Here is a 72089-nt window from a genome sequence, read left to right as displayed (position 1 = left end):
TGCGAGCTTCAATCAGTCTGTGGTTGCCTTGAGCTTCAGCGATTCACACGCACATCACAAGGGACTCTCTTGATGCTGCGCAGTGCAATGGGGGATCGCCGAACACGTCCCTTTTCTCTTCATTCTTCTGTACCGACAGGAGATAGTGGACTCTGCGGATGAAAAGAGACGCGGTGACGGCGACGGAGCATGCTTCAGTGTTTGACCAGAGTAGCTTGCGTCAAATGAAGAAGAATGAGGAAGAAGAACCGTTCAGCATATGACGTGTCACTCTTGTGGTCAAATGGAATTTTTAACTATCAACCTTTTTCAGACTGGTTTTAAAGTTGTAAGACCATATTGTCATAATAATAATAAGGATTAGAATAATATGGATATCAACTATTCTTGATCAAAAAGTTTTGAAACATTTTTACTCTTTAATTCATTATCAAATTACTCTGCAATCTAATGTTCTTATTTAAGTTAATTTCTTATATTGAAATTATCAATTACTACTTGATAATTGATATTGGAGTTGTGTAGTTGATAATTAAACATTAATAATTAAAAAATAATCTGTAGTTCGCAACAAAAAAATAAAATAAAAAATAATCAATAGTAACTATCAACTTCAGTAAAGAACATGAGACTTTAAAATAATTTTATGATTTTATATGATATTTTTGTGCGAGAGTAATTTTTCCAATTTTAATAACTTATTTCTTCTAGAAGATTTTGCTTTCATGATTCTCATTTCTCTCATGTTTTCCAAACCTATGTGGCCCTGCTCTTCTCTCTTAAATTTTTTGGGAGAAATGATAGTAAGGTCACAAAATATTAAATTAAGGACAGCAAGTCTCTAGCAAAAGTTTTTAAAAAATAAATTACAATGCTTCAATTTAAATAATTATAAATAGTTATATTTGAAATTTAAATATCTTATTTATAATTTAAAATTTTGAATTTACACTTATTTAAATTGATGATCACAATTTTTTTAACAAAAATTGCAATAAACCCGTGTATCTTTAATTTAAAGTTTTGAAATTTCACGTCATTCCCGCTTCTTCCTCTGACTTTCTCTCATCCACACAAAAGACGCGTTTTTTATTTTCTATGGAAGTTTCCAATTTTCATCCTTTAGCTTTTCTATTTAACGAAATTTTCATTTTATTTTTTATTCATAAAATTTTATATTTTTATTTAATGAAATTTTATATTTACTACTCCATTCCTCTAAATTATAAGACAATTTGAAAAAAATAAAGTTTCATTAATTATCAATATTACCTTTAAGCGGGAAGAGAATTGAAATAATATTGTAGCATAATGATTAAGTATATATCATTATTTCTTTATTGGTATGCTAATATTATTTCAAATTATCTTACAATCTAGGATGGAGGCAGCATAATTTAGCCTGAAATTAATTTTATGATTTGTTTTTGTTTTTTCTTTTGTTATTGATGGATATATGATTTTTTCTTTAAAGAATGAAAATTGAAAATTGAAAAGATTTCATTATTCAGCAAAAGGACACGGTAAAGGAAGAGAAACAGTGAGATGTTATGATAAATTGATCACGAAGGAGGAGACAGACTTTGAGACTGGTGGGTTTATAGAAAGAAAAGACCATGAGATGTAAATAAGCCCAAGTTTTCGAAAATTACTGCTCTTAAAATAACATAAAAATAAAAAGGTGATGGGTAAGTTAAGATACAAAATTTCAAATCAAGTAAAACTACATAATAGGAATGAAACAAATTTGGAATTTCATTCAGCGGGGATAATACTAGGAGTCTGGGACACGGTGAAGGGAAAAAAACAAATGTGAAGAGAGGGACAATTTTCAAGAATTTCTCATTAAATTAATACACTTACTTAAGGATGATGTGGAAATAGACAAGTAAGATAAAAGTACTCCATTCGGTTTCATTTATCGGATACATCCTAGAAAGTATATTTGATCTTATTTATAAATCTTGATATAATTTTTAGATGATATTTAAAAAATATTTTTAAAATTATTTTTCATGAAAAAAAAGTAACATGACATCACTTTTTAAATATTTTATATGAGAGTATATTTAAAATTTTATATACTTTTATTTTTTTAATTTTTTGTAATGGTATTGGTGAGGTTGATAAAAATAATTTGTAAAAAAAATTAGAAAAAAGTTTTTGACTTGTAATTTTATTATTGGCTAGACGGAGGAGACAGGGACTTTTATGGTAGTCCAAGCTCTAAAGTGGGTACAATTTGGATGCTCATGTAGCCGGGATGTGTACGTTTGATGAGATTCAAAATTATGTTCACTTTACTCCCAACAATATCGTGTAGCCGTGGTGTGCACGTTTGAGGACATTGGGGTCTTGTAAATTTAATATGGAGTTTTTTAATTTAAAAAATTGGAAAACTTTATGTTAGGATCATGAATATGACTTAGTTAAAAATAAGGATCAAATAAATCTAAAAAAAAACCATTTTAGGTTGTTGAGACTAAACTGAAAATAATTTTACAAGACAAATGACTAAAATAGAAATGAAAAAAATATATAAATTACTGCTTAATATAACTTATTAAATCATTTACATTACTGGCTAAATCTATAACGTTGTTTTTGAATTTATTTTTCTCGAATTAAATCCATAACTTGTTAAACTATTAATTCCCTTATTCTTTTCATTTAAAAATATAAGATATTTTTTGAAAGGTTAGATGTTATCTTTTAAGATATAATAATTACCTTTTTTTTCAAAAGTTCTCTTATTATTAAATTATTTAATATTTATTTTAGGGTTAAACACTATTATTAAATAGAGGTAAATATGAAAAGATAGGGTTAATTTAAAAATAAGTAACTAATTTATTGGAGATGAAATTTTATTAAAATTGCCTCACATTTTTGAACGAAGGGAGTATATTATTTGATAAATCCATTATGTTGCTTGTTAGTTATCCAATGTGTTAAATCCATTACGATCTGTTAAATTATTAACTTGTAAAATTCATTACATTAATTTTACATTACCTATTGCATTTAGCATGACATGTTAAATTATTAACTTAATTAACTTAAAATTCATTACCCATTTAGCAAGTAATATAGAGGATTTAACAAGTTATATTACGCATTTAGCAAGTCATGTTAAGTAGTGTTACACATTCTCCTACTTCATTTATATTAATGGCATTTTAGTCATTTGACTTATAAATTATTTTCATTTCAATCCCAACTACCTACAATGTATTTCCATATTTACTTGGTCTTAAGTTTTAATTATGTCACATTCATGGTCCTGTATAAAATTGTTCCTTTAAAAATTTTAACGTATAATGTAAATTTATTTCTTAACATAGTGATAATTAAAACTTATCTTTACTTTTAGTCTGTATCTATTAACATCGAAATGGTTAAACGGCCCATTTGCCTTCCGAATTTTTCACTTTGTATAATTGGTATCATGAAATTTGGCATTAAATGATGCAATATCACGAATGATGTAATGCCAAACTATAATAGTATTAACGTTGACTGTTATTTTCAAAGTTAGAGGAGCATTGGAAGTTTTACCGAGTGAGCAATTAGTACTAGTCAAAAGTTTCGATTAACAGGATTATCAACTTTCAAATAAGAACAAAGATTTAATAACCCCTTATAATCCAAAATTAGAAGTTGAATTAATCTAAAAGATTTAATAACCCCTTTATATTGCTCATGGATAGATCTAAACAAGTCTGTATCTGCTCATAGTTAAGCTTATACAAGCAGAAACATGCACATAAACTCCTGTTTGAGTTGCTCTTGGAAAAAATAAAGGTAAGTTTGGACTTTGCTCAAGGGAAAGCTTACAGTGAATTTGGTTTTAGTTTACACCAAAGTAACATTGGGTAAAACTTCTTGTCAAAATTTAAAAATACAAACTATTTTTAAACATTGATAAAGGGTTACTTGTTAGATTTTTCTTATGATTCGAATATTGATAACTCAAAAATATTGTGCTATAATAAAAAATTTAGATATCAACTGCTCATTTTTTTAAAAAAAGTTATAGAATAAAATTGTCCTTTTAACTTTAAGAATAACGGTCAATCAAATGTTACGCTAGGATGACATTATACTATTTTTAAAACTTTCAGGGGTAATATTATGCTAGGAAAACATTAAGGATAGTAGTTGACCCAAAAAAACTTTAAAAACAAATTTTCTCAATATCCCAAATAAAAATTTGTCAAAAACATAAAAAGAATTAATATTAAACCCGACTGTCAACGTTTGATTAGGACCGTACAGCTCAGAGCTGACGTAGCATTTCTCCGACTTGTTTGGCTCTATACGGAGCGCAACGGGAGTTAACTGACCGTAGTAGTCAAAAGAAATTAAACGTACTCGCTCTCGCTCCGAACGGACTCACAGGACATGGATATAATGTGTGTGTGTGTAGCATTTCATTGAATGCCGAGATGGTACAACCAGGGGCGGAAGGTCTATCGCTGTTTGTGGTGATGATATTGAAGACGGCGGTGGTTTTGGTGAACAATCTCCTCACATGGTGGTCGTCGTCGTCGTCGACGGAGGGCGAGAACGAGAATGATCACACTCTGATGATATGGAGTTTAACTGCTGAAGCCAACTATGTTTTTTTTTTTTTTTTTTGAAGATAATCGCATGACTTCATCTTTTGTTCCTTGTAGGAAACAAACGCAACTTCTTCTAATAGGAACAGCCATATCCACTGCTTCTGTTCAGGAAGACGAGTCCCTTGTGCTGTGTACTTCTTCTTCTTCAACGTCAACAACTTCAGCTTCTCTCATGAAGCCTTTCCCTCCAAATTCATCTTGGCTCCCATGATTCCAATTCTTCTCGCCTTCCTTCAGATACAAAGTTCCGTCACAAATAGTACTTCACCATGCGAGCTTCGTGCTGCCATTTTCAAGGCTGCTGTGATATGTTCGATAGCATTTTACTTCAGTTTTGCAGCTAAGTTCATGTTTCCTGGTTTTGCTTCTCTGTTTGAAGTTTTAATGTCAGCCTCTGGCTCTTTCGTTGTTGCCGCTTTAGTATCTTTGGCTCTGCAGCTTCCATGGTGGTCCATTTTCTTTATCCTCTTATTTTTCGGAGGGTTCTTTAAGCTTCTCAAGAAACTTCATCGCATGCAAGGCAATATACGACGTCGTCCACAACTACTGCCACTCCTGCCTTTATATAATGCTAGATTCAATCATTAGATAATGAAGATTATGTTATAAGTCCAAAAGCCTCACAAATAGAGTGATGTCTATAAATGTTAAATGACACTTCTAGGTTAGTATTTTGAGATTAGTTATTGCTTTGAAATTATGCTCCTAAATTTGAGGCTTTCATTGAAGAGGCCAATTTCACGAAAACAACTAATAGATATGATAGCTCCATATATTTGTAATCGCACTTTTTTTTTTTTTTTTTGTGAGACTCCTGCCGTGGATCGCAATACGATTTTATACAGTTGAGGGGGATCTAGACATATTTCTCCTATTTCTTATACCTTAATTTAGGGTATTTTCATGTATTTTCTTATATTTCTGTCCCTTTTCAAATGTTCAAAATCTTCATGATATGCTCAAACAAATTTTCTCAGGTAGTATCTGATGACAGGATTATATTTAAATTAAATTTTGATTTTGATATATAGCTCAGATTTAAAGTTTTATGAGTTTATTATTTTAAAATATTTAAATAATAAATTTACATTTTTATACAGTGACCATTTAAAAATATTTTCTTATTTTAATTTTTTTGTTCTAATTAAAAGAAATAAAAGGAACTATTAAAAAAAATAAAGCAACACTAAATGTAGACCTTTTAATTTTAAGTTTGATGATCCAAAATTAATAAATGATTTATTTTTGGATCATGGATATATAAGCTCAATTGCTCAATTTCACAGCAATATCAATATTATATTTTATGCTCACATCTAAAGATTAAAAGATGGGTCATGGATATATAAGCTTAGGAAGTATCTAACCAAATGATTTAAACTATTTTGGTAGAGTATACAATTCTTAAGCATACTTAATATAAAATATTTAATATGGTATCATGAACCATTCGATTGGAAGACAAAAAAAAGAAAGAGAAAAAAAAGGAAAAAGATGAAAAGATGAAAAAATAAATACAACAAGACATTTAAAAAGAAAAATAAAAGAAAAGAGAGAAGAAGAAATTGAATAAACCTGTGACTTTGAGACTAAAAAAAAAGTACAAGCCCAGCCAAGAAGAAAAAAAAAACAGAGAGAAAAAAATAGTAGAGAGAATATTAGAATATAAAAAGAAGTCTCATATCTAAAGATTAAAAGATAAATCATGAATATACAAGTTTAAAAAGTATCTAACCAAATGACTTAAACTATTTTGATATAATATACAATCCTTAAGTATACTTAATATAAAAAAATTTAATAGGGTGAGAGTGAGCAACAACGACGGTGCCGGCGGCGAGCGTGGATGCAGAACACTGATGCAGCCATGTCGGTGATGGATCTGGCAGCAAGAGACTCGCAGTTGAAGTAAACAAGGAAGGCATTGGGGATGGATGACCTAAGGACCTCCCGCTTTCACCATCGTCACCCATTGATCGCTGAATGAGACGAGTGGTTGATAGGATTGAATGGAGATTATGCAGACTAAGGAAGAGGAACGAAGCAAGGAGACAAGATTGAGAAAGAAGAGGCTACGAGAAAGAAATATCCGAAAATTATTAAAAGTTCAATTATAAAGTCTCATCTAGATACAGGAGGATGAGAGTGAACATTTATATAACTCTCGCTCGAGGCAAAATCAAAGACGTCATATGCGGTTTTGATTTTGATTATTGAGCCTCTTTTGCTTGTGCCAACACTTTTGATCTTGGTCTTCATTTTTGTATGTTTTATTGTTTCAACTGAATCTGTGATGCTGTTGCGAAGAAGAAGATGGGGAGGTGGTGTTTTTTTTTTTTTTTGTTTTTTTTGCTTGGGCCATTTAGGGATGAAGAAAGAAAGAGGCGATGGAAGTAAATTACAAAAACCAATTGGTCATTGAACCGGTTAAGACAATAGTTCAAGGTTTAATATTTCAATCGAGAGTTAAATTGGAATCAAATCGGTAATTATTCACATAATAAAATTTAATTAAAATATATGCAAATATTTTTATTTGACTATAAAAAAATATTTGAATAAAAAACACTAATCCTCCAAATATTATATAAAAAATGCTATTTTGTAAAATATAACATATGCTGAAATGTATAAAATATATAAGATGAAACAAAAATAAGTTTTATTTTAAAATAAAAGAACTAATAATAATAAAAAATAAAAAAAGGAGAACTACAAGATTAAAAAACAGAACATGATTGAAAATTGAAAATTGAAAATATTTTAATTTTAGTTACTATGCTCACCAAATTAAGAGATTGGGTATTAATAATAATATATTTTAGATGTTATATTTAAAAAGCTTCTAACTAGACGCGTTTTTATTATTATTATAATATAATATAATATAATTGAAATTGAAAGGTCGAGAAGCGGGCAACAGGTCCCAATAAAAGTGCAGAAGGCATGAATCAATGAATAAGAGGGAGTAGCTTATTGCTATTGTTGCCTGTGGATTGACGACATATTTTCAAAAAAAATCAAAATCAAAATCTGAATCATCCTCATCTCTTTTTTTTCCCCCTACTGCCGTGTGGTTTTTCATCTCTGTGAAACTTCATTTTCTCTTTCTTTAAGAGAGGCATTTTTTCTCTTTCCAACCTCTTGCTCTGTCTTTCTCAAGTGTTGTGTTGAATAGGTGAAGCTGAAAAAATTTCTTCGCTCCAACAAGCCACTGGGGACCCAACACCCAAGCAACTTTTAGCCGGTGAAAAAGATATGAAACTCGCTTCATCGTTTCCTTTTCTTTCCTTCTTCATTGTCTCTTATCTTACATGTTCTTATTATCTCTTCATCCATTTCTTTGATTCATCTCTGGACTTTTATTCTTTCTTTTGGTTGGCTGTATTTGTTTTTGGGAAAATTAATCACTTAGTCTCTATGGTTTTGACCCAATTGTAACTCAATCCTTAAACTTTGTCCCTATAGTTTCAACCATTTAAATATTGATCCTTGTATTTTAAAAAAATAAAATTATAAAGATTAAAAATATTTTAAACCTTTAATATCTATAATATTAAAATATTAAAAGATTAAAATAATATTTTGAACTAAAATTACATGGACTAAATAATTAATTTTTTCTATTTTTTATTTTTCATGGCATCCTGGTGAACTAGTTAACCCAACAAGTTAGCCAAGTTTTTCAAATTAATCTCAAGTTAATTAGGCTAAACCAAGTTGCTTGAATCCCGATTTGCTTCCTTGACTAAATTGGGTAGAATACTAGTTCACCAATTTACTAGTCTAACTGGATCAATCTGGTTCGGGTTTACATACCATGTTGAATCGTCATATATTAGGGGTGATTTCTTTTAAATGAAGGACATTTTTGTCAATTCACAAAAAATTTTATTTGTAATTAAATCCCTTAGGACCTCATAGCCATTTGTATATTTGATGTGGTTTATGGGTATTTAAAATTGCTATGTGGGATTTTATAGTGGTTTTTCCCAACATAAACGTTTGACTTGCAATTATAGTTCATCCTATTTTCTTAATAGTCAAACGTTTGAAATTATAGTCTATCCTTTACGTTTTAAATGCTCTAGGACCTCACAGCCACTTGTGTATTTGACTTCCAATTATAGTCCAAATAAGTTGAACTAATTGTGAGCCAGCTGACCCAACTGAGCCCACCTAAACGTCCCTTTGAAATTATAGGAAGAAAATATGGACGATGAAAAAGTCTAGGAGAAAAGTTAAAAAAGAAAAAGGTATTTTTCTTTAATAGTGTTCATGAAAAAACAAACAGTTATGACGTGGTAGTTGAGAGGCATACCAGAGACGCAGAGTCTCAAAAGGATAAAAAAACCTAACTTCTAATCAAACGCAGGGGACTCGGGCTCCTTTATCACAGTTCACCTAGATGTGAGAATGTGAAGTGAAGAACACTAATGTAGATGCAGAAAAGCAGAGATGCATTAATTATAGAAAAAGTGTGGCGGGCTATGCCAACCGTACAACGAAAAATAAAGACTAAAGCTACATGATAAGAAATAAAAATAAAGTAACAAATGCAGAGTCTAAGACTAGAAGTTTTTGATGCTGATGATGATTTGATGATTCCATTGTTGAGAGAGAACTTCTCTATTTATAGATGATCCTGGCTTGGTGCCCAAGCTCCATGATTGCCACTTTCATTAAATTTAGGAAGTACTTCCTCCATCATGTTCACTCATCATGGGTCGTCTTTACTTAATGGCTAAGACTTCATAAATATTCTTTTTTTATATAATTATTTTAAAGCTAATTAAGTTGAGTTGGGCCAAAGCCTTCGAATTTACAATTTGGGTGCAAACACTAAAAATAAACTACCGAGAAGCAAAGGTGAAGAATATATTTTTCCCCATAATTTCTTTCCATCCTATTTTATTCTTATTTTGAGCAGAGTCTAAATGTATTGTGTGCTTACAAATTTAGATTCTCATAAGCATATAAGATGTAGTGACTTAGTAGCATGTAGTGAATAGTGATAGCTCAATTAGGCAGAGATCGGTCTAGAGATCTAAATTAACGAAAGAGTTTTAACGTTATTCGTTAATCAATTTAACAATCAATTTTTACCTAACGAATATCCAAAACGCACCTTCGTCTTGAATTCAAAATCAATGCCGAGCTTTAATAAAACAAATATAATTGTTACGCGAAGTAGATTATTAATTAATGTTTAAAACTGGTAAGTATATATACAATGGAGTAAATGATATCGATTCCATTTTCTTAACTATACATTCGAGTCATAAATTTCTTATTAATTCTGAATTCTGATGCCCCATCTTACGCCCCTTTTTATTTGATGTAAATGGAACAATCAAACAATCATTCAATACTTCAAAGTTGTGTTTGGATACTTATAAATTTGGATTTGGATTTGACACAAATCTGTTGTTTGAGCATTTAAAAATATGTGGATTTGGATGTGGATTTAGATTTGACTCAAATCTAAATTCAAATTTTATTCTAATTCCATCATTGTTTGAAATCTCTTCTAAACATATGTTATTTCAAATTTCTCTTGCATATTCTCTATCCCAATCGTTGCTCAGCCTGGCAAAATCTGGGATGACACTCCCCATTAATTATCTACGATGAAAGTGATAACGCAGCTCGTTAAAGCAACGACTCATCCAAATTTTAGGTTTGCAATATATACATATAATTGTGCACGTCTCCTTGTGTGTGTATTAATTTGATGCAAATCAGAATCTACTATTTGTCCACTGAAATGAAAATCTATTAGTTTAAATCTACAAAGATTATATTCCTTGGATAAAGTGTAGCGTAGCATATCAATGGCCCTTTCATTTTCTGTTTTCCTTTTTCTTTTTTTTTTCTGCTCTCTCAAAAATGAATAATATTACTCCTTCTAGTCTCATATATAAAGGGGAGGGAGAATAGTATGGGTCTCATTTACAAGTTTCTAAGAATTTCTGAGTAATTGTCTTTTTTTATGGTACTCTTCTATTATTTGTTCAATGAGATTCATTTTATCATTTTCTTGGAAAAATATATACCAAATATTATTATTTGTTCATTTTAAAATTTTTATTGGCCAATAGGTAAATACAAAAATGGGCATGTACAAAGAAGACCAATGGAGGTACCAGTGAAAAAAGTGAAACATATAACTTTGAGTCCGATTAAGAGAGTTAGAGGAAGGCCTAAGAGAACACTCTTGGAAGTTATTAAACGTGATCTCTTAATTAATAATATTCCTAAAAGCTTGATAAATGATAGAGTACAATGGCGTCTTGCAATCCATGTAGCCGACCCCACCTAGTGGGATAAAGGCTTGTTGTTGTTGTTGTATAGGTAAATACAAAAAAATATAAAATTAAAAAGAGAATTTGACAATAGTAATTTGAAATTTCTTACACAATCTAAACAAAGAATTTTAATATTAGAATTTAAAATTTTTTAAACTATCCAAATAAAGCATTTGAAATACAAGGATTTGAAATATAAGATTTTAAATCCTAATTTCAAATCCAAACACTAGCTAAATCCAAACACTATGGATTGCTGGCTCCTCTGTACTTCATGGATGGAGGAGAGCCTTTGACGATAATTTTATGGGTGCCCAAATCATGACCAGATAAGCTTATTAACACTAGCTAGTTAGTTTAATTGTGGTTTATGGGTGACCAAATGCCAAGAGTTTGTTTGCCAGGGTGGGTGAGGGTACTTCTCTTGGCATGACTCCGAGTTTGAGCAAAGGTGCAAGGTGATGATAAACGAACTGATTGATCATGTGGATAGATTTTCAAAATGAAGTTTTGAATTCATCACTCACCTCATCCCTAGGTACATTATAATTCCGAATCTCTTCAGCAATTGCCGAATACCCGCCATGCAATCGATCACGTGCTCTTCTCCCACTCCTTCTTTCTTTGTTCGAACTCGGCGAATAGGTTCTCCAAGACGCTCCAGTCAAATACCCTTATTACCATTATCATGAAATGTCCCTCCATTATTACCGCGACTCACCTCCCTGATTTCAACGTCCGATCCTCCACTAAACATTTTACTAAGACTCTCGTAGATAAAACACAAATCAAAGGACTTCACTGCCAAATCAGTGAGACAGTAAGGTAAAAATAGGTCGGTGTCAAATATATTTAACCCAGTTTTTTTTTTTTTTAATTATTGCTACGTCTGACCCTCTTCTCAGTCAACCAAAAATGAAGCATTGTATTTCTCATAGCTAGCCATCTTCACTGTCTTAAGAAGAATCAATTACAGACACCTCAACGGAACCCCCGCCCCCAAAATAAACCAGAAATCTCATATCTAAAATAACTCATAATCAACACTCAATCACTAAGACAAACCAAAATCCATAATCTTAGATCTACAGTCAATATAAACCATAAATAATCGAAAAATATATATGGTCAGATCAGAAATAACCTATAACGCACATGAAATTAAAATAAACCAGACCAGATCTGGATCAAAATCAGCAATCCATGCCAAGAAAGCCGAACGGATCGATTTCGGAGGGAATGGAAGATAGAAAAGAAGGTGCAAACACTCCTTGCCGTTTGGAAGTGAAAAAATTCCTGGAAACCAAAACAAGACCTTCTCGCAAAGTTTAGTGCCATCTGATTTGTATTTTATGCTTCTCTCCTTCTCTGTGTGTAGATTCTTCGATTATTAGAAATAGCTATTTCAAAGATAATGTCTTCTGTTGAAGAATCCAAAGCACCTATTTTCGGTTTTGACGGAATTAAAATGATACCATGATGGATCCTTTCTTTGTCAAGTCAATCAGATGTGCTTTTTTTCCCTCGAAATAAGATATTAAAGTGGCTAAATGACATGGATATAAGGATAACCATCATTAAAATGTCAACTGTCAAGTTAAATTTTCAAAATCCAAGGTACCGTTTCAATATAAAATAGAAGGCTGTATTGTATTTTATTCTCGTTAGGAATTACTTTTACAAAACCCGCGTGAATGAGGCACCTGCTTACTTATGATAAAAGCATGCATCAATTTCTTAGTTTAAATACCAAACATATCGATCTGTATAAGGAAACTTCTCTTCGTTTCTCTATATATCTTAAAACTCTTTCATGCATGCATAATCTTAGCTAGGTAATATTTGGATAGATGAATTTTAACTTGTATTTTAAATTTTACTTTTCAGGAAAATATAACTTTTAGTTTCTAAACATTTTCTTAATATTCAATCCTTAAACTTTCATTTGTAACAACTCATTCCTTATAATTTCTGAACTCAAAGTGTGTTTGGTTTACCCCCAACTAAGGTTTGGGTGGCCCAAACCTCAATTGGAGGGGTAAAGAGTGTATTTCAAGATCTGAAATCTTGTTTGGATAAAATTCAGGTGAAAAGAACTTTGGAGGAAGAGGCTCATTTCAACAACATAAAAAGACAGGCTTCTGAACTGAAGCTCAACCTTTGTAGAACAACTTTAAGCATATCGCAAAGGGTCTTAGAAATAATCTTGTAAGCTATATTGCACAAGCTAATGGGACAGAAGTCTTTGAATGTTTGAACTGATGAACTGAGTTAATAGGTTGAACTGGATTACTTTTATTATGTTTTTTTTTTATTTTCTCCTTTTCATCTTCTAAACAATAATTAAACCCTACTAAATCTAAATCCTTTTATTAATATTTTTAATGTTGTTGTATTTTATTATTATCAGAAACTTATAATTAATCATGATCAAAAAAGCAAAAGAAACTTATAATTAATATTTGAACACGACATGTATAAGATTTTACAGATGCATTGTTCATCTACGTGAGAATTAAGGACTTCTTTATTTGAATACTACTGTTTTTTACAGTTAATATGAAATTTTTTGTGTATTTAAATTAAAATGTATTATTTTAATTATGACTGATCTAGCTCTAAGTTGATCCTAGTTGGATTACATATTGATCCTTGAACCACTACCTTGATCGGTTAGATGATCAGTATAATTTTCAGCCCCTTGGTCACGATCCTTCTCTCTCCACTTGTAAGCATCCATTTAAATATTCTTTTATTATTTTAAAGAGTTGAGTAGCGATTCCATGCGGGAAGGGAGTTTATTTTTAAAAGAAATTTTACTGGATTCTTTTATTATATTTTATAACTTATATATCAATTTATATTTATATTTTTAAATTTTATATTTATTTTTAAAAACTTGGAATTTAAAAAATATATATAATAAAATTCATGTTTTTTGTCATTTAAATAAGTTTCAGTTTGTTAAACTGACATGTTTTTAAAAAAGTACTCCGATATAAATTTTGTTATAATAACAAAGGTTTATCCTAACCTCAATTTATCAACCTTAGCTTACTCTCATTTCAGTTGTATAACTTTTAATCCAAACACACCATTAGTTGTTATTTATTTTTGATTCAGAACAATTGAATTATTTTAATTTCTTAACTCAATAAATTACAAGGATTTAGATTTAATATCTCGTAAAACTATAAAGAAGTGCTAGCAGGTTAATTTTTTCTAATAAATTTTAGAGAAAATTAATCTGTATAGCACCTTCAAGTCTTCATCAATTTTAAGTTAGCTGCTTGTAGTGTTTTTTTTTAAATAAACCCTTATAGTGCAATCAATTATATCTATTAAATCTTAAAGACCAAAATCCTTAAATTACTAAGTTTTGAATTCCCGCTCGTAGAGGTGCTAACATTTAGTGCTAATTGTGCTTCAAACAAAATCATACAAATTTAGTGCCCAGCATTTTTTAAAAAAATGAAATTTAAACACTTTTATATTTTTATTAAATAATTAAAAAAGAAAAATAGAAAAAGACATGAGTTTTCTCATTGATTAAGCATCTCTTGTCATTTCTTATCGAATTAAACCAAATAAAGATTTCGATCCTTATGGGCAATATAATCATACAAATTTAAGATCATCATCAGTCAAAAAAATATTCTTTTTGATTTGGTTCTTTTGAGAATTTCCCCAAATAATAAAGGATAGTAACTGGATAAAGGCAAAAAAAATTATTCTCATCGGTGGCAAATGCGCCATGCTATTCAAATTATCATCGAGGATTGGCAAATTATAATGCAACTTGTGTTTTAAGAAAGAAATAGGAGTACTGACCCGCCAACAAAATTTGAGTTGATTTAACGTATTGAGTGTAGTATCTTAATGAACCTCTTAAAAGTCTTGTGGAGTAGTTGTACAGAGATGATAGAAGTCATATTGACCTTGAGTTTATTGTTAGTTAGCCCTGTTTTTGATTAAAAAACAAAACATAACGTGAATAAAAGCCATTGGTAATTAGTGTAGTTCGCAGGTTGTTTCAAATCAAACAACTTATAGCGGCGGGTAATTTTACGAAACTCAGGTGCTCCGATCTTAACCACCTTATCAATATTAATATAAAAAAAATGAGAAATAAAGTGTGTAGAATTTTAAATATCTCTTTATATAACAAATTCAAAAAATGATGTCATTATTTTTTCTCTTTTATGAAAAGTAATTTTAAAAATATTTTTAAAAAATTACCTAAAAAATTATACTGTGATTTATAAATGAGACTGAATAAATTTTTTAAAATGTGTTTTCTAAATAAAATCGGAAGGAGTGCATAGTTGACAACTTGGCCGACCATTCCATAGAGTACCATTTGGAAGAAGCTTTATGCTTCGGCCAAAAGCACAATAAAGAAGCTTTAAACATGTAATTAAAAAAAAACAGTAGCTTTATATATAAAGGTAACTCACTTTTTGAATAATCTAATATCTATTCCCTCCAATCTCATTTATAAATCATATTCTAAAAAGTTAATTAAGTTCTATTTATAAATTATTGTACAACCTTTTAAGTAATATTTAAAAAATATTTTTAAAATTACCCTTTATAAGAGAGAAAAAATAACATGACATTACTTTTTAAATTTATTATATAGGAGTATATTTGAAATTTCATGAACTTTATTTCCTTATACTTTTTTACATTGATATTGACGAGATTGATAAAAATGACCTACTCCCTTCGTCCCTATATATAAGAGATTTTCTAAAAACTTTTTGTACTTAAATATAAGATGTTGTTAGCATTTGTTAATAAATAAGCCATTATACCCTTATTAATTTTGAAAAAAAAAAAAGATAAGTACTTTCGTTAATTAACTTTAAAAAAAGATATTTATTTTTTGTTTATAATAATTAAGGATAAAATTAAAATATTACTGTAATTTTAATTAAATAATTAATTTTTATTAATTTATATAATTTAATTAAAAATATTTTATATATAAAAATGGAGGCAGCATAAAAAAGACCGGGGGAGTGTTGTTGACAAATCGGGCAGACCATTCAATATATCGGAACCAGCTTCGATGGTTGTGGCAATGTCTGGTTTTGACCTTTGCAGGCTCAAGTGCATCGGTTTCCTGAATTTGACCATTTTCTAAAAGTCAGTCCTTATTCAAAGAACTCGTAAACCTTTTGTAAAAGCTAAGGAAACAAATTCAAAGAACGTCACAAATTCATTAAGGAAACAAAATAGAGATAAAGTTCATGGTCACAGACCTCATTTTAATTCATAAACTAATCTGAAAAGTGAATTGCTGAACATTAATATTTCCTCATTTTAATTTTTTTAAAAAAATGATAAAGACTCGAAGGATCGTCTGAGTTCAAGCTCATTTTTATAAGGCCTAATAAGATTGGACTTAAAAATTCAATTACATTAAAAATCTTCAATTTTTTAAATTCAAACTCTTATAAAAATGGAGTTAAAGGAGTGACTTGTCAAGCTCAACTTATATTTCTAAATCTATGCACCATGGTGTTTATCATGGTCATGAAATTTGGACCATCATCCAAAATAAAAGTATTCATTTTATATTTATTACAATAAAAATTATAAAAAATTTAATAAATTTGTTCAATTCTAATCTAATCTAGATTTAATTTGAAGGGTCCAAATTTAATTTTAATTTTTTTATAAATTAACTATGTAGATAATTCCTGTGAAAGATTTAGATTTAAAATTTTCAACTTAAATTTTTTTAAAAAATAATTTTTTGAAAAGTGGCAATTAGGATATTATTTAAATTTTTAATTTTTAATATTGTATTTACCTAAATAAAAATTTATAAAAATTTTAAAAATTTATAATATTAAACCTTTTAAATTTTTAATTTAAATGATTCAAATTTCATGTTGATGAGTATCATAATGCTCATGAAGGTGATGAGAACGTGAGAGGGACTCATATCTCAATATATCCATGCATCGATATTATGGAAAGTAGCTTTACGCAAGACATGTAATGAATTAAGAAAGTAACTTTCCGCATAACCTGTGTAGAAATTCACATCTACTCAATGTTAATACCCCATCCGTTCCTCTGCGTAAAGTATTTTTTAAAAGCTTATCTTGTCACTGAACACAAGAGGTCTCATAATATTTTTGAATCATTAGATAATTTTACGTTGTCTTGAATAGAAAAAAAGATATCAATTGTGTATTTTACTTGTTATCATGATATTAATTATAACATTTATTAGGGACAAAACTGAAAAGATACTGTACTTTTATAAGTTTTCAATTAAATAACAAATTTTTACTAGTATATAAAATTTAGTTTAAAATACTTATATATATAGAGAAAGATGAAATATTTTATACGGGCGCAAAGACACTTAGGCTTCCCGGTATTTTCCCTTAGGCATAAATAATAATAAATACATGCATTAATTAATCATCTTTCAGTGCGCTACTCCCAACAGATGGATGAGACGATGTTGAACAGAAACAGCCATAGCCGAAGCTCTTACTATTTCGCAAGGCAAGTGTTCATCAATGTCGTCTTACACCGCGAACTCTATATTATTCCTCCAACAACTACTTTTTCGCTTCCATGATTCTGATTCTGCTCAGTTTTCTTCAAGTTCGAAGCTCAGGGATGAATCTCTCACCATTTGAGCTTCAACCTTGGACTTCCATGGCTTCTGTTGCTTCTTCACTTGCATATTACTTTTCACTGCACCAGCTATGATGATGTTCTTCCGTCGTTTTGCTTCTTTGTTTGGAGTGCTTATGTCTGCGCGCGTTTGGCTCTCTGGCTTTTGCCACTCTTATATCTTTGATTCTGCAGCTTCCATGGTGGTCCATTTTCTTCACTCTGCTATTTCTGGGTGGCTTCTTTAAGCTGCTCAACAAACTTCATGGAATATCTGGCAATATACTTCTCCAGCAAAGGTCTTCACAACCACTCTTGCCATTACGTACATAACGTTAAAGTTCACTCTGCAGAAAAAGGCTCTTGATTACCTTAATAATTTTCATTATTTCAGGGTATTTTCATGTACCTTTCTTTTGTGATCTTTTTTTTGTGATCTTGGATATAATAATGGAAGAATAATAAAATAACTTACTCTAGGCCTTACGTGAAGTAAGGATAGAGATAGAGATGAACATATATATGAATGTACGTAGTCATAGGGTTCAATTATCGGATTTATATGAAAGTTTAGAACCCACACACATAATTGATTCTTATTTATTAGAGTTACTTTTGCTATCAATACTTTTCACGCGCTACATGTGCGGGTATCTTAAACTCGATTTAAGATCATTTATTCCCATGAACGCTTGAAAATACATATGTTTCTCCCCTGCCTTTATCACACTCATTAACTACTTTTTTTTTTCTCTAAAAAATGTACATGTGGTACTTCATGTGACATCTATATGGATGCTTAGTTAGAATTTAATAAAGGCCACTCTTACTTTCAAAATATTACTCAGAAATATCTAATATTCTAAACTTGAAATTAATTATTTTTTCCTTTAAACGTTCAAAAGCCTAATCACATATCTTGTTGTTCGTGTGTCACATAAGGACATTAATTTAAGTTAATAGGTCTCGCGCATGTGTACAAATGGTGTCCAATTGGATGTTTAGTCAAAAATTAAAAACAATATCCTCACTCATATCACAATCAAACATTAAATAATGCTATTAAAATCACACAAATGTATTAAAATTTATACTGCTCATAAAATAAAATTAAAATTTTTGATAATAGTGCAATTCAATAAAATACTTTTAGAGAATTAATAGAGAAATGAAAAATTTTAACTTAAATTCAGGAGGGTTTTATAATTCAATACAAGCATGGATACACATTTGACGAGAGTAAATAACCAGTCAACTGTGACTGAAAGCCACAAAACATGGGGGACAGGAGCCATGAATCAAGTGCAGGTATGAAACCTACGAAAATAAACATGAGTATGATGCTCACAAATAATTGTCCCTCCGTTCCACGTGTGTTAGCTCTCCCACGGGGCTAGTAACTTTTATACACACCTTGTTAGCTAGATATATCATAGCATCAAGGGCTAATGGAATTGCCGTTAGCAACTAGCATTCTGATCTCAATCCCCCTAATCAAAATTAAGTGTGCATAGAGCAAGAAAGCAATTTCAAAATATTTACTTTCAACCATATCATTTAACTATTAATCCCAGTGTCCAAATTCATTTTCACATCAAACATGAAATTAAATAATTAAGTTGTAATAACATAAATTATGGATAAAAATAAGACATTATCATCAATAAAAGAATTATTATCAAAAATTGAATTGAAAAATATATCAATACAATTTTACAAGGAAATAATATTAAAATTGAAGAAGGATGTGTTTATAATTACATTACTAGAAAATTTATTCAGAACGCTATCTATTCACCTGAGAGTTTTCAAGAATTCTAAAACTTGACTCCTTCAAATTCTTCATTATTTCAGTGATTCTCCAATTAATCTAAACAATAATCCAACAATTTTCTTGTCATTACAAGTTTCCCTTCTTATAATAAACAAGCAAAATTAACATTCAAAATTTTTAATATTCCCTAAAATTTCTCATTATTCCCTTAAATTTTCACTAAATCCTTCAACAATTTCTATCAAATAATCAACAATACAAGGCAACATTCAACTACCACTATTGATACAACTTTTATTCTAAACTTAACAAAATCTCAATTATCATTTAGTCTAATAATTTTTTTTTAAGTGCTGTACAATTTCAATGAATATTTCTTCTTTACAACTTGCGTACAAAAACATATACTTCCTCAAGTAATATTAATAATTTTTCTAGACTCTACTATAAAATTTAAACAACTATATTCCCATCAGTTTTCAAGCATTCCTACAAATGCTTTGAAGGCATTTTATCTTTAACAAAATTATAAGATGAGAATCCAAACAATTTCAACAATTTTCAAACTTCCAATTTTATAACCCAATTTCAATTCAGCATCGTGGCAGAATAACATTCAACATTAACCAAAATTAAACCTCAATTCTTTCTAAATTCTCTTGGCGGAGGCAATGAGAAATAGGTGTAGTATCAATCAGCTTGAAGAAAGAAAAGGATGCTTCTGCTGCTATGGAAATCCAAGAGGAAAGAGAAACATCAGATCATCTCAACGAAACAATATGGCAACAAACCTGAATTAGCAAGTGGCCAACGTGGAAGAAGGAGGAGAGGATAGCCTCAATCTGTAACAGCCACGAGAAGGAAGGAGACCAGAAATTTCAGCCAACAAACAAAAGACTCAGCTACCATACACACACACGCACGGGACTTCAATAGCTGAGAAGGAAGAAAAGAGATAACCAAACACGCTTACACACGCCTCTATCAGCCACGACATAAAGCAAAAACAGAGTGAGAGATTTTAGCTTTACCTCTTGACAGAAATGGCGGTGGTGAGTTGTTGGCGGTGAGGAGATAAGCACAACAGAGGAGAGATTAAAGCCTACGCGACGGGGAAGGAGAAGAGAAACAGAGATCGACTCGAACACACGCACTCACTCTGTTCTGCTGCTTATAATGGACATGAAGAATGGAGATACTCATTGGAAAAATTACAAAACAAGAACCAAATTAAGCTTGTTGGGAAAAATTTCAAAGGAGACCTCACCAGATTTTTTTATTGATATTATAATATTTTTATAATGAAAACAATGGCACTTTAGTAATTTCTCAGGTAAGAAAATAAAATTAACCTCCAACTTAAATAAGATTCAAATTTTAAACATCTATATAAATAACTAATAAAATTTTACCAGACCACTACTCTTTATATATTATAACTAAATTAATTAAATAAAATCTCAATAAAAAAATTATTTAATTTAAATTTTTGAATCATTATATATATAGTGTCCTAAACTTGATTTTAGGATATTTTTTTTTTAAACTTTAAAAAATCTAATTACATATGTCCGGTAGTTCACGCATCACAAAAGGACATTAGTTTAACTTAGTGGGGCTTGCGTACGTGCACACGTGGAGATCACTTGGATGCTCAATCTAAAATAAAAAAAAAAAAATCCCTCGCTCATGTCACAATCAAACATTAAATTAAAAAACAAAAATTCTCCATGTATATTTGGCAGCAGCCGCGTGTTATTATTACAGCACCGTAGAAGACTTGCGTTTCTCTAACAGCCTGTTTGGATTGAGAAAGAAATCCATTATTTGTGCTAAATAGTTGATTTCAATCAAAGTTATCCAAATAGCTAGAAATTGAGATAATTAATTATTGAAGCATAATTGTATTTTTAAATAAGCTGACTTCGGCTGATTATAGGAATCAATTTTACTGTTAAAGTATTAATTATTCTGTTAAAATTAATTTAAAAAAAAACAACATCCAAGTAGATTATTATTTTTGCCAACAGATTATATTATAACATAATTAATTAAAATTAAAATTAATCATATTAATTAATTATTTTACCTAACTGAAATTCAAGCAAACTCTAACCAGTTATTAGAGTCATGGACCACCTCTATTAGTTTCTAGTTTCCACTTTCCTGTCCCAATAGTTGACTCTTCCACTTCTAAACAGTGTCCAATACCACTTTTATTCGGTCACTTTTGAGATCTTATTCACAATTTGACCTAAACAACGTTATAAATAAAATTAGAGGGAGTATCAAACTAGACCGTACAAAAAACCAAAAATAGCACAAGGACTGGTAAAGTCAAACAAAGATCTTCTATTTACAGGTAGGCAGAAGAGTTGACTGTGGGCCGGGTTTATTAGGCTCTTTGTTTAAAACTTTTTTTTATGGATTTAATTTAGCTTTGAAATTTGAAGTTCTTTTTTTTTTTTTTTACATAAATGTTCTTTTAAACTCAGCTCATTTAAGCCTTGAAAAAACTGGTTTAGGCTTAGATTACTCTTTTAAGCCTATTTTGTTTTTTCACTCTTAAAATGTGAAATAATTTAAAATTTTAGTTGAAATTTAGATTTTAAAAAATGTGTTTGTAATTTAAAATTAGGATTTTTACTACTTAATTTTAGCCTTAAATATTGTACTTGATATTTTTGACGACAAATATGTAATATTATGCTTCTCTTCCTAAATTAATTATAAGACAATTTGATATAAGATTATACATACCAATAAAGCTAAATCAGAGACTTTATTTATAAACTTATTTTTTTAACATAAAATTTAAACTTTTTAAAATGCCCTTTATTAAATATATGGTTAAGGTGCAAAAATACCCACCATGTAGCCAGCCAGAAGCATCCAGTTGCTTAAAATGAAAAAAAAAAATACTCATAACATTATCAAAATTGGTGAAAAAGAGATCAAATTATTAAATTTGTCATAACACTGTTAGTTTTCAATGTTAAATATTAACTATGCTTGTCATATGTTAGTTTTTCCTAATGTGGACTAAAAAAGAGTAAAAATACTAATAAAGTCATCATCCAAGAGCATCTAGTTGCCCAAATTAAAAAAATGGGTAAAAATATTCATAATATTATCAAAATTAGTGTAAAAGTGACCAATATATTCGATCCATTAAATGTTGATTGTTTAGCTAACATCTAAGTAGAAATTAACCATTTTTTTGCTGATGTGGATTAAAAAAAATATTCCCATGTGAAATTCTATGGAGGCTAATCGGTTATTATATGAATATCATGTAAAAAATATCATTTTGACTGAACATTAAGTTAAATCATTCGTTTCTTTTATAGTAGTAGTGAAAACTATTTAAAAATTTTGAATCTATCATAAATGAAATTGCTTAAGGTTGTGACAATATTTTTAAAGTAGGTAGCGTAGATAGAGCTGGGAAAACGGGCGGGCCCGGCCCTTAAGGGCCTAGGCCCTTAAGCCCGATTCTTCATTTTCAACCCCTTTTCTGAAGCCCGGCCCTTATGTTCAGGGCTCAGGGCCGGGCCCGAAAGCCCTGATCTAAAAAATTAAAATAAAATCAAAAATCAAAAATTAATTAAAATATTCAGAAATTGAAAACAATTAAAGTCCTCTCAATCTTTTAAAAATTAAACAACATATTTAAAAATCCAAATAATACATATTCATCAATCAAAACATAAATCCTCCTCATCCTCATCATCTACAAATAAAACATTAGAACTCTAAGAAGTAGGTCCACTTGTTAAAGGTGGAGGGGCTTCAATATCAATATACTCTGCAACCACTTCTTCCTCACCTACAATAAAAATGAACAAAATTGTGTTATTATTAAACATACACAATCACATATATCACAAGACAACATTTCACAAAACAAAAATTACCACATAATGGTGGAAGAAAACCATGTAACCAATTTCGAGTACAAATTAATGCTTGCACATTATCTGGAAGGAGGCTAGAACGATACTTTGTTAGAACACGGGAACCAATACTAAAAGTCGATTCACTAGCTACCGTAGTTATCGGAATACTTAAAATATCGCATGCCATCTTTGAAAGATTGGGAAATCGTTGTTGATTAGTCATCCACCAATGCAACACGTCCAACTCTGGAAATTGGTGACCATCAAGAGAAGCTTCTTCCAAATAATAATCCAGTTCAGATTTCCCAACAGAAGAAACATCCTTACTCTTGAAATTAAGAAAATCCTATGTAAAAAAAACAAAAAGTATCAAATAAGGGATTATAAACCAATAGTAATGAGATAATGTGTATTAGATAAATAAGAACTTACACCATAAAGTTGAATCCAAGACATGGTTGGTTCCTTCTTCTCTACCATCCTTCCACTTGTGCTTGAGCTTGGTTGACTTTGTATTGGAGTTGAACTTGATGTGACATTAATGGAAGATCCACCCATCTCTTTGTATTGATCAAAGATATAAGACAACTTTTGTTTGATATTATCAACTTTCATGTAGTAATCCACAAGATCAATCAAAGAGAAAGAATACTTGATTGCTTCAAGCTTTGCTCGTGGATCAAAAACACTTCCAATTGAAAGGATCACATTATAATCACTCCAATACTTGTCAAATTTATCTTTCATTCTAATTGCCATACTAGAAATCACAGGATCACGATTGCTAATGGCATCATTCAACAAAATCTCAACTTTTGCTATTTGTCCAAAATACATATTGGAAGTTGGATAGGATGTGCCAGAAATCAAAGTAGTAATCATTGCAAATGGTTGTAAAAAAATGCACATTTCCTCTGCTCTCCTCCACTCTTCATTTGATAAGGAATGCTTAAAATTAGTGTCACGACAAGACATGCAAACAAAAGCTCTTTTATATCTAATTCCACTTTCAAGTATGTCATAAGTGGAATTCCATCTAGTAGGCACATCTAATCGCAATCCCATTGAGGTGTCAATACCACCAACTTGCTCAACACATTGCTTGAAAATTTTCATCCTGGACTCAGACATCTTAACATATTTAATGCTGTCTCGAATTTTATTTATTGCAACATTTGTCACCTTCAAACCTTCTTGAACTATCAAGTTCAAGATATGTGCACAACACCTCACATGAAAAAATTCCCCATCACAAATCAAATTATTTTGCAAAATCAACCTCTCTTTCAAAATCTCAGCCATACAATCATTTACAGATGCATTATCCAAAGTAATTGTAAAAATTTTCTTTTCAATCCCCCAATCACTTAAGCTCTCAAAAACTTTACTGGCTAATTCATGTCCAGAATGTGGAGGCTCCATTTTACAAAAAGAAAGTATCCTACTATTAAGCTTCTAATTTTCATCCACAAAATGTGCTGTTAAGCAAATATAACCCTCAGATGTTACAAAAGTCCAACAATCAGAGGTCAAACATATTCTACTAGGACACTTTGATAACATCACTTTTAACTTGTCTTTTTGTACCTCATACAATCTTCTAACATCTGACACAGCAGTCTTTCTACTCATAAGCTTAACATCAGGATTACATTCCTTAAGCAACTCCTTAAGAAGAGGAAATTCAACAAAAGAATATGGCAAATCATGTGCAACAATCAACATCCCCAACAACTCCCTTATATGTGAATTATTGATTTGTCTAGATCTTATGTTGCCTTGATTATCTAACATCATCAAGCCTACATTGTGAAACTTTGGAAGAGCTACACATTGTTTAATATGACGATTCAAATGTGAAGTGCCATAATTTCCACCACATGCTAATAAAGTGCCACAACCATTACACTTGGCCTTTGCTACCCCCTCTTCATTAACCACCCTAGAAAAAGATTTCCAAACGTCTGAAGTCAAACCTTTTACTTTCTTAGGTGGTTTTAGACTACATGTAGTAAATTGGGTGGAAGTTGATTCTCTTTTACCATCCCCTTCAACTGACTTCTTACTAGTTTCATTATTCTTGGCACTAGAGGATGACATACTGTGCAAAGAAACATAAACCATATTATCAAAATTAAAAATCATGCATCAAAACTCAGAGTCTCAGACCAACAGCATCATATCATCGTTTTACAAAAAATCAGGACACAATATCAAATCAAAAATAGACAACATTGTTATTTAATCAAGTGAATAAATTATTTTTTATGATATAATCCAAGTCAAAAAATTAAACAAAGTTAATCAGGTGGGTGATTAATTGATTATATGTTAGAAATTAACTAACCTGTGAAAGCCGAGCTGAGCGAGAGGGAGAGACAAGATTCAAGAAGCAGAGAGCCAAAGACTGAGAAACGTGAGGCGTGAAGATCTGAAGGAGAGCAGAGTATGGATGAGAGGAAGGAGACGAGCAAGACGAAAAAGGAGAGAAGGAAATCCGAGCAGATTCAGGCGAACGAGAATAAAAGGTGTGACTGTGTGATTGTGACTCTGTGAGGCAAAGGAGCGAGGGCGAGGACGATGGATCTGGCGTCGGCGTGAGGCTGAGGGAGAAGCTCCGAGTTGAGAGCTGTGTGAGGTGACGGCGTCGGCGTGAGGAGTCTTAGGGTTTACTGTGACGCTGAGACCGAGTGGCGACTGAGATTGTGAGAGTAGGGAGAGAGCTGTGTGCTTGAGTTGTGTCTGTGTCAGTGCAGTGCGTGTGGGGCTGAGGGCTGAGGAGTGAGGACCGAGACGGCGAGACTGACACGGCTGAGGGAGAGCTTGAGATTATTCAATTTGGATTTTGGACTTTGGAGTGGTTTGGACTTTGGACCGATTGACCGAGTGAGAGTATGAGAGATTTGCTGGCCTGGCACCTGGTGGACTAGACTAAAATTTTTTTTTACATTATTATTTTATATTACTTAAAAAAAATAACCGGGCTTAGAGGGCTTGTCCGGGCCCGAGCCCTTTTTTACAGGGCTTATCAGGGCCAAGCCCTCAAGCCCGGTTACTTTAAAAAAAAATTTTCAAAGCCCGAACCCTTATTTAAACAGGGCTTTCAGGCCCGGCCCTCCAGGCCCGGCCCTTATTCCCGGCTCTAAGCGTAGAAGGTTTGCTTAGTCTTAATCTTTGATTATATACAATCTATCTCACTATGTTGAATCTTAGTTTTGCAACAAAAAAATGAGTGCAGAGGAAGGGAGGAAGGGGGTAGGATAGGTCAGCAAAAATTTGAGATTTGGTAGGATACATCATCAATCAACCTCCATAGAAATTAACTTAGAAATTTTGTTGTCTATATTAGTAAAAAATGATTAACTTTTGCTTAGGTGTTAGCTAAATGGTTAACATTTAGGGGATTTGATAGATTGATCACTTTTGCGTCAACTTTATTAATGTTATGGATATTTTTGCCCTTTATCTCACTTTAAGCTATTGGACTTAGCCTACCATTTTGCATTTTGTAGATATTTTTGCCCTTTTTTTAGTCCACATCAACAAAGTCTGACATTTGATAAGTACAGTCAGCATTTAACACTCAAAACTAACAACGTTAGGATAAAGTTAATGGTTTGATTATTTTTTTACCAACTCTGATAACGTTATAGGTATTTTTATCCTTTTCTCACATTAAGCTATTGGATGCTTCTAGTCAATCACTTAGTGAATATTTTTGCACTTTAATCCTTAAATATAACTTTAAATTTATAAATTTAATAGTTATACTATAATCATTTCAATTCTCTCTCATTTAGAAGGATAATATTGAAAAATATCATTAATAAAACTTTATTTTTATCAAATTATCTTATATTTTAGAACAACAAAATACCTCTAAAATCGTCTTATAATTTGAGATTAAGGGAGCAGTTTTAAAATTAAATTTTTGAAGATAAATAAAATACAAGCTTTTAGAGTAATCTAACCCAATCAATAAAGACCATAATTAAAGAAATGATCAATTTTAGAGTAATTTAACTTTTATACCTAATCTGATAGGAGGGAGTATTACCTTTACCAAAGTGTGCAAATATATATATATATATATATATATATATAGGATTAATAATTGTGTTTTTTCTATTAAATTTCAAAAGATCTTTGGATCAAGTGGACGGATCATTAAGAATCTTAACTTCAAATTTTTTGCAAAGCACATGGTGTACGATCCAATCAGTGCATCTTATTATCTTTTTTTTTTTTATAACGGACAAATTTTTTATAACCAGATCTATAATTTTCCCAATGTTTAATCCTTTTTTCCTGGTGAAAATTAAACGTTGGGGGAAAAGATTATTATTATTTTTACTTGATTAATAAATCTGAATAGCAAACAAGGCTCTGTGTCGATCTGCTTTCTGTTGTCAACTGACTCATGTTTTGCGCCCTCAGCGCCTCCGATCCACGTTTGTCGCCAAGTTTATTATGGCCTTCTGTGACGTTAAATTTATTTTTCATATAATGTTCTCATTTAATATTTTAAAATGATTCGATGTTGCATGCCCTGACCACTCACAAATGTTAACTCTGGTAGTTAAGCGATAAAAAAACTATAGACTAGGACATAAAACATTACATAAAACAACCAAAAAAATTATAAATAAATACCATGTGCTAAAATTAATACTAATTAAGTTCACTGAAGTATAAATAAATAGCAAGAGACAAATGATATTTCTTTCACTCGCAAAAAAACTAAAATTCAATTTCAACCGAGAACTTTAACTACCTTTCGGGTGATTACCAGATCATCCTTGTTGACACTAACACTAATAAATAATTAAAAATAATATATTTATTGTAACAACATCTTATTAAAATAGTAATATTTTAATATGTAATAGTTTAAATATTATCATTTATAAATATTTTTCAAAATTTAAAAACTCAACTAGCCTATCCGAAATTTATATATGAATGTTTTTTAACAACTCAATTAATATATTTGTTAAAAATCGCATTTATTTTTAAATTAAAAATACATAGTTAAGTTGTAATTTTTAGAAAAATTGTAAATATCAAATTTTAAATTTTATGTGAATATTTTTTAATAATAATATTTAATTATATATATATATATATATTAAATTATATTATATTTAAATTTAATATCTATTGGAGGCATCCTCCTCTTCTTTTACAAAAGCAGGCAATATTGGGCTGAAGTGACAAACAAACACCATGAGCAACCCCACACGTAACACAACACTTCGCCGCGTCACAATCACCAAATATTCCCATCTCTCACTCTCTCTCCCTCTCTCTCTCTCGTTTTTTTGGGTCCACACACTATGCCTGTCTCAATCAGAGCACCAAATTTCAAACTTCCCATTTTGCCATTGCACACGCAACATTCCCTACGGCAGTCATCAAATTTCGCATGAAATTTCTGAATTTCAGTGTAAAATTGAAAGAACAACAGAACAGGGGTTGATTATAGTGGATTGTGATGAATTGGAGGGGCCCACTTATAGAGGGAGCTCGTTTTGACTCTCAGGACTAGAGGTTTCCCAATTGCGCACACTACAAACATCAAATTTCTCGTTTCCATGCTTGTTTCTTTGTTCTTTTTGTCTTTTCAGTTTTCACATGGGCTCAACGCTATCCCCATCTCAATTATTACAAAAAAAAAAAAACCCCATCTCAATTATTTTATGCTTTGTTCCTTTTTACCCCTAACCCAAAAAAAAAAAAATCACCCATCAAATCCCAAATGCCACACAAATAATCTAAATATAGAAAAACACTATGACAAAAACAAGTTTTACATCAATTAAAAAACAACCGGTATATTTTCAACACTGATAGTTTTTACGAATCAGTGTAAAAAATTATGTTTAACCAATATAAAAAGAGTATTCTATAATAGTGAATTGTCATGAAATCACATAATTATTTAGAAGTCTCGTGTCATTTAATGAAGTTGTCAATTACACAACTATCCACTAGCAGAGTTAACAAATATAATATAATGTATGAGACTTCAGAGTTACTCTCTTATTTCATAGAGTTTGTATTTGGATTCCTTACTTGGATGGGAACTGAGAGTGATCTTTCAAAACAAGAACTTGTTCCCGTTTTGAATTTTTTGGTCATCAAGCACCGTTATAAATATGAGCTTTGTCTATCTTTCTAATTAAACAGCGGCGAACACAGAAAATGTCCCTTATGAGGAATGATCATCGTAGCCATGAGTCTTGTTCATCACGAAGGCAAATTCCTTGTGTGGTGTCGTTCAATATGTGTGTTTTCAATTTCTCTCAACAGCCAGCCTCTTATTATCCCATCAATTCTATCTTCACTCCCATGATTTCTACGCTTCTTAATTTCCTCCAAATACGAATCTCAGGGACCACGACAAACAGTAATAATCCCTCACAGTCGTTTGAGCTTCATCCTGTGACTTTCATGGCTTCTGTGGTATGTTCACTGGCATATTACTTCACTAGTGCAGCTAAGTTCATTTTCCCTAGTTTTGCTTCTGTGTTTGGAGTTCTCACGTCTGTGTTTTGCTCTTTCACTATCGCCGCTTTGATATCTCTGATTCTTCAGCTTCCATGGTGGTCCATTTTCCTTATTCTGCTATTTTCGGTTGGCTTCTTTAAGCTGCTCAATAAACTTCATGGGTCTTATTATGGCAATATACGTTCCCAACCGAGAACTCTACAACCACTCTTGCCGTTTTAAGGTGACTGATGGTAAAAAGGATCAAGAATATCTACTAGAAGGTGCTTTATATATTAGATTGGACTGGTGAAGTATAATAAGCAACTCCCTTTGCTTATTAATATAGGTTGTTTAGTATATGTTATATGTATTAATGGGATAGTAGCAACAACGCTTGATGCTTTGTTTTAATGTATAAGTTGTACTAGTTTAATTGGAGATCTCGAGTCCAACCATAGCAAGGCAGCAATATTCTAGCTTCCGCTCAAAAGGGTCTCATTCTGATTCAATCCGAATTAGTTGGGCCCCAATAAAATACCTTCAATATTGTAGGACAAGCTCAAGATACCAAATGTTTCACACAAAAAAGAAAAGATAGAAGCAATATCTATATATAGGGCCAATTGGGTTTATGTAGGCTGGTTTTAATTTGGTTTGAACTTATTCGAGTTGATTTGAATAAATCCAAACTTATAAAAAAGTTCATATATCCAAATTTAACATGACACCCTTGAGCTTTGCGTTTATTTGGGAGATAGAGAGAAGGGAAGAAATTATTAATATTTAGATGATATTAAATATAAATTAATTTTTCCATTAATGATAGTACAGAAATAAAATGTATGAAATTAAATATGCATTCTACTCCCTCCGTCCTAAATTATAAAATACTTTTAGACGAAATCTCACATACCAATAAACCTTATTAAATACACCTAACAACCTTATCTTTTTTTTAAAAAAATAAACTTTCAAAAATACTCATTATTTAATATATTGAAAAGAGAAGAGAAGGAAATTAATTATAGAGAGATAAAGGGTAATATTAAAATTGATGCATTTAATAAAATCTTAATCTATCCAAAGTGTCTTATATTTTAAGATGAAAAAACTCCTTCAAAAATGCCCTATAATTTGGGACGGAGGGAGTATTATAAAAATAAATTCATTAGAAATAATAACATGCAAAATTTTATTTGATTAAATTAGTAAAATTTTATTGGATGAAGCATGAATGACACAGCACACCAAGTCCATGTAAAAATTTCTCTTATTTAATTATTTATTTGGTTTAATGATGTAAAATTATTAATTATGGAATTAAATTAAATATATTATTCATTTAATGAATATCCTAAAGAAACATTATGATCTTATTTTTAAAAATATTTAAGTAATGATAATAAATAAATGGTCATTAAATTAAATGAATAGCCAAATTACCAGATAAAATTAAATATAAAAAGAAGAATTAAAAAAGAGTAGAAGAAAATTTAAATCTATTGAAATTTGCATCATAGCTCATGCATTGGGAGAAAAATGAATGCAAGAGAGAGATACATTTTAAATTCAAACCTGGACTCGATCTGGCTGGTCGATGTGGAAAAAAAAAATATAAAAGGTTTAAAATTTTGTTGGAATATTCGCTTTAGAAAGGTTAAATTATTTTCAAATTTGATACAAGGATAGAAGCCATTGATAATATCTAAAAAATTTAGGATATGTTGCACCCAGCATGTGGAGTCTCATCATAAGTTATTTTAGGAAATTGCTTATACAAGATTGAGAGGCGTTTTAATCAAGGGTGTTCAAAATCAATCCAAACTAATTACTTATACAAAATTGAGAGATGTTTTAATCAAGGGTGTTCAAAATCAATCCAAACTAATCATACCAAACTGACATGAACCAATAAAAAATAATTATAAATGAGGTTTGGTTTTATTTTTCTTTTGATAAAATTGATTGGTTTGGTTTGATTTAGGTTTAGACTTTTGCTTTAAAAGCTTAAACCAAATCAAACCAAATCTTATTGTATTTATTATATATATTTTTATAAATTTGTCAAAACTTTTTTTCCCCTTTCCAAGTTTAGCTATTTATAAATCATTAATAAAAATAAGTTACAATTAGCTAAATGTTATTTAAAATTATTTAAGATAATTTTTTAATTTTATAATCAAGTGTTTTACAAGTAATATATTGATTTTTAATAGTTAAATATGTTAATTAATTGTTAAAAAATATTATTTTATGCTCAAGAGATTTTTTTCATTGCAAATAATAGTTAATAGTTAAAAATTATTGGTGAACATGAATATATATTGGTGATTATGAAGAATATCTCATTAAAAAAGTTCAAACTTAATCTAGACCTAAGTCAAACCATTTAAAAACTAACCAAGTCAATTATTGATAAAAAACCAAATAGGTTCCGAACTATAGTGAATCAATTCGTTTGATTCGATTTGGTTTTTCTTCAAAACCAAATCAAGTCAAACCTATGAGCAAACTGTTTATATGTTTAAGAAAACAAATACTTGCACACTAACTCCCACACAATGCACTCATTTCAAACTACAAGCAAAGCTTAATTATAAAACTTAAAAATAAGAGTAGGCCAAGCTTCTAATAAGTGACTTATAATTTAACCTAGGTTGAGGCCAAACATAAGACCCATGCCTATAGACTTAAATATGCCAAGCCTAAATTTTTAAAGCCTGGCCTGCAAGCCTTCAAGCTTGACCTATTTAGATATATTTATATATTTTATATATTTATATATGAAAAAATAAAATTTGGAGTCCTCACACTTTACTCATTTTTTATTATAGATCTTTGTACTTTTTTTAATATTCTAAATCCCTACACTTTTATTTTTTGATATTTTAAGTCTTTAAATGAATAAAGTGTAGGTTCATTTATAGATTTAAAAATAAAAATATAGAAATTTAAAATATAAAAAAAATATAAAAATTTATAGTAAAATATGAGTAAAGTAATTATGAGACGAACACGCAAGCAAAGTCCAACAATTCCCAACATTCAATTTCTTCATTAATATTCTTAACTCGGCATTAGTAAAATAGCGCACACATTATCTAAACAACACTTAAATTTCTCATTCAAGCATTTCCACAAACATGTTGAAGGCACTCTCCATAGGTTAAGTCACGAGACCATAGCTATAACCCAATATCTCCTTCACAAACCATAACAGCACCAGCAAAAAGAGCAACGAAAATCGGCCAGTTAAAGAAAAAAAATGAATCAAACTTTTATACACACACGCATGCACCGCCAGTGGTTGAAGAGAAAGAGAGCTTACATGTTGAGCAAGAGTACACGCACGGATGTCAACCTGGAACAGAGACAGCCATAAGGAACGACAAGCTAATGAATTCCAGCAACTCCATGCTCTCTCAGTGACAGAAACACACGATGGTAACTGACACACAAACCTCACTGACTGCACAGGGAAAGAAAAGAGTTTTGATCGCTCTTCCAGCCACCGCACAGCGAAACAAAACATAACAGAGACTCAGCTCAGCTCCAGACAGAAAACCGATGTACAGTGGAAACGCACCAGTGAATTAAGAGGCATGCTGACGGTGAGTAATAGAACAAGTCGGAGGTGAGGAGGAAGGGTTTGACGGTGACAAGAAGAGGGAGCTCAAAGTTGGTGAAGAAGCAAATGCGACCGCTCTGTTTTTCTTTCTCCCACTCGAAAATAGATTATCGGTTTAAGGGAGTTTGGGAAAATTGCAAGAGCTTAAAAAAATTACATTTAAAATTTTTTTGTCATTTTAAGATATTTACTTAGTTAGCTTTGCTTGTGTATTTGATTCATTAATGTGATAAATAAATTATAGTATTTATTCTGGTAAATGATACATTTTATTTTTAAAATATTAATATTAAATTTTGATAAACATTTAACCAAAATAAGATAACTTGACTTTATTATTATTAACTTAAATAACATAAATTACAAAAAGTATAACAAATGGTATTATTTACTAGAGAAAAATAATACAATTTAATAATTCGAACTTTGCACACATGCACAACCCCCCCGGGTCTAGCTTATTCTAAAAAAGTTGGCCAAAAAAAAGAATATGCTAAAAAAATGGTTTTCGTTTTATTTAGCAAAGTTTGATACTTAGCCTTTCCACTTAGACGAGTGATAGTAGATTTCGCTTGAGCATTGTAAATATTGTTTCTTGTGTGTTTGTGTTTCCTCTTATTGCTTGTTTTCTTGTGTTCTTGTTTTTATTTGTTCTTTTTGTGTGTTTTTGTGTTTTCTAGAGTTTTGTCTTATGCTTTCCTTGCACCAAGAATTAGTTTGTGTTTTTGTTCTCTTGGTGTATGGATTCTCCTTGGCGGACTAATGGGGCAAGCGGGGATATGAGTATGATACTCATAAATTCTAGTTATGCCACTAATGCTTGTGAATCCCAATATGATTATACTTGTTGTAATTTTTATGGGGTTGATCACTATAATGAGCAATGCTCCTATGTCTCACCTTTGAATTATGTGGAGGAAGATTACGCTAAGGCCCAAACTAACTTTCATGATAATACTCTTGACCCTAGATGGAATCATGAACAAGCATTGTCTTGAGATTTTACTCATTCTCTTTCCTTATATGCATCACATCCTCATACATCACACAATACTCATGTTGATGAAAGCACCCACATTCATGAGGAGAAGTCAACAATAGAGGATATGCTTCAATGTATTCTAGATAATCAAAATGAAATGAGATCTTGGCAAGAAAAGAAAATTAATGAACATGCATTGGCTCTTCAAAATTTAACACTCCAAGCTAGTAAAATGGCTTCCACCTTTGAGTCTTTGAATCAAAAAGGTATTTTTAATGATATTTCAAATGATCCTTATATAAAAGATGAGGATTTAAGTGAACAAATGACTGTGGGGTGTGTGAAAGAGTTTCCAATAGCTAGTGATGATTTTGAGTGTGATTTTAAGTTGGAAGCTAACGAGGAAAGGAACAAAAAGTGTTCGGCAACAAAATTGCAAAAGGAACCCAAATTTTTTCCATAATTTAATATAAAATAAAAAAAATCAAATCAAACTTAAAAAAAAACTTATTTAAATAATATATTCCTTGAGAGAATTCTTTTTTGTTTAAATTAAATTTAGAGTCATTATACCTATATTATAAGTTCAGGTCCATTTAGTTAAAGTTTAGTGACTTATTCCCACCCCTAATAAAACTTTTTTCAAAGTGTATAGCTATCATGGACTACAATTTCAGAGACAGGTGAGGGTTAACTGTTTTGTTTTGTTTTTATTTATTTTTCCATCAGTAAGCTTTTGTTTCCAGTTGTTTTGTTTTGTTTTATTTTTTTTCTTAGGGGTCAAATTTTGGTTCCCTTTGTAATTAAAACAATATTGTTCATGCACAACTCACACAATTCACTTTCCCAAAAGAAAGCTTCCTCACACACACGCTCTACAGACTCAGCTTTGCTCCTCTTGAGTAGCTTCCTCTGCGCTAGCCCCAAATCTGAACCGTGCAAATTTGATTCATAAGTTAACGGTCCAGATTCAATTTTTTATTTTTTATTTTTTTAATAAAACATTATAAAAATTACAAATTTTTTTTGGTAAATCTGGTGATAAATTTGGACAGTCTATATTTAATATTATAAATCTGTTTTTTTGTATCTACATTAGTATTCTTCACTTCACATTCTTACATATAGGTGAACTATAATAAGAGAGCCCAGGTTTTCCACGTTTAATTAGAAGTCAAGTTCTTCCATTCTTTTGCGACCCCGCATCTTTGGCACGCCTTGCCACACCACACCTGATTGATTGTTTTTTCTTTTACAAACAATTTTTGGCACGCCCAATGGGACTCGTGTGAAAGGAATGCCTAAGACACATAAGGATTAATATGTTATTGGAAAGAATAGACCTGAGTCTTACGACTCAGAGAATGTGGCTGCACATGCAAAATGTGAAGTACAAGCTAACGAGAGGCAAAGAACTCTATTGCAAACTCTAAAGGAGGAGCTAAGGAACATCTCTGTTATGTGGTCTAGATCATCGCAGGAGCAAGCTCCAATTGGCTCGCACCTTTAGAGAACAAATAGACTTGGGAGCAGTCTCTCAAAGTGCCCTTCGACCAGAAAATCAATAACGAGAACCGCTATAAAATCCCTCAAAAGATAAATGGCAGGTCTAATTCAATAGTAGGCCTATTCGACCACAAGGACTGAAGTCATGGAGGCCAGCACCAGAGGGCCCGGAGTCATTAGGGCCAGCACCATCGGGGCCGAAGCCATTGGGGCCAGTATCAGAGGGGCCGGAGCTACAAGGGTTGGAGTCATTAGACCTAGCACCATCGGGGCCGAAGCCATAAAGGCCGAAGCCATTGAGGCTAGCACCAAAGGGGCCAGAGCCACAAGGACTAAAGTTATCGAGGCTAGCACCATCAGGGTTGAAGCCATTGGAGTCAGCACTAAATGAGTCGGAGTCACAAGAGCCGAAGTCATTAGGGCTAACACCATCGGGACCAAAACCATTGGGGCCAACACCAGAGCGACCGGAGCCACAAGGGCCGAAGTCATTAGGGCTAGCACCAGAGGGGCCCCAACTATAAGGGCCAGTACCACAGGGATTAAAGTTAGAAAGGCAAGTTTTGTAAGGGCCTTTTCCACAAGAGCTCCCTCCTAAAGGGTTCTCTTCATAGGGGCCTCGCAGCAGCTAGATCTTACAGAACCAGTCCTTAAAAACTTAAAGGGCCATTTCTAAAATCAGCTCTTGAGGTTTTAAACCTTGAGAAACTTAATCCTAAGCTAGACCACATGGTCCTTAATCCTCAATCACAAAGGTATCCTTCAAGAAAAGTACCAGATTAACCATCAATCAAAATGAGAATGAGCCGGTCCTTTAAGACATATCCATACAAAATTGGCCTACGAAGGCTCCAGCCAATTTTTATGCAAGGGGCATTATTTGCACCCAAATTGTAAATTTGGAGGTCTAGGCTCAACTTAATTTAATTGGCTTTAAAATAATTAAAGAAATTATTTATAATCCTTAGCCACTAAGTCAAGACCAGCCTTACTCCACCCATAATGAGTAGCCATGATATAGAAAATGCTTTCTAAATTCAAGAAAATTGATGATCATGGGGCTTAGGTACCAAATCAGGATAAACTATAAATAGAGGAGCTCTCTCTCAACAAGGAAGATTATCATTAGCATCAACAAACTACCAATCTTAGACTCTACGTCTGTTACTTTATTTTTTTTATCATGTAGCTTTAGTCTTTATTTCCTATTGTATGATTGGTAGAGCCCACCACCCTTTTTCTTTAATTAATGCATCTCTACTTTTCTGCATCTATATTAGTGTTCTTGACTTTGCATTCTTACATCTAGGTGAACTGTGATGAGGGAGCTCGGGTTCCTCGCATTTGATTAGAAGTCAGGTTCTTCCATCCTTTTAAAACCCCGCGTCTCTGGCACGTCTCGCAACACCAAGCTTGATTGATTCTTTTTTTTACAAACACTTTCAAATTATATCTCACAATCAAGATTTGTATCTGGTGGGCTCCTCCTGGGAGGAGCAAAGCTGAGTTCGACACCCTCTCCTGACTTGAACCTGCCACCTCTCTCATTTGAGGGTGGCTTAGGTACCACTAGGCTAATAGGGCTTTGGCAAAAACATAAAATTGAATGGACGGAGAAGACTAAAAGGAGTGGATAGACCATGCATATTCGCTTCATATAAAAAAAGGAAAAATTACGTATATATGTATCATGAAATAGACTTATTTACCAATAAATCTTATAAAATTTAGAAACCACAGCCAAGTTCCTTTAGATCTAAGTGTTATTTAAAATTAGGTTACAAAAACAATATTATCCTTATTAAACATATATTACATCAATCAAATAATTAATTTACATATATTTCATTAGCAATTTACAACTATAATTTAACTTTTTACAATTATAACTTCACATATTCAATAGTTAAATAATCATATATCACTAACAAAATTTAACATTAATTTTTTACAACTACTTTATTTGTAATTTATAATTATAACTTTAACATTTTACTATTGTAATTTTATATATTCAATTGTTAAACTAATCAATTTAACTATTAGATATGTGAAGTTATAGTAGTAAAAAATTGAAGTTATAGTTATAAATTGTTGATAAAATAATTGTTAATTATTCAGTTTAACTATTGGGTATATAAAGTTACACTTGTAAAATATTAAAGTTATAGTTGTAAATTATTGATAAAGTAATTGTTAATTATTTGATTGATATAATGTATATATATTTAATAGGGGTATTATTGTCTTTTCATCCCAATTTCAAATCATACTCAGGTTCCAAGGGACCTACTTGTGGTTTTTGAATTTTGTGAGACTGATTTGTAAATAAGTTTACTTTATGGGATTTATATGTAATTTTTTGCAAAAAAACCATAGTATCATTTATTGGGGGATGACGTGTCTAAATCCTGAGCGTAGGAAACGGACGGTACGTAGAGATTTGCTCTCACTTGATCTAGCTGGTTAATCCCCCTTGGTCCTGTTATGAAACCACACGGAAGTGGACTTGACTGCTCTCACCGTCGTTCCGAAAGTTCAGAGAGTTTTCCTTTCCACTTCCTTAATTAATTAATTAATTAATATAAATGCTTTTCATGTCTCTCTCAACACAAAACAGACACAGTATTATAAATGCGTTCATCTTTCTTAAGCTTTCTCTGATCGCTGCACCAAACAGAAACAATGTCTAACAACTATAGCCAAAGCTTTTCTTCACCAAGAAAGATTACTTGTGTCGTTTCCTTCAACTTTTACATCTTCAATTATTATTCCCTCCACAAACCCTCCTCTTCTTTCAACTCTATTGTCCCTTCCATTATATTATTCACATTCTGCTCAATTTCCTTCAGATACAAAGTTCATCATTATCAGGGACGAGTCCCTCACCATTTGAGCTTCATCCTTGGATTTCCATGGCGTCTCTGGGATGTTCAGTGGCACATTATTTGGCTTCTGCAGATAAGTTGATGTTTCCCGGTTTCGCGTCTCAATTTGGAGTGCTCATGTCTGTGTTTGGCTCTCTGGCTGTTGCCACTTTGATATCGTTGACTCTGCAACTTCCATGGTGGTCTGTGCTGTTCATTGTAATATCAGTAGGTGGAATCATTAAGGTGGTACGCACATTACACAGTGCACATGGCAATGGCGCACGTTCAAAATCAACAGTCCTGCAGCCTCTCTTGCTATTATATATATAATAGGGTGTGTGTGTGTGTGTGTATTCAATAACTAAAGCAAGGGTCTCAAAGAGTCAAAGCTATGGCCATGCTATTACTCATTAACGAGAACATGAATAGAAGAGCTTAAGATGAGTCTATTCATGACTTGTAGTACAACTTTGTATAAATTTCACCAACAATCTCTCTCTAGCTATAAAGTTAGATAGGGACAACGGTGAAAACATACACATAATTGGTCTATCTGATCTCTTTGCTAGATATAGCTACATGACCAAAGAGAATTCTTATCAAATAATTACAAAATAAAGATTGATCGAGCATAAATTCTTACCTTAATTTAGTGTATTTTCATATTTTTTTTTATTGTTATCGATAGTACACATGAAATAAAATAATTAAGTTTAGGTAATTCAAATAGGAATTTGTGTAATTGTTAGATGGAACCAAAATTAAAAAAAAAATCTTTTCTTAATGATGAGGACATTAGTGCGCGCCTGGGGCTTTTGAATTCCATCCTAAATCTTCTCACTCAGTAAGTGTCCACACTAAAACCAATTGATTTAATTTAATCAACGCTATTGAAAATTCATACTTAAATAGCAAGTTGAAGGGAAATTTTATGAAGATGCATTTCAATCATTTCTCTATAGCCATGTGAACTGTTGGATTAAGATACCGAGCATGATAGAAGGTTGAGTCATGTTCTTCTTGTATTTTGCATCTATATCTTCAGCAACTACATGATTGGATCAACAATCTCTATAGTGTCACATGAGACACTCATTAGGAGACAGGATTTGAGACACACCAAATCTGGATTTGTGCATTGAAAAAAAACAGCTAATTAGTGATAAAATATTTTATCGATAATCAGTGAAAATTTCATTGCTAATATTTCTATCGATAAAAATATTATCACCAATTCGTTTGCAACGAAACAGTGATAGAAAATTTTTGTCACTAAATTATTTTATATTATAATTTTTAAAATTATTTACTTATAACATAATAATAAATTATATATAAATATGTATTATAAATAATTAAATTAAATTAAAAATAGTTTGTGATGAAATTAGTGATGAAATTATGACAAAAATCTTTTTTTAACAACAGGAGCAAGATTGTACCATTTTCAAAGTTGAAAGAAAGTATTACATCAGAAACAAGTTTAGTGTCACAAATATTTTTGAACTAAAAGTAACAAGAGTATTTTCAAGTGATCCTTTTAAATTTATAAACCAAATATCAAAATTTATAACTTAATAAGGCAAGGATACTTAGGTCAACTTGTAAATTTAAGAGGATGATTTTTAAATTGAATAAGTACTTGTAAAACAATTTGTAAAATTTAAAGAACCAATGCAAAATTATGTAAATTAACTTGTAAATCTACAAGGTGAACTTGTAAATATAAGAATTTGACTTATAAATTTTAAAATGTTAATCTTCTTTAGAGATATACTTGTAAATTTACAAAATTTTACTTGTAAATATTAATGCATTAAAATTATAAAATATTGACTTGTAAATATTAAAAAAAATTAATATTTCAATTAAAATATTTTTTATCTATCAACATCAACAGTGGGCAAACAGTGACCAATCAACAACAGCCAATCAGTGCCAGTTGGTCAACACATATTAGAGTCAGTCAAAGGAAGGTGAATTCAAAGGCATTTGCGTTATTTCACAGTGAAAATTAATTACAACCACATACTAAGTTTGCAGGAATTATTTGTCAATAAATCCCTTAGAGTTTTAGTAATTTTCCCTAACTATGTACATTGGCCCAAATAAATAAATGGGCATGAAAAATGGACACAATGCCATCAGTGATCCAAACTTGGCCCAAAATCACAGACCCAAAAGAAACTACAGTTTGTTGCAACTGGAAAGAGCTTTATGCCCTTTTTAGTTACAAAACATCCTCAAACCTTTTTTACATATAATTTGCGTTTGTTATATAAAATGAAAACAGCCTAAAAGGTTTGGGCACAAAAAACTATTTTGAAAAAGGCAACAAGAGAAATGGTAACTTGCAAGAGACAAGCCCAAGAAAAACAGTTATTGGTTCCACAATCATTAATAATGTAAAAGAAGAGGCAGATCATCATTTGAACTCATTAAAAACCAAGGCAAAGTCAAAGTAATGCCACTTCAGAGCAGAAGCATGCTTGGACCACGTAGCAACACTTTACAGTAAATATTTCGTGCCCATCTTTTATCTTTTTTCAATTCTTTGAAATAAGCTTTTCACTTTATATTTTGTCATGAAAAATTTTCTTGAACTAAAAAAATACGTGTGTGATCATGATTAAATAATTAATAATACATACAAATTAAATGATAAAATTAAATTTAATAGTTAGTAATTTTTTTCATTTTTATACTTTAAATCTTATATTCATTTTATTAGTGTATAATTAACTGCTAATGATGATTTATGTCTTTCTTTTAATATTATTTTATTTAAAATATGATAAATATTTTATCATATTAATGGCCATATCTTTTCAGAATGTGGTTGGTGCTTAGGGAAAATGACATATTTGGGGACCCTATTAAGTTATATTACCTTAAATTATTGAAATTTCATTAAAGAACCATAGTCCTTATTTTAAATTAAAAAAATGAGTAGACAAAACTGCTCTGCTCACAAATTTATACTTTTGAAATCATATAACTTCAATTAGGAATCCTTAGTAAGTCACCAATGAAAATCATATTATTAATTAACTAGCCTCCCATTGAGCTCTTGGAAAAGCCTAATTTTCATTTTTCCTTTTTATCTCAATTGTCAACTGCTAAAAAGTAAAAACGCTATCTTCAGTTGTGAATTACTAATAATTCACTAGTGAAAAATAGGTAGCTCACTATTTTTTCAGGAAGCACATCCTTTCCTTTTCTCTTTTCTCCTTTTTTTCTCCTCATCATCCCATCTCCGCCATTAGATAAAGAATGAATGGTTCAGCCGTTCAGATATAACTGTTTCATAAAACAATTATCATAATTATATTAAAAAAACAAACAAACAACTTCAAAATGTTAAAATTTGTCTAACCATGAACTGTGTAGGTCAAATTTTAACATTTAAAATTTATTTATTTAATACAGTTAAACATGAGCCATTCATTCTATTATTCAAGGGTGGGATGGGATGAGAAGAAAAGGAGAGGATCCCGACCCCCCTTTGTCTCCCAATGTCTGCATCTTGTAGAGCGGGCAACCTTTTTTGTTTTCGGCTTAACAACCTTGGACTATTGAAATCACATAACATTAGTTGTGAATTGACTGAATTCCATATAGCTCACTTGTGAAAATTAAACCAGGTAAGGCACTTGAATATTGGGTTGTCTTTCAGACAAAGAACATGGTCCTTCAACAGAATTTCAACGACATGGTCCCTCAATAGAATTTCAACAATAAGATGTATGCAAAAGTAAGATTTTTACAAAAATATCCTTAATTAGGGAGTACAATTAATAAGGTTTTTTAATTCAGAAATTTAAAGTACCTTGTTATAATACTCAAGCGAGAGAGCATATGTGTGTATGTATATAAAAGGGAGAGAGAGTATGAGTACATGCGAATGCATGGTTAATGGCTATCTAGGAAGAACTAGCTCTACATGCATAAGATTTATCCCCAACCAAACCATTATCAAGAAAGGTAAACATGTAGGACAGAAAACAGGACAGTAGACTAACAGACACATAATATATTTATTTGAAAAGTGGGAAAGGAAAAGATGAAATCGGATCACTTGGCATGGGTGTTTTTGTGGATTCGAATCTTGGAGCAAAAAAAAAACTTTTCGCATAGTTTGCTTTTTCAAACGATCGACAGGATATTTTAGAAGGAAATTAAAATATGCATCTTCAAATTGAATGAGGACATGATTCTTCTGTTTTGTTTGTGTTCTTCCTTGTATTAGTTTGTTAACTATATATATATTTTTTAAGGACAATAGTTACCATCTCCTTGTATAAGTTTCTACCTTCTGTTAGTTTTTTTTTTTAATAATAGTTACCAAAACGCTCTCATTTTTCAAATTGATTTACTTTAATTAGCCTAAAACTCAACTTTTTGAAATACTTACTATAATAGAAAAGTATCTAGCTATCATGGTTAAAAAAAAAAGATATTTTCTTGAAACCCTACCATGGTAATAAAGGTTTTACCATAGTAGAAAAAACAACTTATCATTTTAAAACCTTACCATGATAGACAAGAGTCTATCATCGTAATTAAGAGTCAAGTCAACTTTATAAAACTGTCATGGTAGAAAATAATTTTTCATAATTAGTAGAATAATTTTCAAAGTAAACTACTATGGATAAAAGGAGCTACCATAATAGAAAGAATTAAAGATGATAAAATAGAACTACTTTGGTAATTTAGGAATTTATTATATTAAGAAAGGAATTTACTATGGTACCCATTCAAAACAAGGGTTTAAAATCCAAAATATTGAGATAAGACATAATTAATATTGAAGCATGGTTCCCAAGCGCAATTTTGTCAAAAAAAGTTCCTAAGGGGTACAAAAGTCAAAGGGACCTTTTGGAAACAGAGATAAGAACCAGGGGTATTTTCAAAAAAAAAAAATGATGCCATTTATTGTGACTAAAGTATTGTGTGCCGCAGCAAACGATAAAGAAGACAAGCCATGGCCAACATCTCGTTGTGTCATACGCCATGGCTGAACAATCGTAAGCTACAGTGCAACTACCTTAATAGAAACTCTAATGGAATGAACAATATAATACCAACTTTAAAATATCATAACTTTGTACACAAATTTAAATTGAGTTATTCAAATGTTTACACAAAATTTATAATATAATTTAGTTATTGGCTTTAGTTTGACACAAAAAATTTTCTGTATGACAATTTTGTCTACTAAAACCCCTCTAGAGCATAAAACACATTTTTCAAACAATTCTTCTTGCAAAACCAACACCAAAGTCAATACCAATTTGTATGTAAACCACTTAACCACGTCAACAACACAATAATGTACTCAAACCTAACATCATTTACACCACATGATAGTTTCCATAGTTGAGTTAGAGTCACTCAACCCAAGTTCAATAAAAACATAGCAAAACTTACCATAATATAATTTCATGCTCCAAACATACTTTAATAATCTCAAAATAAGACTTGTAGTGTGAAAAATGTATCCCATGGCAACAATAGGCAAGTTTACACAACAGTGAGGAGTCTATATGCTCAATTATAAAAGAATGCCCTTAGGTTGGCAAGATATACATTAACCAAACAAATGAGGCCTAACAACTTAAAAAGTTGTCCCACACACAACAACTATACCTCCGGTACGTCTCCGATTGGACCCTTTCCTATAAGAAAATATTAACAATGAAAAATGAGACACAAAGGTCTTAGTTGCCAGTGCTAAGATGCTATAATGTATGTAATGCAACTAATTATGCTATTCTTAAGTAGGGCATACAAAAAAAAAATTCCTGAATAAGTTATATTCCAAACAATTTTGAACAAAACTAAACAAACTAAACAAGAATGTATGACCACTAATCTTATATCTTCATTTCTCTATATTGAAGTCTACACTTGGTGCTAACTCACCCAGCCAAAAACAAGTTAACCCAAGCCCTAACAAGCTACTCATTGATCAAATGAGGGTATACCACATGGCACTAGACAATTCTAAACAATAAAAAACCAAACACCTTTCTAAACTCGAACAAGTTATGCGTACAAGATTTTCCAAATAAGGATGATTCCAAATGAGTAAATCATGTTTTCAAACATATTATTTCACATCGAACATATTCATATACAAATTTTCATCTCACTTGAAAATACGATTTCCAAATAAATATTATGCATTTTCAATCATATATATTTCCAAACAACAATTTTTTTCAATAAAACACACATAATCAATCACAAAGCACACACTATAAAAATTAGTAAAGGTTATCGTTGCTCCTAGCAAATAAAGTTCCTGGACAAATTATTTCTCAACACAACCACCTTCAACATCACAATCTACACATAATACAATGCTAAACATCATTAATACATGGGTTTAAACACCAATCACACCCTAATCCTAGGGTTAATTAGATTAATTAACCTCATTATCTCAACACTCTTCCACACATCTAGCCCATCATACTTAATCATTTCTATCCTCATTGCACTTATAACTCATTTATCAAACATTCCCATCCTCAAATCATCATCAAAATTCACCCAACTAGTCTAGGGTTGTGGATTTGAGCATCCCATTGTCATAAATATTATCAAAACTATCTAAAAAACATAACGTAGTTTAACCTCAACCTTGGAATTTAGATCTATAACTAGGACACCCTCAAAAAATGAAAACCCTATCATTACCCGACATAAACTAGTTTAAAGATAGGTTTAGATGATAAAAATGAGATTAGGGGAGGTTACCTTATTGATCTTGAGCTTGAGAAATGTGTGGAATTAATGTCTCCGCCTAACCCTAACTAAGAGCCTTAAATGCGTGTCCTAACCCTTCAGTTTCTCCCTTTTTGTTTTCTATTTTATGAACAAAATATAAGTGTAAAAATCATGTGTGTCATGACAGATATATGGCGCATGGTACAGTAAGCAGATTCTCACTTAAGCCCATTATGTTGGGTCTAGATTCAGCCTAAACCCTATTTTAGATCCCTAACAACCCTTATACATGATCCTAGGCTCAATTCAAGTCATAATTATGTGGTTAAACATTCAGTTACCCTCTATCAAACATAATTCCTAAATCAAAACCTTAAATATACCTAATCTACACAATTAAATTTTTAAATCAAAATTAGGATGGCACAGTTACCATTTCCATTAAACAAAAAAAATTGAATGAGGACATATTACTTTGAAAAAATAACACTATTTAAAATCACACTTTTAAATAGTTACTGTTAATGTCTGTTAAATATGATAATAACTTATTTTATTAGTGATATTGATTTTTCTAGAGTAAATATTTTGTTACATATTACTCTAAAAAAGTAACACTATTTAAAATGACACTTTTATATAGTTAATTTTAATATCAATTTAATAAGATAAATAACTTATTTTATATTAGATATTGATCTTCCTCGAGTAAATTCTTGTATTTTTAGAATTGTAAAAATATTTAATAATACTTTTTGTTTTACCCTCATTTAATTCAATAATTGAATTAAATTATTTAATATATATACTTAAACACATAGACCTATTCTAACACAACCACATGAGGAGCATATTTAATAAAATATATCGTATATTTACATATTTACTATATTTCTTAATCTATGTGTAAGCTTGGCCAAAAAGAAAAATTCCATATGCAAATATTTAGTACTATAATGGAATGGAAGGAGTAAACTCCTTTCATTTTTTAAAATAAGAAAAATTATAATATATCATTTTTTATTTATAAAAAATTATAAATTTTAAGAAATATTTATCACATTTTTCTCAAATTGTCTCTCATAAAATCAATGTTTATTTTTACTAGACAAATTTATTTCATTAATTACAAGGATAATTTAGTCTAAATTTTTTTAATTTCAGATACAATTATTATACTTAATTAATTTTTTTAAATTGTATAGATTGATTATTTTCTATTTTATTTAAAAGATGAGGGAATATAGTTTTTAACATTAGAGGCGAAATTTTATGATTAAGTTACCACGTGTTATTCATTGGTACAAGGAAGAAAAAGCTTGGTAACGTGGGAATAAATTGACAGATATGGATAAAGTTGTCTCCTGCGTGTGCTTCTGTGTAATTAAAGGCCCTTCCACGATTGCGATCATATGGCTTACACCATCATTCCTAAATAATTATTAGTTCCCGCACAAAATTTTACGAATATCATTCCTCAAGAAAAGAAAACATTCCAACTCTTTTTATTCAAAGACATTAACAGTTTAACTTTATAGACATCACAAGATATAATTTTTTTTTGATAAAACAAATTATAAAATTTAAAATTATATTTATGAATATTATGATTTTTTAGCAGCTTTTATATTTACTGATTATTTACATTTCACTTTAGATTTGAGTTGATTATATATACAATCAAAGTGATGAGAGTATTCCTCTATATATTCCCTCTGCATCCTATTATAGAAAACTTTTTGAAAGAATCTTTTGATTTTTAAAATAAGACACATGAATAGTTATTTATTATTATTTTCTAATTTTTTGCAAATTTAATTTTATGGTTTCTCATATATTGTGTATCAATGTCTCTTCTTATTTTTAATAGTGGTAAAGTTGAATTTTTTTTATTTTAAGACATATTTAATGAATTAATTGTTATTCCTTGATTCCAATGAAGTGCTTGAAAGTGCTTTAACTTATTATAATAGTAACTAGGGGAGTATATACATACTATATGTGTGTGTTATGTGAGTCTTTATTGTTTATATAAAGTAACCAAAATTTGGTAAATTTGTATTTATATTTATCTGAAAGCACGACTTAAATCTAAAAGAAATTACCACTATAATTGTAGTAGTAACTCTTTCCATATACTCTCTCCATCCCTTTATAAGACCCTTTGAGAAAAAAAAAATCATACATAGTAATTAAGAAGTTAATTCAAATTTTTTGACAGCTTTGATTTTTACTAAAAAAAATTACTGTTATTTCAAAAAGAACTCTCCTTAATTTCAGTGACCCTTCTTTCAAAGAAGAGAGAGGGGTATTTATAGAGTGAATTTATGGATAATATTTTTTTTCGGAAAAAGCTCATAAATGCTTCCTAATATTCTATTAAAAGTTTTACATTAGGGGATATAAAATATTTCTAGAAGAGGTCTGATAAAAAAAGAATGAAATGAATATAATATAGAGACACAAATCTTGCTAGGACTACCACTTTTCTATTATAAAAGGCATCATGTGAAATCGAACTCACAATTTACCTCTAACAAAAGCAAGCAATATGCCATTAGGCCACAATGTTATCAGTAGGGCTACCACATTTCGGAAAGAGATTGACTATATATTTATACATATGAGGAGTGGATCGGAAGATCGTCAAACATAATAGCAATCACATGGACTTGTTTCATCTTTCCTTCCATTACAAACAACACATTTTATATATTAAAAACTGTAAACCCTAATTATTATATACCATGCATGCTGTTACTGTGGCTCAGGGTTATAAATTTTAATGTCTAGTTTAAGAATCGTTTTAGTAGTTATATAACTGTTGTTCGGTCAGCCATCAGGGTGGTCATTGTTTTTTTTTTTTCCTCCCGAAAAAAAAAAATACCCATTAAATGGACTTATAGTTTTGTTTTCCTTGACAATAACCCATCTAGGTATAAGTACTCATTTCTCCTTAGGTTTTTAATTTTTCCCCCCACGGGCACTATTGCAAGTTTTAATCAACTTTGCAATTTTTTTAATTCAGATTTAACAAACTTTAATGCCCAAAACCTTTTTTTTTTAATACAAAGAATCCTAAAATTAACCAATACGGTTAATATGGTCATTAAACAAATTTTGATGCATTTATGTCTTGCACTAGCTGGTTCAGACAAGACAGTCAACTCATTAGCTATGTTATAGCCAATCAGCACAAGTTTATGTAACTTTTAGGGATAAAAATATATATGCCCATATCATACCTCAATCTCACACCAATATTCTCTTGATATCTTCTAAAATACCAAAATCTAGATTTTTGCATGCCCAAAACTGTTTTCAAACACACTATATAGGATATAGAGTTGATCCATGGTTGCTTTTAATCAACAAACCACTTCTATTATTTCAGATTTATCAAATTGTTTCTATTCTTGAATCACATTTGATCTCTGTACTGTGGATGCTTAATTAAATGTTATTAAAAACATATACATGTTGGTTAATTAATTAATAACCTGATAATGAAAGCATTAGATTAGAAGACACGCAAGTTAGAATGACAGGAGTTAATCAAATCACTAGCCCTATTTTTTTAATACAAGCGTGCACATCCTTTTCTGGAACTTAGAACAACAAAGTGACTTTTAACGATAAGAAGTAAAATATTTCACGCCAACCAAAGTCACAAAGTATAATAGCTCTCTGACTCTGACTTTGATCTTCTTTTCCCACTTCGGATTCCACAACTTAATCACTCCCTCCATTAATTTCAGCAAAAATCTCTCTTTCAAAGAGTGTGTGTGTGTGGAAACATGGTTCATGAGTGTGTCGTCTGCGAATGTTATTGCTTAAAAGAGAAGAAGACCAAACCTTTGACTTCATCATAATTAAGTACCTTCCATACACACAATAAAAGGTTAATGGATAAGCTTATATATCTTGTACTACTTCCTGCCTCTGAAATCGCCATAAGCAACAGCTTCTGTTTCTTCTTCTCTTGCCATGTTCGAAACGCACACATGGGATATTCCCACCATATATTCACATGGCTCTCTATATATAAGGCTAAGTATTATGTATTTATGTACTTCTTTAGTTCAGTTTTCTGCTTTATCTGTTTCATTTGTACCCTCTTCCAATGGCCACTAGTTAGGTCAATGCTAGCTAGCCCTTGTTGTATAGGTACTATACCATTATTCCTGCCTTTCAATTTCTTTTTCTTCTCACAGAGAAACCTATTGTGTGTGTGTGTGTGTGTGTGTGTGTGTCACCTTCTTGCTCAATCTTCTCGGTCTCAGTATATGCTTTTGAACTTGTTTCTTCTCTAGATATACCTTAATTTCACTATATAAATATTATCATGTATGCTTCGGGAGTTTTGTAAGCAGCTTCTTCTTGGCTATCTATCTTCTCCTGGAATATGGATTCTTTCCTACCGTATGTTGTACTATCCAATGAATATAGATAGATAAAGTGAGTGGTGGGACCTATCTCACGTGCGGTTTTCATCTCCCATCTATCTCCCTTCAATCCAAGTAAAGAGTCTTATGTTCACTCTATATCACTCGTGTGCCCTTGTTTATAAAATAGAGAGATTATTTATTTTAAATAAATAAGACACTTCAAAAATTATTGTGTTCATATTGAACTTTTTTTTTCTATTAAATGTTGAGAATATTATTAAATGCTAAAATATTTTATGTTTAAAGTATGTATATTTAATAGGGGGTAAAGTTGAAAGCTTATTAACTTTTTAAACAAAGTTAACTTTTTAAACAAAGTTAATAAGATTTATGGTTTTCTTTGGTTCTTGTAAACATGTTGGGAGATTCACATATAGAACAAGAGGGAAGTATAAGAGATTGAAAATTTCCCCCTTCAACTGTTATGTGGCATGTTATTCAATTGGTCGTTTTTTACATTATTTTTTGTAGTTTTATTTTTGATATGTTATATTTTCACCTTTATTTGAAAATCTATAATTTAATTGTTCATGATATACTCCTTTTATTGTATAACACACACACACATTTAGAAATCCTATTTAGTTCAAAATATATTAATATAATTCTTATTTTTTTCAACTATATCCCTACTTCATTTATTATTTCTTAAAAAAATGATCTATTAGAATTTCAATTATCATTACTAAGTTAAAATAATTATCAATATTTTATATTATGAACCAGAAAGAGTACCAATTAAGCTTTTTATCTTTCAAATCCAAAGTACATATAGCCTTTATTTAGGCTAGCACATACATACATACATACATACATGATATTCCAAAGGTATGTATGTATGTATGTATGTATATGCATATTCCAAAGGTTGCTTTTTACCTTTAGTTTTTAAATTGTAATTGTTTCCATTGCCCTTTGCTCTGTATGGTTTAAATTATTTAAACTCATATAGCAGCCATGTTTATTGCCTATTGACTATATCGTTATGCATATTTTCACATTGAAGTATGTTTCACAATGCATTAGACTCTCATGATAATAAACAATATGTGATCTTATTTACAAAGTGTTGACAACATTTAAAAAGGGAAGCATATATCGTTCTTATACATGTGTGATATTTATGAAACAACAATAACAAGCCTTATATTACAAGGTGGGATCAATTATATAGATTACACATACCATTATCCTTGATATGTGATACTTATGAGAAGCACCACATAATACTTCTAATTTTATCTTGTGCTTCCTAAGTTTATTGTATATATTTTCACACCAAACTTAAATCTTACTAGCTAGTGCATTGCATGATCACTATTTGTAATTGTCCCAATTAAACCCTGACTGTTGTAATTAAATTAATATATTTTTACTTATATATGTATATAAATAATATTCATGGATTTTATCTGATTCACTTTGTAATAATTCCTACACGGCTTCAATATCATTTGTGTTGTGCGCATGATTTAATGGTTGCTAAATGGAAGGATGGTATAAGAGCTAACTTGATGTGTTGCCAACGCTATATATATACCAGGCTCAGCCTATATATATAGACACTTATAATTACAGGTAGTGTATTGCTTGCCTTCTAAACCTGAGAATCATTTTCAGGTTAAAATCTGCAAATGATTTATTGCGAGACTTGGCAGCAAAGCATTCCGATGCCACCATTCTTTGTCTTTACTGTAATCAATACTAGAATCCTTTTCACTTTTTTTATTCGTTTTTCCCTTTTTCTTCTTGTTTATATATATAAACTTTTTAGTAAACAAAAAGCAAATCAAGATGATGGACCGGGGAAATGAAATTAAGAAAAATCTCTGCTTTTTTCTTAATATTTGTGGCTTTTGACATAAGAAAATTAATTCTAATGCAGTTTGAGCATATTTTGTTATCTGTTTTTTTAAACATAAAAGCATGATACATTGAGTTTTTTTATTTAACATACATATGCATATACATGATGAAATTATACTGTCAGCCTTTGCTTTCAAGAAAGGTAGCATATCAATGCTAGGTTTTAGTGCAAGGGAAGACAAAGAGTAATGAAGTGATATTCCCCTTTTTTCTGGTACTCAAACTAAATAATTTTGGATAACTTTAAGGCAAGATAATTTAGATGTTTATTAACACGAAAATCATTATAGTAGAAGTCAACTTTAAAGTTATTTACAGAAACACACCTCCACTTTAGAAATGATTAGGTTTAATATCTTTAAAAATAGAGAAAACATAATTTTGGATCCCTATAGTTTCATCATATTTCTCTTTCAGTCCTTGTAGTTTTTTTTTTTTTTGTATTTTCAGTTCTTATAGTTTTAGCCAGATTCAATGATGTTTGTTACTCGCTACCCTATAGTTTCAGTATTTTTACCAAAAACAAAATCAGATAAAACTGTATTTCCCCTTAAAAATATATCTATGTCCATCTTGCTTTTGAAATTTATCTATTCTTATAAATTAAATCAATATTGTTCATGACTTGTCAACAATTTGCTTCCTATACTTCTAATACTTCATATTGATTAACTTTTCATTCCCACTGTACAAAACAATATTAAAGTCAAAGTATATGACAAATGAAAACAAAAGCAAACCACACACACATAAAATTTTTGACAAACTGTACTATTGTTTTAAGTTGTGAGAATTTGGATTGCATGTAGTGATTTAGAGTTTTTTTTGGATTCCCACTTAGATATGTTGTGCAATTAATGTGTTCATAGATCTTAACAAAAGCTGAGACATAAACCTTACATGAAAGTAAGAAACACTGAGTTGAAGAAACAATAAAACGGAACATTTATGTATTGTGCAACGAATTGCTTTGCAACATGCGAACACAGACATTGATCAATACATTGAAAACACTGCAATCTAAACGCTGAAACAATATCCAATAATATACTTTGGCGTACTGCAACTTCAAACTAAAGGTTCAATAGGGATTTTAACTTAACGCTGAATAGATAGAAGCTATACTCCTAAAAGTGAAGCCAAAACCTCACCAATAGTTAAGAGTTATGCATGCTATTGATGTACGTACGTTTATTATTTACAAGAATCCAAACAGTGCTTGCATATATTAATTTTATGCGTAAATTAAACTAATTCATTATATTATAATAAGCACCCTATAATTAATTAGTATGTACCCTTCAAAGCCATCAACATTTTTTGAGCTTGAGGACACTATTTCCACAAATCAATTGGGCAACTTGAGGTTGACGTTGAGGCATTTTCAGGCACCATTTCTTGCTTTTCCAAATTTGATGGTCTGAACTGTACATTACTAGCAATATTGTCCATGGTCTGATGAAAAATGTTGTTGTTGCTGCTGCTTGTGCCTGCATTGTTGTGGTCCTTATTATTAGTAGGCACATCTTCTTGACTAAGTTGTGATGCGACAAACTTGTCGAGTACTCGCCAATCGGTCACTTGTTCATCGTCCGTGGCCATATGTTCTTGGCTACTACTGCCATAAACAGCCGTTACCTGAAAAGTTTGCTGATCTTCTGCTGATGCCGCAGCATGGTTCATCACATCAAGACCAAATGCTGCCATTAAGTTGTTGCTAGGGTTTACAGTAGCTGTTGAAGCTGCTGCCGGAGATTGAAGCAATTTCGGGTTCTGGTAATCGAGAAGTGGAAGCTGAGGGAGGAAGTGGTGGCGAGTTTGAAGCTGGTGAAGCAATGGCATGTTGTGATGATGAGGATGGTTGTGAGGGTGATCAAGCTCTTTCTTGCAAGGATAACTATTATTGATGATTGGGATTTGGTGGTACATCAAATTATGTTGAGATTGATGATGAGGATTTTGCTGCTTTGGTGAGTCCAAGTCTTGCATGAAAGTTGAGACTTGCTGGTCATCGTACCAACAAGGAGAGTCATGCTCACTCACTTTTCTTATGGTTGTTATTCTCTTCTTGAATACTCTACACACAACCCATCCTTCTTCCTGCTTCAATCATTCCCCAGAGAAAATAAAAATTTAAACCAATAGGAAAAATTGACTAATTACTGACAAATATAATAATTAAAGAAAATCCATTCGCCCAACAAAGCAAGTGTTAGGTGGGTGATATAAACGATGAGTAATTTATCTGAAAATAACTGATACACTTAATAAGTCCAACCAAAGAAAGAACCCTTTACTGAATTGAATTTTGGTCTTATGTTTTTATCTTAGCTCTCAATTTTTTTATTTTCTTTCTGTGATTTGGATGATTTACAAGAGTTTGATTCCAAAATCAAGGAATTTGAGAACCCAAAATTTCTCTTACGAATGTGCTTGATGATATGCTTCAAGAACACAATTTTGATATTTTCAACGTATAACACTAACCTTTGTGAACTATCAGCCTTGTTTTCACATATTAGTCCAAAAATTTAATTGACATATTCAACTATAAACTATGTACAATATTCACCAACCAGAAAAGGAAAGAACCAATGTGCAACACAATGCTTCATTCCACAGACAAATTGGAAACAATCAGAATGAAAATATGCAGTCACACTTCAACATTAAAGATTAAGAGTGACGCTCATGAACTTGCCTGTGGTGTACCATTTTCATCGGTTTCGAGCCGATACTCATGCATGATCCAATCTGATTTCTGTCCATTAGGAGCTCGACCCTTATAGAAAACTAGGGTTTTCCTCATCCCTATCAGATCATGCTTGGAATAGATAGCCTTATCTCTTCCTGTTGCTTTCCAGAATCCTGCAGCTGTGGCTCTATTTGTTCGAGTCCCTGTTGGATATTTCTTATCTTTATGGCTAAAGAAGTACCATTCGTTTTGTTCTTCAGTTCCTATCCTGCAAATCTCTTCAATTTTATGTATACAGCAATTAAGCAAACATGTTAGGCAAGCATGCATATACTTATTAGTTTTCATGAAATTATATATAATCTGTTCTTCAGTATTATTAATTGTGTTTGTGTGTAACATACCTTGAAGATCCCAAGGCTCAATCTTGTAGAGGTCCACATCTTTGATGACATTAAGATCAATTCTTCTTGAAGTGACTTTCTTCCTCAGGTAGTAATCAACAAGTTCTTCATCTGTGGGATGAAACCTAAAACCAGGTGGAACATAAGAAAAAGAATTCATATTCTCTCTCTTCTTTTCGAGTCCTGCACATATAACAGTTAATCAATTAGGTTTAAACAATCACACTTGACCTACCATAAAAAAATAATAATCTCTTGAACCAGAGGCCAGAACTTTAAATGTAAATCTGTGAATTTTTTTTAATCCTATATGCTCTTCTTTGGTTGCTCCTTATGCTAGCTAATTAACTAGGAAAAATTTGAATATTAAATTAGTTGGTTTGCTAGATATGCCTATGTACATGTATTTAAAAAATCATAAGAATTAATTCCCAATATATAGTTAATTTAAGCTTCCAGTTATATTAACATTTTAATAGTATCAAATTTGTTACAAAATAACCTCAAAAATTTTATCTTCAAAAGTGAAATATCAAATTTGATCAAGGTTCCCACATCCTATGCTGTCAATTTGGTCATTATAATCCAATGTCACCTCTAGAATGTAGAAGATTAAGTAACTAGAAATTTCCAAGTTCTGGTAAACAATAAATTTACTTTCTGTATCTTTAAGTTTAGCTAGCAAGCATGTCTAAAGTTAGATAAATCTTTTAACTGATAAAAATATAATTTCGGAATATAACATATTAACACCAAATCATTATGGCACTCATAGAGGCCAATGTATATCCCAAATTTAACTGTTTAATTTTCTCAAGTGGAAGGTGAAAAAAATAGTAATCCAAGAATTATTTGAATTTAAAAGAAAATGAATGAATGAAGGAGAAAATAAAGCAGGCAAGGCCATGATTATTGAGCATGTGAGGTGTCTGCATAGTCAACACGCACATGAGAGAGCAGACATGCATGCAGTGTTACTCCCTCCCTATATAGTCTATAACATCAACATTCACAAGTGGTTCTTACTCATTGTGATTCCCACTAATTTACATGTGTGAGAGAGAGAGAGAGAGAGAGAGAGAGAGAGACCCATGCTTCTGAATCAAAAAGCTAGTGAACCTTCTTGTTGATTCTGCAACATTGGTATGCTTGGGCCGAGAGAGAGAGAGAGGAGAAAAAAACAATGAAATTTTTCTGGTAAAAAAAAGTCCAATATATAATGCGTGGGGAAAAAACTCTATCTCCAGAACTTTGAAGAGTTTCTTTCCTTTTATAGATCTTTAGTTTAAACACTATTTGGTATATGAATTTAGTGTCTATATTATGTCTTAAATGTTATGACAACAATAAGCAACAAATCAAAATAAATGATGGAGTACTAAATTTAAATCCTGAGTTTTAATTTGAAGGTGCAAAATTCATCTGTAAAATTAAATAATTTGAGGTCTCAAATTTTACTTAGAGAGTGCTCTAAATTTTGATATATATATATATATATATATGTATGTGTGTGTGTGTGTGTGTGTGTATGCATGTATGCATAACATTAAAAGGAGCTAGAAGGAGATAGCTCACAGATCAAGAAGCACTTGTTCTTGAGAACAACAGATCGATCTGGTTACGTGGAATTAACATCGTTTCTTCTTCAAATTCTTCTAATCTCTTAAGAGAGATAAGATATGAAGAAGAATTTGAGAAGAACAACACAGCGAAAAATCCAGAATCAGCAAAGATTTTCAAACCCCAACAACCGCACACAAGAAAAAGCAGTAGTACGTACACTCACAGACAAACAAACAAAAAAGAAAAGCAGTCCTCCTCGGGAATTGAACCAACCTCGTCTTTGAAAATCAGAAACTGTCTTGTCTCTACTGATTGTGTTCCTCAACGACCTGTCTTACTGTGCTTGTCGGATCAGATCCCAAAGAAAAGACAAAGCTAGGAACAGCCACGAAAAGTCTGAGACGGGTCGATGAACCTGATGATCAGCTCTAGCTAGCCAGAGAGAGGAACTAATTACAATAACAACAACAATAATAATACAAGCTAGGACTACTACACCGAGTCTATATAACAAACCCTAATATATATGGATGGATGATGAAGAATAAGGATTGAGAGAGAGAGAGAGAGAGAGGGTTATAAATTGGATGTTTCTGGGTGTGTCTCACTGTCAAAAGGAGCTGAATTGGTGGGGAAGCGTTTTGGGAAAGAACAGAAATTGCAGAAGGAAAATGGGTTTGTTTAGTACCACAGTTCTACCCGCAACTGATAGAGACCCAAATGAGAAGAGTGAGAAAGTGATGAAGAAGAGAATATATCGCAAGATTTGCGTGTTGTGACTCAATCGATCAATCAGGTGTCTTTCTAGCTATCTGCAAGCTAATGAAGCTTTGCAAATAAGAACCAGAGAAGGAAAAAGGAAGGGGACAGAGAGAGAGGGAAAGAGAGAAACGGTGAATGCAGAGAGGAACTAACGGCACAGACCAATCACTAATCTTAAAGAGAAACCAGAAGACCCCAAAAAGAGAAAGGTGGCATCATTGTTGGTGACGTAATGGAACAGCCACCCCACAACCACAAAAAATAAAAAGTAAAAACAAAAAAATTAAAGTCACCTTCACACAATTGTTTTTTTGATACTATATAGCATAATTAAACGCAATTTTATTCCTCATCCATAAACTTTTAGGGATATTATAAACTTTAATTTTAAATTTTCTCTCAATTATTAATTTAACCCATAAATTTTGACTCAATATAACTCAATTCTTTTAATTTGCTGAATTTAGGAATTATAAAAATTGATTTGTGTTGAATCAAAAAAATATAAGGACCGAGAGTTATTTTGAGTCAATACATTACAAAATTTGAGTTGTTTTGAGTTAAAATTTAAGGATTAAATTGATAATTGAAAAAAATTCAAAGACTAAACTTACATTTTTCCTTTTTTAGATATATGATGCATTGAGATAAAGGTGGGAACAATTTTAAATAAGAAAAAAAATTAAACTGAAATACCATTATGCTCTTCTGTGTGTGAGTTGGATTCCTTATTTCATCATTGAATTCATACAAATTTAATTAAAAGAATGTAAATTTATGTGTAGTTCACACTTCTCACATCTTCTATTGTTAGACACACATTTTATTATTAACTACTAATGTTCAAGAACTAAACTCTTTCACGTTATAATCTTTTTAGTCATACTTAATTAAAACCTTAAAAATGCTAGCTCAATCTAAAATAAGGTACTTTTGAGCCAATGAAGTATCTGCAGAGACAAAACTTGAGGATACCCTTACAATAATAATTAAAAAAATTAAGATTCTAAAACGAATATGACATATAAATAAGATAGTCATACAATAACAAGAAATATTTTGTATAATTAAGTATTATTAAAAAGAGTATATTATAATTAAGATAATTAGAGCCAAACACTTAACAATAATAACTAAACAAATATATACTAGAATGAATATAAGATAATATATAAGATAATCGCGCATTAACAAGAAATATATATGTATAATTGAGTACGCTAAAAATATTATAATTAAAATAATTAGAGCTAATTATATTTGTCATATTTCAAGCATCAATACTTCAGAGTACACGCATATGTGAGGAGGACATAGCGGCCCCTATTAGGCCCTACCATTCGGCTACCATTTCTTCTTCAAGTCTTAACTATAATATATGTTGTCATGATTCATTTGGTTAATATAATTGTAATGATTCATTTGGCTGGTATAATTGTTAATGGCTCTACCTATAGCTAGATGGATCTCATGAGAAAATAATTTCCCTTATTTTTTTATGAAAAATTATAATTCTGTTTGAATTAATATTATATTTTTAACCAAAAAATTGAATCATGATTGAAAGTTAAAATATATTTTACAGAGATTCATTTTCCAGGAAAAAAATAAAAATAATTTTGATAGATTTATCTAACTAGATACTTTTTTACTTGTAAAAGGTTAATGGCTTTGTGGTCCCTCTCCAATTAATTCTGTGTTAAGTGATGGTAGTTCAGCTAATATAATTAGATTAATTATACCATTCTTGCATGTCTTTCACACACGTAAATTTCAAATATTTATATAGAGTTAGTTCAATTAATGATTATTGATAATAGCACATCTTTTTTATTTTTTCCTTTTTAACTATCTGGTGTCAATTATTGTGAGAACCGCTTAAGATTAATATAAATATACATAAAAGTACAATAAATTTGTTTCTCATTCCGTTGTTCAGTGGTTCACTGAATCTTGTGTGTAACAAAAGTAATACACTCATGTAAGGAAATGCATTTTCAAATCTTTCATTGAAACAACTTAATTTTAACAAAGTTTATTAATGAGGACGCCCATAATGTAAGTGTAAAAGGCACAAAAAAAAGGCACACAAAAATTATAGTGATTCTTTTTAGACGCCTAATTCCAAAGGTAAAAGTGAATGGTTGTATATAAAATAATTATAACACACTAAAATAGTAAAAGTTCGTGTACCTTACTTGAAAGTGATAATTATTTCATGTCTTAAGTGATACAAAAGCATATGGTTAGCCAAAATACTTATAATAACAAGAATCATGAGAGTGATTACATAATTAATTTTGTGGATCACATGTTTGAGTTCTATTATATATGTTTGCGAAGAAATTAAATGTTATATAACAAATGGAAAGGTCTACCATATGAATGGTACGTAATTATGCCGTATAATATTCTACTTCTAAAATTGAGAAAAATATGTCACGAACAAAACTTGAGCAATTAGATTTAGGAAATTTTATTTATAAAAATTTTTAAACCAAAATCATATTAATCAAATACAGAAAACATGTGTAAATATAAAAAATATTAGTATAACTTTAATCAAGTAATAATAATAATAAATCATGATTAAATCAAAGACTAATTTTTTTACCAATTTTCAATCGATTTTTCAAAAGGCTCAACTTTTAGGTATTTATAACATTGTTTTTCTAAGGTTTAATTATTTTAATTAGGATGTAAGAATTATTAAATATATCTTTAATTTACATATACTTTTCAAATATTTTATGTGGTCATTGTTGTGCAGCCTACGACAGTTTGTTAACCACTATTAGTATGTCTTTGGAAACAGCTACACATGCGATTATGACCAAAATCACTCATTACAATCATCTAAACTAATTATGTACTACTCTTGTCCTACTTATAAGGCAGAAAAAGAAGAAAAAATTTAATCCTATTTATATGACACTTGTCAATTTTTAATGATCTTTTTTTTATATTTTTTCCCTTATTAAATGCTTTGAATAAAAATATAAATAACAAGATTTAAAGATAGTTATTGGAGATAAAAGTAAAAACTTATTAAATTTTAAGATAAAGTTAATGAGGTTTAAAGTTTTTCTTGATTCCAGTGAAACATACTGAAAGTAACTTATAAATAGGACTAGAAGTACAAATTTAGGAAATCTCTCTCTGTAACATAACAATTTCCTCAACAACTATTTATATATTATTAAATATTATCTTACTCTTAAGTGACAAATACGATTGACATTTAAAATTTCTGTGAAATGCATAGCAAAAATAGGATTTTCATTCATTTCTGATTATAATTATTGTATATGTAAGATTTTTTTTTCCTTTACAATAAAAAAATATAGTCAAGTAGATTAATTAAGGGGACTGCAATTATACCAGCTGAATTTACTGATTAAATTCACAGGTCTACACATTTATTTCTTTATTTTTCAAGAGATGTTGCAAACTTGGGAGAAAAAGAAGGATCGTACGTGTGTGTTGTGTGTGTGTGTAGCTTTATGAGAAACTTCATGCACAAGATCTTACATCTATGGCTATTAATTCTATTCAACTAATTAAAAGTTAATTGGAAATTATTGATATCTCTTTTCGTTAAAAAGTGGAGCAAATAATTTAAATCTGATTTTAAACTTATTATGGCTAAATCTTTCTGTTTATTATCAATAATCACTTGCAAGGATTAATACAGAATGATTATAGCAGAATTACAGCCAAGAAAAATTGCTTTCTTAAATCAATTACAATGAAAGTTTCATGATATAGCATACATAACCAATTAATATATATATTTGTTACACAAGAAAACATAAACCAACTATTAGTTCTTTTAATGAGTCATTTAAGAACTTTTGCTTTTATCGAAAAAAACAGAGAGTAGAGTTTACAATTTTAACATTTGGAATTATTTTCTATATTTTTTCTCCAGCGCGTCATCTCACATGGATATATATATATATATATATATATATATGTTTTTAAAATTAAAATGTAATTATAGTTCAAACTTATAATATAAAACACACAATTTATCCACAAACTAGATAGTTTTACGTGCGTTGCATGGGTTGAAATTAAGGAATTTGAAACAAATATTATCGATATCATTGATATTGACACATCTGATATAGCTAAATTTTTAAGAGTTTCTCTATTCAATCATTTTTCTTTTTAAAAACTTTATTTGTACACATTTTGTATTTATTTTTTTAGCCTATAGTAAGAAACCTGTCTAAAAAATACTTGTTCTTAGAGTGCTTAAAAATATTGGCAAAAACAAAATACTTCTTTAGAATTCTCAATAACCTCTCATTTTTAATTGCATAAAAAAATTAGACACTAATTTATAAATTATGATATAAATTATATTTTCATAAATATGGATATGAGAAAGAATCCAAAGGGATCCCTCTTTTTTTTTAAAAAAAATTGTATTATATTCTTTTATATTTTTTTTGGCTCCTATTCCTCTCTTTTTTATGTGCAAATCAAAATGGCTACAAAAAAGATAACCCACCACTCAAGTTTTTCCAGTTTAGAGTACTTAAATAGTCTTTGCGTTATAGTGTATGGTAAAACATCCAAAATTTGAAAGACCAAGACCACAAGATAAGGATTGATTATCCAAATCAAACTTAAAATTTCTTTTTACATATAATGTTTATGGATGAGAACTGATGAGAGTTGATTAATATTAAATACAGCAAATTAGGAAAATACATAAAAAATAAAAAATAAATTAAATCTCATTGATCAGAAAAATTAAAAAGGCATAGAAAAGTACAGAAAATGCAAAAAGGATAGTCAAATGAGGTAATGCTAATTATCAGATAAATTCAAAAATGAGATTGCTCTTGAATCTATACTCTCGTGAAAGTAGACTAAAAATACATGAAAAATAAGAAATAAATTAAATCTCATTAATCAGAAAAATTTAAAAAGCATGGAAAAGTACAACAAATGAAAAATGATGGCCAAATGGAGTTAATGCTAACGATTAACAAAATTTAAAAATGAGATTACTTTTAAATTAAAACCCTTGTGAAAGTAGATTGAAAATACATAGAAAATAAAAAAATAAATTAAACCTCATTAATGAATCAAGAGAAATTTTCATATTAACATTAGCCTAAAATCTATTAACTAATGAGAGTCAAGTTTTTTTTTTTTTTTGAAAATAGGACTGCTCTTGATTAATGCTCCTATGAAACTAAACTGAAAACACATGAAAAATAAAAAAAATAAATCAAGTATCATTAAATGCTCTTGTGAAAGTAAATTGAAAATACATGAAAAGTAAAAAAAATAAATTGAATCTCATTAATGAATTAAGAGAAATTTTCATATTAACATTATTCCTAAAGTCTATTAACTAATGAGAGTCAATTTTTTCCACCAATTAAATTGCAGCTACAAGATTTTTGTGTGTGTGTGTGTATTAATTGATGATAAGATAAGATGCCTTGAAAAGGAAAACCAAAACACATGGAGAAATGCATCAGATATTGGCCATGAATAGAAAAAAAAAAAAAAAACAGACTTAGTTAATGCTCCTGTGCAAGTTGTGAATTACAATTCAAAATTTGAAGTTGAAAATAGGTGGGGCCACATGAAAAATTAATTAAATCAATGAGGGAAGATAATTAAATTTTAACCAAGATAAAATGACTAGTGACAAGACTCAAAATCTGACCAATGGGATGCTTTTTACAAAATTTGTTAATATATATAGATGATTCGCATATATCCAAGTGAGATATGAGCTTTATCGGGACCAATTATGTTTATATCCAATTTTCATTGGCAGATTGTAAGCACTATTTTTCGAATCTAAATTATGATGAAAACCTTTTTTTTGTTTTGATTTTTTTAATAATTCTTCTTAAATTAAGATAACCCCAAAAATATTTAAATAACCGAAAAGTGCCAATTTCGCTCGTAACCTATACGTTTCCATATCCCACTATAAAAATAAATAAATAGAGTCATAATTAGTGAAGTATATATATTTGAACGTCTTGCAGGTGAAGCAGACAGTCTTCTATACGGAACTCAGTGCTCCGTTCCAACTGTGTTTCATTATTCCGTTCTGTTTTGTGTTCTCAGGCTTCACATGCTTCATTATATAGAATATTAATATACATATTTCCTTCATTATTCTGAATACTTTTAATCCTAATTAAATATTTGTTTAATGTCAATGTTAATTCGTTAACTCAACCATGTGATTAATATATAATGTTTTATATGATTACTTTGAGAGTGGATCCTTCCTGATTACATGTTGTGCAATTGAAAAGAAATAGACATAAAAGAGCATATTTTATTCACAAATATATACACAGTAACAAAAGAAAATAAAACTGATGCTTTTAATTATTTTACGCGGCAGGGAACTAGAGCCTTCTACTTAATTTGGTAATAACTTTATTAATACTTAAATTTTTAATTAAATTAATTTAATGATATAGAAAACTCTCAGCTTCTTGTTAGTTAATGTATTATGTATTTTACAAATAATTTAGGATGCAATAGTGACATGCAATAAATCTCTTATGTTTCACCTTTATATATATATATATATATATATATATACAAGCATTTTAAACTGCAAATAGTGTTGTTAATAACACCCTCTACATTTCATGTCATACATAGATAAACGCATGGTATATAACATTTTGTTAATAAAATACCAAATTACTTAATTATAAAGGTATATGCATGTTTGAAAGTTTAGCAAAATTCATCGTTATGTTCTAAATGAAATTAAATTCATTTCCTTATGACTTTAAAATTTAAGAAATGTATATAGAATATAGTACTGTAATTCGTAACACACACACACATATAATTCTACATTGACTTTAAATTCTACTGCACATAAAGACACCATATAATTATTTAACTAGATTGATTAGTTTTACAACATTGGAATGAAGTTTTTTTTTTTTTTTTTTTGCATTGATCAGTTGCAGCGAACATTCTAGATCCAAAGCCTCGTATGTCCTAGAAAGAAGATAAAGTTAAGTCTCAAAATATTGAATTAGTGATGGTTAAGATCCCAACAATTTTTTCTAAAAACATGAGTTGTAGATATCAATTTAGACAGTTACAAAAAAAAATTACATTTACATTATGAGATATACATTTGAAGCTTAAATATTTTAGAAAAAACATAACTTTGAGTCTCTGTACTTTGCACGCGTTTTGCTATTGGTCCCTATATTTTTTTTTCTCATGTTTTAGGTTTCTATACTTTTATTTTTTATTGTTTTATGTTTTTCCATGAACAAAATGTAGGAACCTTGGAGGGATTTAAAATAATAAAATATAAAAGTATAAGTACTTAAAACACCAAAAATAAGTGCAAGAATTAATAGAAAAATACAAGCAAAGTGTAGGAATTTAGAATTAAGTTTTTTCAATATTTTATATGCATTTGAAACTCTTAAATTTACTTGAAACCTAAATGTCATTAATTTAATATTTTGAGACATAACTATCATTCTCTCTATCTTACTCAACCTCATGTTTTGAAAGAAAACAAGAAGTTATTGAAGACCAGACTAGTCATTGAACTAACTAGGATCAGATTAGTCACGACAAAAATAATATAAATCTAATTAACACATACCCAAAAAAATTCATATTTGACCATCAAAAAAGTAATATTTAAATAAAAATAATTGTAAATGGAATATTCATCCATTAAATCTTATACATGTCTTGTACAAATATTAATTATAAGTTTCTAACAATAATATAAAATATAACAATATTAAAAATATTAATTAAGAGGTTTAAATTTGATTTATGGTTCATAACTCAAAAGGAAAAGGGAAAAAAAAAAGGAAAAAAAAAATCTAATCACCTCACACCATTCAACCCATAAGGTTTACCAAATTTTTTCAATTTGAATTTAACTTGACCAGGTTGCAACAAAGTAACCAATGTGCCAATCAAATCACACCATCCTAGTGACCAGATTAACCCCATTCGGTCAATTCGGGTCTGCAAACAACACAGGACTAAGCCGAAGGAGTAGTGTATGGTGGAGAGTGGGGCCCGCTGCGTTGGATGGTCCAAGGAACGTAAGTGAGTATGAGAGGCGGCTTCCGGTCTGGCGTGGGCTACCCAAAGTATGATTAGCCTGGCAACTTGGGAGGCCTTTAGGGGCCTGAGTCGTATATAATATTATTATTATTTTAGAAATTAATTAATTAATTAATATTAATTTCTCTATCCACCCCTCCCAACACGTGCAATCCCTTCCAAGGGGACACCCATTATAAGCCTTTATATCCTTCGTTCACATCTCCAAATCATTTCCCATTCTCTGCTTTTCTCAAATGTCAATGTTCTTCTCATGACCCCATTATTCTGTCCTTCTAATCCATGCCTTCACATTCATACTTTTACTCTATCTACAACTACATTAATTAACATCCCTATCTTCAATGTATCGAATTATGACGAATATATCATCAAATATTCATCAATTTTTTTAATTACCTATTTATGCCCAACCTTTTATATATGTTGAATTGTAGAAAGCTGGTGAAAAAAATTATTGGTTTTCTTTTTTAATCCTATTTATAGGACAGAGAAAAATGATTAATTTTGATTTTATTTATATGACATTTTACTATTTTTTATATTTATTTTTAAATTTTTTGCATCATTAAATGCTTAAAAAATTATTAAAAAGGCTTCATTTTGTCTTCATTAGAGGGTAGAGATGGAAGCTAATTAAAAGTTAAGATAAAATTAATGAGTTTTAAAATTTTTTTTGATATTAATAAAATATACTGAAAGTAATTTATAAATAGAATTAGAGGAGTAATTTGTAAAGATACAACCGGCATTTTATAAGAATGTATGGGTTTTAAATTTTATTGTTGATGTAATATATAGGGATTTTATTGACGGGTAATTTATACATGATATTCTATCTATGAGGCTTTGTCTTGGTAATTTCTCCAAACCTAATTACCTTGCCTAATTAAGCTATATCTTCAATAAATCAAATAGCCATCAAATATTAATCAATTGTTTTGTTTTAAATAATTATATATGCCCAATCTTATAATATTGAATAGTAGAAAGTTTGTTAAGAAAAATTGGTCTATTTAGCAAGAATATTTCCAATGTTCGTGGGTTTAAATTGTATCGTTGATGTAAGAATCTTATTCATAAGTAATTTTATAGCTTGTGTTGGGAAGCTTTTGAGATTGATCAAATACATTTTAATATTTTTCAAATATTTTAATTTATAAATCAATATATCAAGATCAATATTTAATATATTCAATATAATAATAATAATCAATGTTATCCATTAATCAATAATGTCAATATAAAATTCACAATAAATTATATTATTTTTGAGTTGCAGTCAGTGTAATGTGTTCATCAATTTTCATGTGATGCACAAAACACCCTTAGTTTCGAGTAGATAACCAAACTTTTTTAATAATATATGGAATACTTTTTTTTAACCATCAATATAGGGAATACTTGTTAATGTTTACACAAGAAAAGAAACTCTTCGCTATTATTTAAAATTAACTCAATCACAAGTAAAAGTTGATCTTACTGGAAGAGACTAAGGCTGCTTTAGTATGAGAAATTGAGTTTAAGTTTGTATGAATACAAAAAACATATTTAAAAAAGTTATCCCAATTCAACCAAACAATGCTTGAATCTAACATAATCATATAATTATATAAAAAAATTAATTCAAATCAAATAGGTGAATAGTTATAGTATATAGTTTGTGTTTAAGATTTAAACCTTTTCAATATATTAAAAAAATACCCCATGTTACATTTACTCAAAGAAATCAAACTAAATAGTTATATAAAAAAATTAACTCAAATAAAAAAGGTACCCTCTCTGTTCATTCTTGGGAAAGTGAATGTTAAAATATATAATATATTTTTAATTTTTTAAAATATAATTATTATCTATTTTTTAAAAGTGTCTTTATTAAAAAAATTATTTATATTTATTTTTAAAATAAAATACTTTATTAAATATAAAAAAATAAAATTAATTAAAAGATAAATAATTATTTTATTAAAGAGTGAGTTTTAATTATAAATATTTTATATTTTATAACGAAAGAAATAAACAGTACACTATATAGTTTGTGTTTAAGATTTACACCTTTTCGGTACATTACAAAGCTACCCCGTATTACATTAACTAAAAAAAAAAAAAATACTCCTTCCAATGCATCAGTTGACTTTTAGTAACATCTTACCTTTACATCACGCATGGGTTAAACTAGGGCTGCACAAAGGACTGGACAGCACTGGACTTCACCCTAACCCGAAGTCCGGTCTCTTTTATGAAAAAGACTGGGTTAGGTAACCCGTAGTCCAGTCTTGTCCAGTAATAACCCGAAAATTAACAGGACCGGACTTGGTCCATAGGACTGGGAGACTGGTCCTGTCAGTCCAGTACTCACTTAGCTTTTTTTCCCTCTTTTTATTCTATGAGAGGCAATAATCCATTCCAACATAATAAACTCAATTAAAATAGTAAAAATACTTATAATAATAATAAATCCATAATAATTTCTAACAATAAGAAAAAAAATATTTTTGTTATAGTCTAAATTATTTAAATTTATAAACTTTAATAAAAACAGTACTCAAAAAATTCAACAACACTATATTACAATAACAATTTAGAAACAAACTTAATAAATCTTTATGCAATCATCTCCTTAACATCAATTACACTTTAAACATTTGTCAAAAATAAATTAATTATAATTATAATAAAAAAAATTAATAGGACTGGACTGGACCAAGTGGTCCAGATGCCTGGTCTCTTGTCCAGTCCAACCCGAAAAAATAGTCTGGTCTTTTTAGTCCTTTTGGTCCTGAAGGACCAGTGACTATACAGACCGAACAAGACTGAGACCATCTCGGGTTGGACTGGACCAGACAGGACTGGGAGACTTTTACACAGCCCTAGGTTAAACACCATGGAAGCTTCTGTTTTTGTGACAAAAAAGTCTGTTAGAAGAATTAAAAATAGCAAAAGAACAAATTTGACTTTTCAATGTGGGGCTGCCATAAAATGAGGTAGGCCCCAGAGAAATATCATGAGGGCTTTGGAACATCATTTTCCTCCCATCAAACGGATCGTAACTCCGTTATTCTGACGTGGCATTTCCGCAACCAATAGGGATGCGGTTTCCCTAATACAATATGGGTCCCACCTTGGATATCACTATCTTTTCGTCATCATGATGTTCCTTTCAGGGCATAACACGGTGGGGTCCACGCGGCCTGTCTTCATTGGTTACTTCTTCTGTACACTTTTGGTGCTCACAAAGACAACACTGCCCTTGTTTTTGGTGTTGAATTGGCCTAAAATCTAGCTAATCAAACTTGGCACGATAAATAATTTTGCATTTAGAGTTTAGAGTGTGAAAATTTTCCAAATTTTTTATATAAAATGGATATAACATTCTAAAATAAGTCTATAAATATGAAAAATATTATAATATTTTGGCTGTGTATGATATTTTGATATCTTTTTAAATTTAAGAAGTATTTCAATAGCTATAATATTTATTTATTTAGATAACAAAAAGTTTAGATAAGTTGAATCTTATTAAATCACCAAGTGTAGGGCATACCTTCAAGCTCAAAACCTATATATATATATATATATATGTGTGTGTGTATGTATGTATGTATGTATAAAAAGAAAGTTTAGTCATTCTTGTAATGCGAGGAATGCAATATATCCTATTGACTCCTTTTTTTCTTTTCTCTTCTTCTTCTTTTTTTGGTATAGATAGCCTATTGACTTTTAATTATTGGACATTTTGTGCACATACAATATTTTCATTATTACTAACTCTTAGTTGAAAATAATTTTTTTATTGACATGATGTCCAAATATTTAAATTCAAAGAAGATTAGATTCCTTTGTCTCTTTCAATAAATGGGAGAGATAATAGCATACTCATATTCCTTGAAAAAACATTCAAGGAACAAAAAGTACACAAAATTCAATTAAACAATGTCAGAGTTGTGGAGAAATATTGAAATAATAAAAAATGCATAGAGAATGAGAGCTATATTTCAGCCACATGGCAAAAATTGCCTTGTCACTACTACATTTATTTATACTCCACTTCATATAGTGTCAAAGAAAAATCATTTTAACTGTCACAAAAATACTATTCTACACTAGTGCACATTTGTTTGGATTCGTAAATTATGACTTTTTATAAATTTAACATTTCAAATTTATACCTGTATAGATTATCAATTAATTTTAATATTAGAAGGAACATACTTATTTTCAATATGATAAATCATAACATTTGTAAATTTTATATAAATGTAAGGATAGAATGGGAAATGTAAGAATGGGAAAAAAATATCTAGAAGAGTACAATGTACCTACCATGAGTATAGAATACTCATAATGTGAGTATCAAGTAAGGTATGGCACATTTGTGCCGTAGTTATAATTTGTAATCATTCTCTATACTGATATACCCAATGCAAAACAGAAAATAAATTCAAAATATCAACATAGAAATTATCAAAACTAGATATTTTTGCAAGAATTATGGAGCCATATAAGTTTGTGGATTTCTTCTATGATTCTTGTCTCCCGTTATCAAGTTTCAGCTTTGAATTGAATGGAATAAATTAAAAAAAAACAATTATTTTATACATAGATGAACAATATCTTCTTCTTCTTATTTTTGCTTTTATGTTGAACAAATTAAATAATAGAAAACAATTAATACAAAGTAATAATAGTGTAGTTGGTATTTTATCTCCATCTTTATACAATCCAATATAATGATTTTTTTTTTGGGAATAATATGTAACCAATAAGAGTGTGAAGCTTGTATTATAATAATAAAAGAATTTTATTGAAATGAAATCATTAATTTCCCGTATGTCTAATTTCCCAATAATAATAAAACATGGCAATAAGCTCTATTTACAAAATTGGCTTTTGCTAAGTTCTATAGCGATAAGCATATCTAAAAAATTAGACATGTCCTCTGTCTATTTGGCTGAGACAAATTCTTTAAATATATACTAAATTAGATAGGTTTATCTTTAAGTTATTGAATTTCTTTAAATTTTCTTTATTTTTAAAATTCAAAAAAATATATTTCAATAATAAAAATAAATTAAATTAAAGTCTAATGAATTTCATTAAAATTATATGCATATCTTCTATTTTTAAAACCTAAAAAAATTTCTCCATAAAAGTATACTATATTTTTTTTGGCAAGAATAAAAGTAGATTATATAAACCTCATCTTTTGTGAGGTTTATATATTTTGAAAATATAGTTGTATATGTAACTTTTATGAACTTAGGGGATGCAAGAATGATTTTTTTTTTTATTCAAAAAGGTGGCGTGTAAGTTTTGATAACAGGGGAGATCCATGTATCATTTTTCTTAAAAATAAAAAATACTTTTATTTTAACAATAGAAAATATATATTTACATAAAAGACTGTGAAAGTTTTTTTTTTGTGAGGCACTATATTATAAGTGTTTAATTGTTAGGAGAAGTAAATTTTCTTAAAGTATTAAGGGTAAAAAGTACTCCTCCCAACTAAATTTTTTTTAACATATACAAAACCTATAAATTAAAAAAATATTTATATATATAATTACCGCTCTAGCCGTCAACTGTGTTTGTGAGAATTTCAATAATTTAATATAATACAAAATGTAGAAAGACATTTATAATAAGGTTGTTAAACTAACGAGTTTAAGTAAACTCATGATAGAAATGTAAACTCATATCATAAACTTGGATCGTAAACTCATAAGAATTTACCTATATTAACAAATAACCATTAAAATATAACTGTAATTTAATTTAAATATATTAAAATATAAATTATTGAAATTAAACCCATCTACATGATAAATTATCATATACAAGACCTAAAAATTTTTAAAATAAGGGAACTTATTTTTGGTATTTTTGTTTTCTTTTTTATTAATATTAGTTTTTGTATTTTAAGTTTTTTTCTTTGAAACAAGTCCTATAACTTTTATAAATTGAATTCTTTAAAGTATATACTTAATTCACTTAACTCCAAAAAAAATGACAAGCTTAACAAGTTTAACCAAACTTACATCAAGTTTGGGTTTATAAATTAGTTAACACAATTTTGCAAGTTATAAACGTAAAAACGATAAACTGAAAAGTAAACTTGCAAGTTTAATCAAGTTTATATCTAATCTAACTTTATGAGTAAGTTGACATAATTTTATAAGTTAAAAATGTAAAAACATTAGACCCATAGAGTTAACTCGAGAGTTGGACAACTATGATTTATAATATGCTAAGTAATTTTATTCCACAAATTTAATAACAATAACAAGTTAACAACAACAACAACAATAATAATTGTGTTTGGTGACAAAAATTTACAGCTAAAAATGATGGAATGAAGTTTAACCTATACATATCAATCTTTTTGTTCGATAAGCTAGTGTTATTGGCAATAGCACGCTTTTTTATGCTTTTCAGTCTTTTATTTTTTCTTTCTTTTGAAATCTATTAATTAATAATAGCACATAGTACTTTTATAGAGTATAATGCATATGTTTCTTCCATGATCCTATCATCAAAATGGGATTAGAAAGAGACATTTGACTTTCTGAAAGGAAACAAACAACATTATTCAAAAATCCAAGATTTGTCAGCGCAATGCAACATTATGCTTTTTCATCTTCATTGTGTCATCACCTTGTCACTAGTTGAAAACTTTTGTCTCGAAGCTTTTTGTTTTATATGGATTAGTTGAATTTAAATTCTTCTACAAATTTTCATGAAAAATTAACACCTTAGAGTTACACAAGAG

At 30.1% G+C, this 72089-nt stretch overlaps 2 protein-coding genes across 2 annotated transcripts; both read right to left on the bottom strand.

The window, feature by feature from the left end:
- Window positions 1-35962: 35962 nt before the first annotated feature.
- On the bottom strand, window positions 35963-36646 carry LOC129316578 (uncharacterized). Its single transcript, XM_054960994.1, has 2 exons — window positions 36635-36646; window positions 35963-36487 (listed from the first exon to the last, which is right to left on the bottom strand). The coding sequence occupies exons 1-2, from the start codon at window positions 36644-36646 to the stop codon at window positions 35963-35965; spliced, it is 537 nt and encodes a 178-aa protein (XP_054816969.1).
- A 16223-nt stretch (window positions 36647-52869) lies between these two features.
- On the bottom strand, window positions 52870-57327 carry LOC129315373 (NAC domain-containing protein 7-like). Its single transcript, XM_054959013.1, has 4 exons — window positions 56714-57327; window positions 54878-55060; window positions 54476-54751; window positions 52870-53874 (listed from the first exon to the last, which is right to left on the bottom strand). The coding sequence occupies exons 2-4, from the start codon at window positions 55035-55037 to the stop codon at window positions 53114-53116; spliced, it is 1197 nt and encodes a 398-aa protein (XP_054814988.1). The 5' UTR covers window positions 55038-55060; window positions 56714-57327; the 3' UTR covers window positions 52870-53113.
- Window positions 57328-72089: the final 14762 nt, after the last annotated feature.

Source organism: Prosopis cineraria, unplaced genomic scaffold (assembly GCF_029017545.1).
Source record: "Prosopis cineraria cultivar Desert tree isolate PC_DT_omini unplaced genomic scaffold, ASM2901754v1 PC7, whole genome shotgun sequence".
NCBI classification, from domain to species: Eukaryota; Viridiplantae; Streptophyta; class Magnoliopsida; order Fabales; family Fabaceae; genus Prosopis; species Prosopis cineraria.
This window is presented reverse-complemented; position numbering and strand designations above follow the sequence as displayed.

Excerpts from the sequence above, each read along its gene's own strand:
- LOC129315373 (XM_054959013.1), bottom strand. The coding sequence starts at position 55,037 with ATGAATTCTTTTTCTTATGTTCCACCTGGTTTTAGGTTTCATCCCACA. Across the intron at positions 54,752-54,877 it reads TGAGCCTTGGGATCTTCAAG|AGATTTGCAGGATAGGAACT; the intron begins GTATGTTACACA and ends ATAAAATTGAAG. Across the intron at positions 53,875-54,475 it reads AAATGGTACACCACAGGCAA|AAGGATGGGTTGTGTGTAGA; the intron begins GTTCATGAGCGT and ends TGAAGCAGGAAG.